The 72,089-nt window shown below is 38.9% G+C and overlaps 1 long non-coding RNA gene across 1 annotated transcript; it reads right to left on the bottom strand.

Moving 5' to 3' along the window:
• Positions 1 to 41,644: 41,644 nt before the first annotated feature.
• On the bottom strand, positions 41,645 to 64,592 carry LOC124263816. Its single transcript, XR_006894945.1, has 3 exons — positions 64,392 to 64,592; positions 59,265 to 59,267; positions 41,645 to 41,656 (listed from the first exon to the last, which is right to left on the bottom strand). It is a non-coding gene; the product is annotated as an uncharacterized LOC124263816 (long non-coding RNA).
• Between the last annotated feature and the right edge of the window lie 7,497 nt (positions 64,593 to 72,089).

Genomic DNA, 72,089 nt, shown 5'->3' with positions numbered 1-72,089 from the left:
TCCGCCCTTACTCACCTCATCACATGCCACTGACCATGACGGTTATAGATCACAGAAGCTGATCTTCATTGTCAGCATCCAAAATGGTAATGCTTCTACTGCTCGACGAAAACCGCTGGGAATGTGAAAACAGTGAGATTCTTGCACTTTCGAATTAATTGTGTTGTGCTTATCCCCCGAGTGGATTTAATCTAATTTGATTTAGCTCCTTCATACACCGTGCCATAAACATTCATCTACAAAGGTCATAGACGTTTACAACATGGGCGAGAATGATTGGCGCTGACAGATAGATACTCCGTTACACACATACTAAATATACATTGGCCAGTGGTATATTTTGTCTGAGGGGAAAGATTTTTTCAGTACGTGGCCGTGCATTAAGTCTGTTTCAAATAATGTCACCAATTTACAAAATTGTCTCAGCATAATTATACTGACTGAGTTTGGTTTTACGCCGCTTTTAGCAATATTCCAGCAACATCACGGCGGGGGACACCAGAAATGGGCTTCACACGTTGTACCCATGTAGGGATTCGAACCCGGGTCTTTGGCGTGGCGAACCAACGCTTTAACCACTAGACTACCCAACCCCACCGCCCCACATAATTATACACTGAAGCTACAATGTCCGGTACATTGAGTGAGTGAGTGAGTGAGAGAATGAGTGAGTGATCGAGTGGAGATTAACAATGAATTACCCACAAAATATCTGCTTACTTTCTTTACATGCGACTGCTTTCATATCATAAGAAGGGATTCTTCCTTAGTTTAAACTTAGCAGTATGCTGAAATGCAGGCACACAACTACACTAGTCTTCCTTCAACATTTAATGACAAACAAAAGAACCGGTTGGAATTCCATGCTTGATAAAAGCTTGTGTCAGGACAGGTTCGAGACCTCGTGGTGCAGTACCATTTGATAGTGATTGATCATGATAAACACGTGGTCATAATGTCGTCGGGATCGTATAATCGTGTGTACTTTTCAGCAGAGACTTCTTTTCAATATGCATGGGGTTTTGTTATTTTTTGTTTGATACATGTCTTTAATTCTGTACAAAACAAATTATGCGCATACCGCGCTATGGTTATGTATGTTGGAAGTGCTGTGGGAATAAATGTCATTTCGATGGACATGGATCACGATGATTCTCCCTTTGAAAATGCTGAGCGTGTATAACTGCCATTGTCAATTTGGAATATATATTATGATAACTATGTCAATCTTTAAAAGCCTTGTTGATTCGTCTGTAGCTTCAGTCTTTAACGACAGACATCACAATGAGGTAAACAGGATCATGTTACCTTTGCTTTTGCCTGTTTATATTTGGGGAGAATGACGTCACCAGGATGTTTATTGTGATTGCCAATGCTGATTGCCTTTGTTGTGTACCTCCAATGTACATGCACAAAGTAGTACTTGCGATCATATTCTATTTTCAAATAAAGTAGATGACAGAAATTCTTTGGTTTGAATATTGAAAAGCCCAACTGAAAAATTCACTTCACTCGTCATCCACGACCTGCGTTAGCTGAAAAAGGGAATACCCAAAAGGCATTAATGTTTTGATTCATAGGAAATGGAAAAATATGACATTACTAAGGAACAGAATATCACAAAAAATAATTGCTCCGGGGCAAATGACTTTACCAAGGTAATTGAATTTTGCTTTGTATAAAAAAACATCGTGAGTCCACAAAGTGAATGTATTTTATACAGATTCAGAATATGTGTCTTGAGGTCACAGTTTTGCTGTGAGTACCAATGAAATTCAAACATTTCTCCGACACAAATGTTGCATCTCGCTGGCGTCAACGTTTGGAATCGGGCACAAAACGCAAGAATAGATATAACACATTGAATAGTTTCATTTCCATAAAGAGAGCTCGCTCCCATTTTTCCAATGGCACGATGTATTTTATGTTAGTGTTACAGACATCATTTGGAACGGACGTTTCAATGTGTGTCATACACTGTACTTGCTGCTATTTTGGACCTGTCACTAGTCTGTAAACTTGGGGTTTACTCAGACATTCCAATTATCTGGAAACCATTGAGGATCCGACAGAAGAAACCTTGACTAAATCAATTGGCAGAGAGCACAGTATCTTTCAAACAGATTGCAATTAATGCTACAAACACGCTGTAAGTTTGGAGCGTCTTATCGGACATTCTCTACGGGTGAGACCATCCTGGAAGAGAACAAACAATCACCTTTGCACTCAAATTGTAATTACACAGGCTGGGGAGTCGGCTCTGATTTCTGTTAACTGTTGTTGGTGGCGAATATCGAGAAACGTATATTTACGTTGAATTTTGCTTTGATACTGATTAAGTACAATTTCATTCTTTATCATTTCTTGTCCGTAAATAATCGAATCTTCGTTTCTTGTCCGTAAATAATCGAATCTGGAATAGACAAACCGGTGATTGCAATCTTATTGATGTTCTAAATATAGACTTGATAATATTCCAGCCATATATATGGCGGCGGTGTGTAAATATTCGAGTCTGGACCAGACAATCCAGTGATCAACAGCATGAACATCGATCTACGCGATTGGGATACGATGACATGTGCCATGACATCTCTCTTTGCGTGGCAAAAAAGCATTAATGAAATTAAAAAGTCAACCTTAGAAAAATCGGTTTGTTATCACCGGATATCTTTTGCAAAATATTTGATAGTCAAATACAATCTATCCTATCATATGCTTCAGAATTGTGGGTAAATAAAAAAATATGAATGTATTGAGAAAATACATCTTTCGGCATGCAAATTATACCTTAACGTTGGACCTCAGACACCTAACGCTATTGTGTATGGTGAATATGGCCGTTTCCCTATTTTTGTAAATGCAGCTGTTCGTTGTCTTACTGGATTAAACTAATAACAATGAATAAAGATCGCATAAAACTTATGAAATGTTACTTAATCCCGATATCTTTGGCTATGTATAGATATACCCACACTTTCCGAGGTGTGCCGCTCAATACCCCTACTGTTTGAGTCGTGTGGCCTCCGAGGCGTTAGCCGAGGAGACCACACGACTCAAACAGTAGGGGTATTGGGCGACACACCGAGGAAGTGTGGGTACATCTGACTTATACCTCACTTCTGGTCGAGTTACGAGTTTATTATAACACTTTATGTTCTAATTATGACAAAAAATTATTTCTTTTCCATCTGTTTCATTTATTTTTAGCCCACTGGTTAAGACCCTCAAATGTCCCGCGTCTATAGTCTGTTTGCAGTGAAACCTACCGATCAATTTCACTTTAAACAAAAAAGTACTCAAATAAGTGAAATTAAGATTGCGAATCTCATAATTTGACCTTGCCAAATGAACATCTCAGAATTATATTCAACTTAGAATAAAATTTGTTTAACAAATGATCATAGTTTCAAATCAATATTATTGGTTTGTATTACAATTTTAGGGGGGTAAGCGCAGTAGTTGGAACAGTGAAACAAATGCCCGTGCGGTACGTAACAAGCGTTAACTTCTACCAAACCTGCATGTTCTGGGTGTTTCATTTAATGCGCATACCCCATTGTAATACAAACCAATAACAGCGCTTTGAAACTATGATCGTTTGTTAAACAACTTTTATCCTAAGCTGAATATAATTCTGAGATTTAAATGTTCAATAGGCAAGGTAAAATTATGGGGATTTGCAATCTTAGTTTCACTTTATTTGATTTACTTTTTTAAAGTGATATTCATCGGTACGTTTTCACTGCAAACAGACTATAAGCAGTCGATTGCACGTGCATGCACGGGCTTGCACGATTTCACACGATTTTAAACACCAGTTCGGGCGCGAGAATGACTTCAAGTAGCCCCAAATATGCGCAATATTACTGATAATTGACATTTGTATGGGCAGACCAATGCGCATGCGTTCTCTGACTCGCATGTGGCATAGAAAACATTTGGAAGATCACACGTTCGTTCGCCATGGATGCTGAAGAGTGGACAGAGGATTTTCTTTCTCAAATTGACAGTTCGTTAGCGTCACATTTCGACCTGGATGATAAGGAAGATTTTGAAACAATCGAAATCTCAATGTGAGTCCATTGAAATAAAATTATATTTCGCCGTTTGTTGTGTCTTTATTGCTTCGGTATACCCTAGTGAAAAAGTGTAGGTGTATCATTGATACACCTACACTTTTGACAGGTGTACCGGTCAATACACCTACACTTTTAACAAAGGAAACCATGGCAACGAGACCGGAAGTGGGGTATAATCTCAACTCCATAATAAACATCTTTATACGATTAAATGTGTTCTTAACTTGGGTTCGATCACGTGAACTGAGCACGACTTTTCACTTATGAATCAGTATCTTGTCACAGATCGCGGGGAACCCGTGAAGAGCCACCTCCTCGTGACGGGTGCTGGGTAACACTAAGCGCTCTTCAACCCCCCGTATGGACACGGGGATATATTTGGTCCACAGCACCCCATTGCTGGCCTTAGGGCGAATTGGGCAAACTGTTTGCCTTGGGTTGCGCCTCTGTGTCGGTGGAGGAAGGGATTCTGGTGGTTGAAGGCACTGGTTCCAAGAACAGTGTATCATCTGAGTATCCTTGGTGCTGCAAGTCGGATGCCCACTTGTTTTTAGCATTGTCCTTGTGATACTCCGTGGTTGGTGGGGAGCTCAGATGATGAACCATATTAAATTGACTATGGCCTACATAACCCCCATTAAAAGAAACAAACGTCAGCTTGACAATGATGATGATGAACTACGACCGTCTAACCCAATCGAATATTGGCCACGATTTCTCGTGATCGAGACTCTTGACAAGTCACCTATAAAATTAAACCCTTTTGCAGTATCAAAAGGTATACATGGTATCGCAGGTGAGGTAAGAAATATCAAACGATTGCGTTCAGGCTCCCTACTTATAGAGTGTAGCAGGAAATAGCACTCAACCAACCTGTTGTCAACTGAGTTGTTTGTTTGTGTTCAGGTTTCAGTTACTCCACACAGAACTCTGAACACGAGCAAAGGGATTGTCAGAGATCGAGATCGATTGTTTGCCGATATGACTGAACTCGACATTGTCTCAGAAATGAAAGAGCAAGGAGTGACTTTTGTCAAAAGATTTACAACTTGTATAAACTCAGAAACAAAACCAACTAACACTCATCTCTTCCATTTTCCTTCTCCAAGCATTCCAAAATCAGTACGAGCAGGATATTGCAATATCAGTGTTGATACTTATATTCCCAATCCACTGAGATGTTTCAAATGCCAAAAGTACGGACACGGTGTCACTACCTGTACTAACTCGATAACATGTGCTCATTGCAGTGAGAAAACTCATGTTACTGAGGATTGCAATAAAACCATTAAAAACTGCGTAAACTGCTCTGGGACACATTATTCTTTCTCTAAACAATGTCCAATCTGGAAGCAACAAAAGGAGATAAATAAAATTAAACTTACACAGAATATCAGTTTTGCTGATGCTAAGAAACTTCTTGTTCCAACACCAGAACCAAATACATCTTATGCCTCAATTACGAGGGAACCCTCTGCCATCAGCCATAAAACAGCTGTGTCCACTTCATCAACACTGTGCCAAACTGATCTGACATGGGTGGATACAGATAGATCTGAAGTATACTCACCCAGTCAGTCCACTCAGACTGCTGAATCCCTTCAGACTGCTGAACCCCTTCCAAAAATACTTGTTCAAGTTCAGTCTCGGTCATCTTCTCAAGAACAAATCATCGTCATCATCATCACAGTCAATACCAAAACATTCATCTCAAAATAATGGGAAACATCTTACCAAAAATAAAATCAAAGCCAGAAATGACTTGCAAAAATGCCAAAGCGGCAGAGCCTCCAAAGGTTCGAATGACAAAATCCAACTTTTAAATAAGTTCGGATCCTTAGAGGACATGGATGTGTCCGAAAACATCCAAGTTAGGGCACATAGCTTGTCGCCCTCAAGGAAAGCAAGGGGTAGATCCCCAATAAACCCTCCAAAGAAATAGTTTCTTCACATAATATTCATTGGAATTGCAGAGGCCTGAAGACTAATCTTAATGAACTACACCTATTAGTCCAAGACTTTCAACCTGCAGCATTCTGCTTGCAAGAAACGTATTTAAAGCAGATGGATACTTTTAACTTCCGTCACTATAATGCATCTCATTATTTTTCTCCAACGGGTGATAGAGCCACTGGAGGATCGTCAATCCTTGTAAGGCATGATGTTATTCATAGCGCTGTGACACTCAAAACTAATCTTCAAGCAGTTGCCTAGCGAATTACTTTGAACGTTACACTTACTCTGTGTTCACTGTACATTCCACCTTCATCAACTCTTATGCAGGCTGATCTACAAACTCCCTACGATCAACTACCAAAACCATGTATACTCATGGGTGATTTAAATGGGCACAACCCACTTTGGGGTGGTGTGACCACAAACACAAAAGGTCAGGTTATGGAGGATTTCATTTCGAATAATAATTTATGTATATATAATGATGGTACAAATACATATTTACATCCTGGCACAGGAACATATACAGCTCTGGATTTGTCACTAACTGACTCCAACTTACTAAATGAATTTGAATGGTCAGTCCACAATGACCTCTGTGGAAGTGACCATTTTCCTACTATACTAAAACCTGTAACCCCATCTGATGTTCTTCCATCATCAAGATGGAATTTTAAAAGGGCTAACTGGCCTTTATATGAAACGCTGTGTGCTGCCAATATTCCTGATGCTATCAAATGCTATTCTGATGAACTGAATTCCATAGCGATGAGTGTATACCAAAGTCCTCTGCAATTCCACATATTCGAAAAACGTGGTTCAACGATGAGTGCAAACAAGCTAGGAAGGCAAAGAAAAAAGCAGAACATTTTTTCCGTCGCCACCCTATGGTCCATAATTTAAATACATTTAAAATTTTAAATGCTAAAGCGCGGCGTACATTTAAACAGCATAAACGCCAATCCTGGCACAATTATGTGTCTAAAATAAATTCTCGAACGCCCATGTCAATGGTATGGAACATGGTCCAGAAAATTAAAGGTAAAGGTACTAAATCTAGCGTCCATCATCTTAAACATTGAGATCAATTACTTACAGATAAATCAGATATTGCGAATAAATTGGGTGAAACTCTTGCTAAACATTCTTCCTCTTCTAATCATGTGCCTAAGTTCCAACACTATCAAAAACAACAAGAAAAGAAACCTATCAATTTCAATTCAGATAATGGGGAAGACTATAATGAAATATTTTCCATTCATGAGCTCCATACTGCTCTTGAACAAGCTCACGATACTGCTACAGGAGCTGATAACATACATTATCAACTCTTGAAGCACTTACCATTAATCCTGTCTAGAAACTCTTCTAAATATATTTAATGATATTTGGACATCAGGTAAATTTCCTCCCTCCTGGCGTGATGCTATAGTAGTACCAATACCTAAACCTGGACGTGATCATACGGATCCGACAAATTATCGACCTATTTCACTGACTAGCTGTGTTTGCAAAACTATGGAACGAATGATAAATAATCGACTTGTTTGGTACTTGGAAACAAATAACCTTATAACAGATATACAATGTGGTTTCCGTAGAAACAGAAGTACTGTCGATCACTTAGTGCGTTTGGAATCATTTGTTAAAAACGCTCTAATTAATAAACAACACGCTGTGTCTATCTTTTTTAAGCTTGAAAAGGCATATGACACGACATGGAAATATGGTATTTTAAGAGATTTACATGGCTTCGGATTGCGAGGCCGTTTGCCTCAATGTATAGCCAACTTTTTAACTGACAGACAATTTCAGGTCCGTGTGGGTTCTACCCTGTGTGATCATTACAATCAGGATCAGGGTGTTCCACAAGGCAGTATTTTGTCTGTCACTCTATTTAGTATAAAGATAAATAGTTTGTCAAAAGTTTTAAACAATTCAATAGATTGATCGTTATTTGTGGATGATTTTGATATTTCTTGTCGTGGTAAATATATGCATACTATTGAACGGCAACTGCAGTTGTGTTTAAACAAAATAAATAAATGGTGTCTTGAAAACGGTCTAAATTTTCTAAATCCAAAACTAATTGTATACATTTCTGCCGCAAATACAAACCGCATAAAGACCCTGAACTATCTCTAGATGGCACTCCCATCAAAGTTGTGAAGGAGGCCAAGTTCTTGGGTATTATTTTTCAGTCTCACTTAACGTTTCTACCACATATTAAATCCCTTAAAACTAAATGCCTGAAGGCACTTGACTTGTTGAAAGTCGTTTCCAGTTCTAGGTGGGGAGGGGATCAAGCTACCCTCCTACATCTATATCGATCACTGGTACGTTCCAAACTTGATTATATGGTTCCATCGTTTATGGTGGAGCCTGCAAAAGCAACCTAAAACTATTAGATTCTGTCCACCACCAAGGTCTAAGACTTTGTCTTGGGTCCTTTAGAACCTCTCCTGTTGACAGTCTCTACGTCGAGGCTGATGAGCCATCTCTTACACAATGCCGTATAAGATTATCCTTGCAGTATGTAACAAAACTATATTCTAATGAGTCAAATCCTGCATTTACCTGTGTTTTTAATCCTCTTTATGAGGATCTATACAATAAAAAGTCTTCTCTTGTTCCGCCTCTGGGACTAAGAGTCAAACCTTGCCTTTCTGCTGCTGGCATTGAGCTAGAAAAAAACTCTCCTTCCCGTTTGTTTTCTTCTCCTCCTTGGCAGTTCGGTAGGCCACACGTTGACCTAACATTAACCACATTTAAGAAGTCAAAACTAATGAATTACAGTATAAACAAGAATTTAGTCAATTGAGAAATAAATATAATGCATACAAATCCTTTTTTACAGATGGGTCCAAGGATGGTGGCACAGTTGCTTGTGCCACTGTCATTGGATCCAGAACAATATCTTCTCGATTGCCTGATAATAGCTCTGTTTTCACAGAAGAAGCAAATGCCATATTAACAGCTTTAAAATATATTAATAAACACCCTAAATATAAACAATATATAATCTTTTCTGACTCTCTTTCGTGCCTTCAGGCTATTAAAAACCTTTCTTGTAACCATCCACTGTTAATAGAATTTATAGAATTATATATTGACCTTGCTACTGGTCAAGGCGACATCGTCTTTTGTTGGTTACCCAGCCACGTTGGCATATCTGGGAACACAATGGCCGATTGTGCTGCTAAGGCAGCACCCAACAAATCTGTGACACCACTTATTCCATACTCTGATTTCAAAGCTAGCATTAGAACCTACATCCGTGATCTGATGCAAAAGAAGTGAGACACCCAAGTAGGTATTAACAAATTACATGAAATAAAACCCTATATTGGTTACACATACTTGGGTTGTCAGTCCAGATTTGAAGAGGTCATCATGCGACGATGTCGATTGGCCATACAAGGTATACTCATGATTTTTTGTTAAAAGGTGAAGATCCTCCTTTTTGCAACCTTTCGTGATGAAAGAATCACAGTCAAGCATGTCCTGCTTGAATAATCCATCTCAAGGGATATCTATTTCAAATAAAAACTATGAAGGATCTTTTAGTAATGGCAGTTCTCATTTAATTATTGCATTTTAAAAAGAATTAGATTTGTAAAATGATTTGTCAATAGATAAATGATCATTATTTTAAACATGGTAGTATAAATTAGCAACTGCAATTGTTAGTGGCTGTATCCTCGAAGGGGGTTAAAGTATCGTAAAATCATTGTCCTCCTGAGAGGATACGTAAGTCCCAAAACTTTCAAAGTTAAATTTGTGCTTACCCGATTTTTAAACGTAGTATATTTGTTCCTTTACAATTCGGCTAAACTTTACTACAATCGCCAGCGGCTGAAGGGATGGTGTAAATCCAGCTAGGATCCATGCAGGTGGCAAAGGTACTGTAAGTCCCCATGGTACCTAGTATGGTGATCTACCTTCAGTTGTTGGCGATCTATAGTCTGTTTTTATCTTGTATTGTCCTAATAGTGCTATTAGTTTTAACCTTCCACACTAGTTTTAAATCTAATTGTGATATTCTAGTTGTTTTACTGTCCTTCGATGACAGGTTTTATAATATACAGATATTCCATTTCAATGTAAAATGTTCTCGTCACGATATGGCTGAAATATTGCCGATGTGACGTTAAATATTAACTCACTCACTCACTCACTCACAGATCGCAGGACCCGAGTGTGGCGTAGTGAGAGGAAGATTTCAGGATTCAAATGTAGACGCACCGGTATAGGAAGCCTGTCATAGTTTTTTGAAGGGGGATAAGTAAACTGTTTGTTGGTGCAATCAGAGCGAATGTCATCCCGATGATCTCATCTTGCCAGGGTCGTTGATGACCATTAACGACATTCTTACGTGATTAACGGCGGTAACAACTCAACCTTGGCCGCCAAGAGTCCAAATTTCAATCCCACAGACCCATAACGTTTGGGACCTTATGGGTTGCAGAATACGCCAAGGAGATCATCCAGTATCTTTATGTACTGGAACAAGTACTCCATCAAGAATGGTAAAAAAATATCTCAACGTCCGATACACTCAGTAAAGAGGAGGGTCAGGGATGTTATTGGTGTAGATTACACCGGATATTGACATTGTGCTCAGTAATTGATACTTCTGTGATTTCTTAAGGACTGCATGCCAGAATGTTGATAATAAATCAATGTTTTGCCATGTTTGCTTCTCAGAATAAACTACGACAGTACAGTATTTAGTTCTTTTTGCGTTTAGACTGGTCATTTGATTATTACTTGAGGGTCAATTTATCCACATAGTAAGTGAAATTAAGGTTTGCATACGTTCCTTTGCTATATAGTCACATATTTTGATGCTATGAAAAATATCGGATGCTGCAATACTTTACTGTTAATAAGACATGGGTATTACATGTTGGACATTTGTACAGTAATTACTTATTGGGGATGTTTGAAACGTAGACAGTGTGGACGACGCCAAGTGCGTTTAAGGATATTAAAAAAAAACTTTGCCAGATAGTTCTAAGCAGCTATTCAATGAAAAAGTGTGTACATCACCAAGAGTATGTTATTGCATTTAATCGATGCGTGTTTACGAAATTATCTCTCAGTCTAAACGCTTTCTTAATTCATTAAGGGATGTAAAAATTACCCATTGGCGTATCTAAGGAAGGCGCGACCCGTGAATGTATACAATTGATTTTTGATTCAGAAAATTTAAAAACGTTTCCAACTGACCATTTTTGAATTTTATGTAGACAGATTTGTAACTGCCTCTAGATTCCATGCATATTTGTACCACGACAAGAAACATTACAATCTTCCACGAAAAGTGATCCATCAACTGAATCGTTTATAACCTTGGAAAGATACTATTTGTTTTAATACTAATTAACGTGACAGACAAAATACTGCCCGGTGGAACACCATGATCCTGATTATAATAAGCAGACAGGAATGAACTGACTCGGACTTGGAACTGCCTGTCTGTTAACAACTGTGTTATAAAAAGAGGTAAACGCACTCTCAATCCAAAATCATGTAAGTCCTTTAAAATGCCATGCTTCCAAGTTGTATCATGTGCTTTCTCCAGGTGAAAGAAAAGTTATACTACATGTTGTTTATTTACAATAGCATTCTTAACATATGATTCTAAGCGTACTAAGTGACCAATAGCACTCCGATGTTTTCAGAAACCACATTGAATATTTGTAATAAGGTTACTCGTTTCCAGACACAAAATGAAACTATTATTTACCTTTCGCTTTATGGTTTTACAGACACAACCCGTAAAAGATATTGGTTTGTAATTGGTTTAACCGTTTTGGAATAGGGACTACAATGGCATTACGCCACGAAGGTGGGACATTGCTTGAAGTCCATATCTTGTCAAACATACCTAGAAGTGTTTCCAGACATGAATCGGGCAAATGCTTCAGGAGCTGATAGTGAATATAACAATGCCTATTGCTGTATCATGAGCAAGATCAATGGCAGCATGGAGCTGAGGTGACGAAAATAATTCGTTATAGTCTTTACCATTGTCCGAGTTAAAATGTATTCTTTTCTTCGCCTGTTGTTTCTGACATCGTTTAAACTCAGGGACATAATTTGACGAAGACGACTGTTTGGCAAGATATTCGCCGTTTCATTAGCTATATCTGTCTTATTAGTAAAAAGAATATCACCGTCCTTTAGATGGTGAAGAGTAGATCTGGATCTTTGCCGTTTATTATTTGTATCATGTTCAACACCTTTGACATGGGCGTGCGCGAATCTATTTTGAAAACATAGTTCTTCAAAGTATGACTCTTACTCTGTTTATATGCGCGTCGAGCCTTGGCATTTAGAATTATATCTTATCTGAATTATGGACGGCAGGATTACGGCGAAAATGTTTGATACTGAATCTCTGCATACGTTTAACTGATGGGGAGCATTGCTCCCAGAGAGACTGCACCCTGATATGGTCCTTAAAGCTAGTACTTTATTTACATATTTATCTGCTCATAATACAGAGTTTACCGGATTGCTTCATTACATAAGGCCAGCCTTAATTTGAAACACTACTGTACTGAGTAGATCCTACTCAATACGATACAGATCTTCCCCAAAGTGTGTTATGAGGGTTACCAACACTAAACCGACCCCACACCAGCGAATCTATGCTTTTTCCCGACATTCACACATTGATGAAGATCGGGGTATCACTGGCTTGCTTGAACCCTTGCTGTGTTTGGAGGCGACTCGAGTAGTTAGGCTCACTGACTTTGTTGATGCATATTCTCTGCATATTCTCCCAATTTCGTCGACAACCTTAATAACATTCTCCATGCCAATGGAAGAAAACCCGCCACCGTAAAGAACAACAACCCAAAATGTGTCATCTACAAAATAAACTGTGATTGTGGGCAGAGCTACATAGGCGAAACTTCCCGACCCATCAACACCCGAGTGAAAGAACATCAGACCTCTGTTACCAATTCCGACAGCAAATCAGCCATTTCCGACCACATCAAAGCAAGCCCCAATCATCAAATAGAGTGGTCTGACATCACCATTCTCTCTAACAAACAAACAGACTTCACTAAACGCAAGCTCACCGAAGCCATCCACATCAAACGCCAAAAGCCCACCATCAACCGAGACCAAGGATACTTCATTCCATCCGCTTATGATGCACTCATCCACCAAGCCCAATCTACTGTATAAACTCTCTGCTGTATAAACATGTCATTATCATTTGTACATCTATGGCTTCTACGCCTGTCCTTTGTCTACTCTCTGGCTTCATCAGCCTTCTGCCTAGCCAATTATGTTAATAATGTTGTTTTCTTTGTTACATTGTTACATCCAGTATATATACACTTCCCCCTTCTTCATGTCCCAACGGTACAAGAATCTGTATCGAAACGTCGCACTCACGAATAAAAAGAAGTTGTTATCCATAAAGTTTGTTCTATATTGACGCCAGTCACTGGATTGTAAGGTTTAGTCTCAATTATTTACATAACAGCGTAAAAGTCTGGAATATTGCCATGGTGGCAGTCAACACACTGCAAACTAAGAATAATATATTTGTTTGTGATTTGTCGGATAACTAAGCGCATGCGTCTTTAAAACTACACTTCTGAAACAGCTACTCAGCCACCATGGAAAGCCAGACAAATATAGGCGACTTTTGAACACATACAATATTGAATGTTTTCTTCTTATTGGGTACTATAATACTTCTGTGCTCAAGATGGAAAAGATTGTTTCCATTAAGCAAAGTAAAACTTAAATTTTTAATCTCGTGCTGACGATAATAAGATTATCAGATACCCCAAAGAATAGAAGGTAAAGCATCGAAATCAGACATGTCTGTTCGTAGTTTCGCCCTGATGTATATTTTCACTTTGTTCTATATAAACCTAAGCCTGTGTTCGCAAGGTGTTAGGGAGCATGTCTATACGAAAGAGCAGGGGCATGTTAACGTAAAAAAGCTCAATGGAAGCCTGGACACCCACACCAACACAGACCGAATGCAGTGTGTGGTTCTGTGTGCTACACATCCCCGATGTGTCTCCGTGTTCCACAGCCGAAAGCTTCTACAGTGTGTTATGCATGAGACTGTTTTCAAACCTCTTGACTTCGCCTCCCATCGGGTATGGCAGTATTGGCATCGTCGGGAACATGAAGGCAAGCTATTCAGATTAATATGTTCGTTAATTAAGCGATGCAAGTGAAAAGTTTCCGCATATCGGGATACACATGTGTTATACTTTACACTCACTGGGACAATTATTGTTCACGCAGACACTGTACCGAAATACTGAATCTCCTCATACTGAAGTTAAACCAATTAATACATTCAGATTAGTATGTTTTATAATCAAGAATTGCATGTAAAATGGAGGTATGTAATTTAAACCAATTAATATAATTATACATTCAGGCCCCGATTTCTCGAAACAAACTTAAGTCTGAGTTCTGACTTAAGTTAGAGTTTTTACTCAAATTTGAGAAAACGCAGGAAAATGCATTTCAGAGAATGAACTGAAATCGATATTAAATTTAAACTTAGTAGACAATTTGAGTTTGGTGGATAGATTACTTAACTTGTTTGGACTTTTTTATTTAAAGAAATATAGTTGAGTTAAAAATTCAGGTGTTTCAAATTGTCAAACTCAGTTTGGAATTTGTGTAAAAACTTAAGTTTGTTCCGAGAAATCGGGGCCAGATCAATATGTTTGCTAATCAACCATTGCAAGTGAAAATGAAAGTAAGTTGTTTAAACGAATCAATACATTCAGATGAATATGTCTGTGAATTAAGTATTGCAAATCAACATATCTCATGAACATATTCATTGAAGGCCATAATGAACAGATTTTATTTCTACCACAGCGTTAACTTATTTCATCAGTTACCTTTTCGGACAGTGTATGCTGTTACCCCCAGAGAACCCCATTGTTATTTTCAGCTATTCGCAGAAAGGTAAGGAAGAAACCGACACCTTGGCATCTCAAGGGGTCACTACAACACAAACCTATACCGAGACGCCGTACACAGTGGCCAAAACCGAACATGCCAGGTAATTCCTGTGTTGATCAATGTTTGTCTGTGTAATCTTGTAAATTGACATCTACGATGGGTACGATTGAGGCGGGGTGAGGGGCACATTAATGACTGTGCATCACTCGTATTTGCTGAAGATGTTGTATATTATCCGAACTGGGTCTCAAAAGATATAAAACATTTCTTAAGAAGCAAGTTAAACCAATTAATACATTCAGATTAGTATGTTTTATAATCAAGAATTGCATGTAAAATGGAGGTATGTAATTTAAACCAATTAATATAATTATACATTCAGGCCCCGATTTCTCGAAACAAACTTAAGTCTGAGTTCTGACTTAAGTTAGAGTTTTTACTCAAATTTGAGAAAACGCAGGAAAATGCATTTCAGAGAATGAACTGAAATCGATATTAAATTCAAACATAGTAGACAATTTGAGTTTGGTGGATAGATTACTTAACTTGTTTGGACTTTTTTATTTAAAGAAATATAGTTGAGTTAAAAATTCAGGTGTTTCAAATTGTCAAACTCAGTTTGGAATTTGTGTAAAAACTTAAGTTTGTTCCGAGAAATCGGGGCCAGATCAATATGTTTGCTAATCAACCATTGCAAGTGAAAATGAAAGTAAGTCATTTAAACGAATCAATACATTCAGATGAATATGTCTGTGAATTAAGTATTGCAAATCAACATATCTCATGAACATATTCATTGAAGGCCATAATGAACAGATTTTATTTCTACCACAGCGTTAACTTATTTCATCAGTTACCTTTTCGGACAGTGTATGCTGTTACCCCCAGAGAACCCCATTGTTGTTTTCAGCTATTCGCAGAAAGGTAAGGAAGAAACCGACACCTTGGCATCTCAAGGGGTCACTACAACACAAACCTATACCGAGACGCCGTACACAGTGGCCAAAACCGAACATGCCAGGTAATTCCTGTGTTGATCAATGTTTGTCTGTGTAATCTTGTAAATTGACATCTACGATGGGTACGATTGAGGCGGGGTGAGGGGCACATTAATGACTGTGCATCACTCGTATTTGCTGAAGATGTTGTATATTATCCGAACTGGGTCTCAAAAGATATAAAACATTTCTTAAGAAGCAAGTTAAACCAATTAATACATTCAGATTAGTTTGTTTTATAATCAAGAATTGCATGTAAAATGGAGGTATGTAATTTAAACCAATTAATATAATTAATACATTCAGGCCCCGATTTCTCGAAACAAACTTAAGTCTGAGTTCTGACTTAAGTTAGAGTTTTTACTCAAATTTGAGAAAACGCAGGAAAATGCATTTCAGAGAATGAACTGAAATCGATATTAAATTCAAACATAGTAGACAATTTGAGTTTGGTGGATAGATTACTTAACTTGTTTGGACTTTTTTATTTAAAGAAATATAGTTGAGTTAAAAATTCAGGTGTTTCAAATTGTCAAACTCAGTTTGGAATTTGTGTAAAAACTTAAGTTTGTTCCGAGAAATCGGGGCCAGATCAATATGTTTGCTAATCAACCATTGCAAGTGAAAATGAAAGTAAGTCATTTAAACGAATCAATACATTCAGATGAATATGTCTGTGAATTAAGTATTGCAAATCAACATATCTCATGAACATATTCATTGAAGGCCATAATGAACAGATTTTATTTCTACCACAGCGTTAACTTATTTCATCAGTTACCTTTTCGGACAGTGTATGCTGTTACCCCCAGAGAACCCCATTGTTGTTTTCAGCTATTCGCAGAAAGGTAAGGAAGAAACCGACACCTTGGCATCTCAAGGGGTCACTACAACACAAACCTATACCGAGACGCCGTACACAGTGGCCAAAACCGAACATGCCAGGTAATTCCTGTGTTGATCAATGTTTGTCTGTGTAATCTTGTAAATTGACATCTACGATGGGTACGATTGAGGCGGGGTGAGGGGCACATTAATGACTGTGCAGCAAATACCGTCAAACGGTTCGGGTTCCAATAAGACCATTGTTTGGCAGGCTTAGAAACGACACCTTTACACAATAATTCCACAACACTATAGATTATAATCTGCTTCTGTTACCAATAAGGAATTCCGTACAATAATAGGAAGTAGTGGACTAGGCTGCAGCAGGCACACGCTGGCCACCTGTGTTCGTTACACAATGTTTATAGACGAATCAATGTTGCCTCCGATTACAATTCGGCAGACAGTGTTGTTGGCCACCAATGGCGAGTGTTATGCCAAGGCAACAACTCTTAACCATGATGGGTATTGGGGAGGTAGTGTCTTGTGTGGGCAGTATCCAAGTCGAACTGATTTGGTTGTTCTAAACGGCGTATGCCTGGCGAACTTTATGTAGACTTCCGTCCTGTTCGTGTTCCTTTAGCTGCAATTATCGACTGAATTTTTTAACTGCAAGATACCAAATGCTAGGCCACATGGGTCCACCGATTATCTCAAAAGCTAGGCATACCAACATTGGACTGACCTGTTAAGTCTCCTGACATGTCTCTGGTACAGCATCTGTGGGATGTCCACGAAAGTAGCTTAGCAGGAAATAAGCTCTTCAGACGAAACCGAAGTCAACCATCGGCAAGATGATCAACAGTATGTTGCCATTAAGTAGTCGTGCATGGGTTGACCAATATCGTGGACAAACATGATATTCATCTTCACACCCGAAATCAATTTAACCCATATTAATGGTCATTACATGTTCATTTTCCCCCTAATTTTATCAGTTCCATTGTTTATTTTGGACAGTATGTCATGTTTCCCCAGAGTATGTCATTGTTGTTTTCAGCGTTTCCTAGAAAGGCAAGGAAGAGACCGAAAAGCTGGTAGTGGGGGGTAACTACATACAGAGTTACGTTAACTGAGAGGTGCACTGGGACATAAACGGAACTGAAACCGAAGATCCTGTCGTCCCAGGTCAACCTATGCTGATAAATGTTTGTCCATATTTTTATGTAAATGCATCACTCGTATTTGCTGAAGATGTTGTATATTATCCGAACTGGGTCTTAAAAGATATAAAACATTTCTTAAGAAGCAATATTTTGTTTGTTGTTTGTTTTTTATTCATACATGATATTCATAACGGCGACATGAAAACGAGACAAGCTTTGCATTCGCTGGCAAACGGACCGCCCGACTGTCTTGAGAACAAGGGAAGTGATACATTTTATCCTTACCTCGTAACATTCGAAGATGATATGATATCGTATCTGCCTCTCCGGTGCTGATAAAACGCAGAATGAGAGTTTGAGAGAGTTCTGACAGTAGTAGAGAAAATGTGAAATGATGACTATGAATAAAATCTCAGCAATTCACTTTTTTGTCTTTTACGCCGAACCTATTCTGTTACGGGAAATAATCGAAAATGGTATTTTTTCCATATACATGTGGGTCTACATCAACCCATTCCTCTCGTAAGAGATGGCACAGTGGATCGGTTACTGAGTCGATGTTCATGATGTCAGTCACTGGGTAATTTGGTTCAGGGTTAATGTGACCGTGCCGATCATTTGCCTGTTCCAATCATTCGATGTTATAACAACGCTATAATTCTGCAACCTGTCTTTAACAACCAAGTCGTATACAGTGCGAATTATACATGGCATACAGAAAAAATGATATGTTTCTTTGCATCAACAATTGTTGTTTCTTAACAAACAAACAGACGTTAACGAACGTGATAAGCCATTAATGTGGACTCTTATAATACAGCTAGCTCTGCTGTAAAAGAAACGCAAAAGTAGAAACATTGGAAACATTTGTTTTCCTGATATTCATACAAAATACATACCGAATATGAATTTCTCATGCCTGCTTGCACCGGGAGTGACTTGAGCAAACACACCAACATGAAATAAGCGTGCAACATGAATTATTGTTGAGTTATGAAACCAATCGGTTTCTTTTGTTTGTCAGGGGTCAACGCATGACCTACCAAGATCCGGTCAACTGCAGCGCAGGACAGGATCATACATGTTCGTCACATACTTGATAGGCTCACTTCGGCCACCTCTAATGCTACATCAGGATTAGGATATCAAGCCAGTGTGGAGCCGTCTACGTGCATCAGGTATTCCCTACACGACCAGTTCTGACTGATCAGCATCTTGAGAATCTTCTGCATCGTCAGCATCAACCTCAATTGTGTCAAGGGTACAGAGTTCAGTCACAACAGCGATACAGATGTGTTTGGTTCAGTGACGAGTCTCGTTTTGTGTTTCTCCGTACAGGCGGTGTTTACAGATGTTACACTCGAAACTGCATACAGGAAGTGGACTTTGTGGCGGGAGGGTGTGTGTCCCATCTAACCATCGCTAGAACGCACTTGGTACAGGGCAACGTAAAGACAAGGATTGCAAGGGAAAATGGAGGTGCCTTATAAAAACCAATTAATACATTCACATCAAAATGTTTGTTAATCAAGAACTGATTGAAAATAAAGGTAACATATTAAAAACTATTGGATACATTCAAATTAATATCACATTATCATTCATTCATTGAAGGCCACTTTGAACAGTCGTTTTATTTCTACCACAGCGTTAACTTATTTCATCAGTTACATTTTCGGACAGTGTATGATGTTACCCCAGAGAACCCCATTGTTGTTTTCAGCTATTCGCACAAAGGTAAGGAAGAAACCGACATCTAGGCAACCCAAGAGGTCACTACAACATAAACGTACACAGAGACGTACATCGAAACGCCGTATGTGGGGGCGAAAACCGACGATAAAATCAGGTAAATCCTGTGTTGATAAATGTTTCTCTGCGTATTCTTGTCAACTGACAACATCTACAATGGGTGTGATTGATGCAGGGGGATGCAGGGGCACATTAATGACTGTGCGAGTACCATCAAACGGTTTGGGTTCCGTTGAGACCATGGCTTGGCAGGCTCAGAAACGACACCTATACAGAATAATTCCACTACGCTATAGATTCTACCCTCCTTCTGTTATCAATATGGAATTCCGAACAATGACAGCAAGGCGTGGACAATTCAGCACCAGGCACACGCTGGGCACCTGTGCTCGTTACACCATGTTTACAGACGAATCAAACTTGCTTCCGATTACAATACGACAGACACGGTTGCGGCAGCGGCGAGTGTTATGCCAAGGGAACAATTCTAAACCGTGATCGGTATTGGGCGTTATTTAGCTTCTTGTGTGGGTGGTATGCCATTCGAACTGATTTGGTTGTTCAAAAAGACGTATGATTGGCCAACTTTATGTAGACGAACTTCATTCCTGGGTTAGAATGAACCTTCAGTAACCCATGCTTGTCGTAAGAGGCGACTAACGGGATCGGGTGGTCAGGCTAGCTGACTGGGTTGACGCATGTCATCGCATCTAAATTGCGTAGATCGATGTTCATGCTGTTGATCCCTGGATTGTCTGGTCAAGACTCGATTATTTACAGACCGCTGCCATATAGCTGGAATATTGCTGTGTGCGGCGTAAAAATCAACTCACTCACTCACTCACCAGTTTCATTATTTATTTTGGACAGTATATCATGTTTCCCCAGAGTATCCCATTGTTGTTTTCAGCTTTTCCTAGAATGAGTGAGTTTTTTGTCATGCGTTCTATAAATGATGAAACTCGGTGAAAAATGGCGATTTTTAAACTTTAAACCAAAACGCAGCTGTTCACATACACGATATTTGCACATGCTTTTCAGCAATTTGATGCATGATCTTCGTGCAATTAATCTGCATAAGGTTTGCAGATGTTTCCCCAAAGTTAGTGGAGAAATTCATCTTCGTTGTAACCATATGTACATACATAGCTTATAGTGGTTGATTTAAGCGAGTCTAAACTTTTGATGGGTAGTATATCTTGGGAAATCGATAATTGATTGATACATTTTATCCTTACCTCGTAACATTCGAAGATGATGGCATGTCTTCCTCACCGGTGCTGTTTAAAGCTCAGAAAGAGAATTCTAAGAAAGTTGAGACAGAAGTAGAAAATATGTAAAATATGCTCTCATATCATTAATGACAAACCCTCGGTCTTCATCAGCGTAGGAGACAAATGCGTCGAATAGGAACTCATCTTGTTCGTCCTCAAGGTCATTGTCCCTCAGATAGATAGATAGATAGATATAGATAGATAGATAGATAGATAGATAGATAGATAGATAGATAGATAGATAGATAGATAGATAGATAGATAGATAGATAGATAGATCATCTGTAGGATCTGCACATCGGGATACGGTTGTAGTGTTCTGTTTCGTAGATGGACTTACGGTTGTAGTGTTCTGTTTCGTAGATGGACTTACGGTTGTAGTGTTCTGTTTCGTAGATGCACTTATACGTACTGCACAGTCGGAGTTTGTTGCCGCCATTCCCTCTGTGACTCCAGGAGCGCTGTACAGCCGTGATCCATTCTTCTTTGTACGCCCTGAAACTATCATCCCAATACTCTAAAGTACCAGTTTCTCTTCCTATGTTCTGCTTGACGGTTCGACCATATAAACACTTTAGCACAAACATGCAGCGTAAAATAGTAAGTTTCTATCTGTAGCGATATAGGATTGCAGAAATCAAGTCTGCCTTGCCTAGCATGTCCTCATTTTCCTGGCTAGGTTATCGGCTAGATCTATGTATGCCACGTTATCTAGCACTCTGATAGTTCCTTTGTCGAAGAGAGCATGATAGCTGGACAGATCAAGATAAGATAGGGGAGATGCTTCAAAGAGAATCTTCTTGACTGGAATAGAAATCTATGTGCAGTTCGACACTATCTTCTGCTGCTGATAAGTTGAAAAGACACTGAGGAGGATCACTGACTGTATCTGGTTCGTACCAGACTCTACGAAACTGAAGTTCGCTTGCCAGAACAACGCGTTCGTCTGTCCGATCATGGAAACAAAATGGCGTCTGACCACCCATGCAGTCATCGACCGTGTCAATTTGGGTATGATATTCCACAAAACTTCCTCGAGTCCCGTCCCGTAGCTGAATCTATTCCTGTGGGCCGACACCGTTTGCAATATTCTCGATTTCGATATCAGCAAGGTGCAAATTTTCTAGTGAGGTGTTGCTGAGGTGAACAACATGTGCTTTACGAATAGCAACACAGCTTGTACGCTTGACCACGATTTTGATTGCTTTCAGAGTTGTGATGTTCGTGAACTGAAGTCAATATGTTCCAATGCCGCGTCCAACATTATCAGATATATGAACACTTTATAGATTGGTTAGTGGCGAAAAAGCATCTTTTTCAATGTAGAAAATAAACAACATTTAGATGCAAGTCGGCTATATTGCCTGAGACCAAGCGTTGCAGTAATACAAATCGTAGTTTTGTTTTTCGAGTCGGATGCATATGAAAGAGACCCATTTCGCCTTGCACACATGGTGTATGCAAATCCCAAAGCTTGGCTTAAGAGGGAAGCAGTACCCACGAGATTCATGTGTACTGCATCATTCCTTGTTACAACTTACTGTCAGTGGTATTTTTTAACATTGATTAAATCAAGTCCAATTGTGATGGAATATATATTTTCAAAATCAGTAGGTTCATAATGTTTCGCTATAACATTCGTTCCGGTTTGGAGCCCTAAATACCGCAGTCTACCCAAATATTTGCCGAATACAACGGCAAATGATGAAGAACTTGTTTCATTCATTGTTTTCCATTTTGTCGAATTACTTGCGTCGGCAACAGACTCGCTATTTGTTAGTAATGTGTGCCGATAAAGTTCTTCTGTATTCTCAATGGCTAATAAGATGTCATTCTAAGCTTATGACCATGCACCATAACTATTTCCATAAACTAAATATATATTGTCCTGACTAATATTTTATAAATTCACCAGTTTTCGGGGCATAACTTATCCTCGTTGCTTATATTATCTCTGCGCGGCCAGACTGGGATCTTATATGGAGACTTGATCCGTTTTAAATAAGAACTAGGATCCTATTTTTTTCAACGAAATAGTTCAATCCTTGGAACAGTGTAATTTTAATAGCAGACAATTTCTATTTTCCCTCGTCTGAAGCATAATTATTTGTTTTATAATCCCAGTCACCCATTTGACACAAAACGAACTGCAATCAGATTTAAAAAACAAACAAAAAATCTTTGGGACTGGTCATTTATTTATAGGGGTGGGTGTGCTGGTTGGGCTGTATCACATTTTGCTGACAAATAATATTCCTGATAAATTAAATGGTCTATTTTAAACATCATTTTGACATAAAGTGGTGTCTCCATTTTGCTTGATTCTTCTTCATCTTTATTGGAAAGTTCTCTTCCAAGATGTGAAATCGGCTCATATTAATACAGTCTAACGTCCATGTCAGAAATGACATCTGGAGCATCTTTTATAGCAGAATCCATGGTCACTGTTAAGAGGTAAGAGGTAAAATCAGAGAGGAAGCCATCGGTGTATGTGTCACGTGATACCCCATCTGCTCATTAACTGTCGGGTGTTTCCGTAATAGGCGGAAATACGAGTACGTTTTTTGTGTTTATTGCGACTGTACAAAGTTTGTGTTCAACTTTAATCCCGGATGGTGACTTTTAGAATGCCTTTACCCATATTATTATTTTCGTTTTCATTAGTATTCTCCTTTAACAAAGAAGAAGAATCATCCTATAGTTTCATATTGATTTAGTTCAATTTATCCTGCAATGACAGGTCAACTATAGATGACATCTGTTGGGTTTCAGCTGTTGAAGCTGGTCATGTACACAATACATGGCGATAAGGTGCCTGGCTCTGAGAGTACTTTACTGAGAATGTAATGAAATCTATAACACATGTTACATTTGACCACTTTCTAATGGCATTGTGTATTTACAGATTGTTGAGTGTGAGCGAGCGTCTCCATTACTACAAACGAAATATGTTTCCTTGAACTGACATCCCAATGTGAGTATCTTTAAGAGTGTGTGTATCACAATGATGTCTTCCGTTCATGCATTCATCATTCTAGTACGTCCTCTGCGTTTAACATTCAACACTTCTCTGGTTTGTGAATACGTAAAAACCCAAAACTGTTACTAAATGGTTAGTGTGACGGTGTAGGACTCTCACAATCATAGGGGGCAGGCTCGGGTTTCCGTAGAACTACGGCTGGTGAATTATAATGAGCACTCTGATTACAAAGGGTCGATACACAAGGATCCACTTGTTGTGCAGTTCACTCTGACAGTACTGGAATCTCTCGTCGTTGTTGGTGTCACTCTACAAATGGACCTGAATTGTTATGAGAGATGTTCATAACAGTAGTGTGTGTGTGTGTGTGTGTGTGTGTGTGTGTGTGTGTGTGTGTGTGTGTGTGTGTGTGTGTGTGTGTGTGTGTGTGTGTGTGTGTGTGTGTGTGTGTGTGTGTGTGTGTGTGTGTGTGTGTGTGTGTGTGTGTGTGTGTGTGTGTGTGTGTGTATGGGTTGAGAAATCTGTAGGGAACAGATAATTGCATTATAGCAAATGTTCCTTTCATCCCACTAATGGTATACACACTGTTTATGTAAATATCGATGTAATGGTTACTGATTTAGATACATACAGTAAATATGTTTAGGAAGCGCCAGCTTTTGTAGAGTAAAATATAATTGAAATAATTCTATTCTGAATATGTGAATAAAATCAATATCACTCCTAGTAACGGGCCTATTGCTTCTGTTCCACTCCGTTTTGATAAGGAACATCTACTTGTCACTCAAAGTAAACATTCTTTCGATATTCTACATTACAATTTGGCATCACATTTTCCAGATGACATTATTCATCGTCATGGTTATTGCGTGGTTACAATGTGATGGCGTACAATGGTCTTTGACAAGTTGGTAAGGATATATATACCTAGGGCCACTTTTACTGTGGTATTATTGGTATGTTGCTGCTGAATGTAACCTTGTGTAGGGTACTACTGTCACTGAGACATGCCAAATGTTTGACTGGTTAAAAATGCCATTTTATTGCATGAAAAAACCCAGCGTTACTCGGACCTGCACCCAAGGTCACACATCAGGTTTTATATTGTTACCCATTGACCTTCCACTAAGCAACCGGGGAGTGAGTGAGTAAGTTTAATTGTACGCCGCACTCAGCAATATGCCAGCTATATGACGGTGGTCTGTAAATAATCGAGTCTGGACCAGGCAATCCAGTGATCAACATCATGGGCATCGATCTACATAATTGGGATACGATAACTTGTGTCAACCCAGTCAGCGAGCCTGACCACCCGATCCCGATAGTCGCGTCTTACGAGAAACATGGGTTACTGAAGACCAATTCTAACCCGGATCTTCACGGGTAAGCAACCGGGGAAGGTGATACAGGGTACACAATCTTACATGACTTCAGCTGTCTGCAGTCTGCTGGCGGTCTTTCTCTGGTTGTCACCAATTGATGTTGTTTCAACCATTCCAAAACCTCGAGATTAAAATTGAACTTGCTTTTTCCCTCGCAAAAGATTTCAACCCAAAACGAGAAGGAACGTTTACTCATGACAAAAGCATCCTCGTTGAAAACGCTGTATTGTTCGTAATATATCAATACGAGTGAGTGAGTGAGTTACGTTTGACACCGCATTCAGCAATATTCCATCTATATGGAGGCGGTCTGTAAATAATCGACTCTGGTCCAGACAATCCAGTGATCAACAGCATGAACATCGATCTGCGCAATTGGGAACCGATGACATGTGTCAAACAAGTCAGCGAGCCTGACCACCCGATCCCGTCTGCCTCTTACGACAAACATGGGTTACTGAAGATCAATATTCTAACCCGGACCTTCACGGGTCATATCAATACGAGATTCAACACTGTATCCACATAAGGAATCGAACATCACAACTTCAGAACACTAATACCCATAATTATATGCTTTGATCAAAGCTTGAAAAGTATAACATGATGTTAGCAGACATTTTTACCGGATACGGAAAAGCTTGTCGCCTGACATTTTTATGGACTGATTCCGCCCAATTACGACAATGTCTTTCAAGTAATTCCCTTCCATGAGAGTTGTCCCACTCATAACAGTAACAATTCTAGCAATTCGGTCAATAATCTTGCCATGTGCATACTAATCGCACATTGGGACGTGGAGTGTTTACACAGTCACCCTCTTACAAACGCTGTAATTACACTGTCAAGGGGTGTTTCGTTTTAATTTGCCTTGCCTCGAAGCCCAGTCGCTAAACCCCTTTCAATTACGGTTGACTTTAACTTGTCAACTTGTCCAGGCTGGTAACACCCTGAGGACCTTTACAATAGTGAAGAAAACAGCGCTACTTCTCAATACATTGGTGTTTTCACATATGAGTGTGTGATACAATAGTGAGGAAAACAGCGCTACTTCTCAATACATTGGTGTTTTCACATATGAGTGTGTGATACAATAGTGAGGAAAACAGCGCTACTTCTCAATACATTGGTGATTGCACATATGAGTGTGTGATACAATAGTGAGGAAAACAGCGCTACTTCTCAATACATTGGTGATTGCACATATGAGTGTGTGATACAAGAGTGAGGAAAACAGAGCTACTTCTCAATACATTGGTGTTTGCACATATGAGTGTGTGATACAATAGTGAGGAAAACAGCGCTACTTCTCAATACATTGGTGATTGCACATATGAGTGTGTGATACAATAGTGAGGAAAACAGCGCTACTTCTCAATACATTGGTGTTTGCACATATGAGTTTGTGATACAATAGTGAGGAAAACAGCAAAAATGATGTACTATTATCTAGCTACTTGTGAAATGATATACAGTGACCCAACACTAATACCATTAACTATTTTCTCTTTGGCATTAATCGTCTAAAAGTGGTTTTACGCCGCTTTTACCAATGTTCCAGCAATATCACGGCGGGGACACCAGTAGTGGGCTTCACACATTGTACCCATGTGGGGAATCGAACCCCGGTCTTCGGCGTGACGAGCGAACGTTTTACCCATTAGGCTATACCACCGCCCCAATCGTCTGAAACGTAGTGGTATAGTTATTTTAGGGTATATTATATTTGTAAGAATACACAGCAGTAATGAGTTAATAGAATGTATGTGCAACACTAGAGCGGTATGGGGGTAATATTAGACTTATTGATGACCGTTACAGGGAATGGTTCCGCATGGGGGTATATTAGACTTATTGATGACCGCGCACACGCACGCACGCACGCACGCACGCACGCACGCACGCACGCACGCACGCACGCACACACACACACACATATCTTCATCACAAAACTATGCAACCATCTTCTCATACGTAAAAGTGCCCCGGCTATATATCAAATTCTGTTTGGTAATGGGATTGAGAGGATAGACAAAAAACAGATATTTTCCAAGAAACTACACTGCGGTCCCAGGGCACCCCTGGCACTGAAAAATCCATCTTCTTGAGTTTTTTCTCAACAAACTGTAGAAGAGATCACTGCATCCATAAAAACACGCATATTTAGTTTGTGCGTACCAGCTCTCTGAACAAGGCTAACATCAGAGATACATCAGAGTGGATTTTTTTCTTCCCCTAAGACCAGTCAGTTGTTCTTGTCGTGACATTTGACATTTGATTTTATCAGCGCGTTGAAACCTTAAAAAAATGCTTTTTTTTAATTTGTGGAAGGTCAACGGCACTGATGCAGTTATCTAATCGTTAAATATCTAACAGTTTATGTCATATCCTCTCATAGTCATCACATAAATACGCTTTGCTCTCCAATTTCCCCAAGTAATTACCCATTTGCGTTAATTAGTAAAGATATGAATTAGGGTGATTTTATAACATTGAAGTTTGTTTTATAAAAACAAGTTTAAAATGTTAAGACATGCCAGAAACAGTTATAAAAATACACTACACGTTCGTTGTAAAAGAGATGTACAGTGTGCAGGAAATGTCCTTCATCTGACGTTAATATGTCTGTCAAGGCCAGCGAATATTGAGTCTTACGAAACATGTCAAAATATGGCTGAAATAGTGCCGATGTGACTTAAGACCTTAACTCATTCATTCACTCACTCACGAAACACATCAATCATAAAAGACAAGACTGCGGTGAAAATTATATTATGGATCACTGAAAAGAAGTAATGAGACCAGGTCTTTGCCAAAAAGTTAAGGGGAGCTTACTTATGTCCTTTTGGACAGATACAAAACATGGTTGTCCGAATCAACATGCCACGACAACCAGAGACATTCTGTCCCATCCACCTTACTGAGTATTGTTTTACGCCGCTTTTAGCAATATTCCAGCAATATCACGGCGGGGGGCACCAGAAATGGACTTCACACATTGTGGGGAATCGAACCCGGGCCCTCTGCGTGACGAGCGAACGCTTTAACCACAAGGGTACCCCACCGCCCCTCACCCACCGTAGACGTGAGGCTTCAGGTATACGTAACATAAGGCAAATCTTAGCCTTTCAAACTTATAGGTCGTCTCCTGAAACATACCACCCACCGCAAGGTCCAGAAACGTGCGGAGACACCCTTAGGCACAACCAGTCTCTTTGTAACCGGTACGCAGAGAGGAGTTCATTAACGTAAAAGTGAAACATTAAAGTATGGATCCTTCCATGAGGTTATTTGAACAACCCACAGGCAATACGATGACATTTCCGACAATACGATGACATTTCCGACGCGACAATGTCACTTTAGGTTTCTTGTCTCCGTTAACCATCCATTAAGATTCTTGCCTTATCTATCTCGGTTTTATCTCACCCTTCCGCTTCCACTCTCAGATAATTGCTGGGTGAGTGACAACTTTGAAACATAAGTACATTTTATAGTAACTGTATACAATTACCGACCAACGGGTGAGCTGAGATTCTGAGTGGATCATTTCCGGTAACATACACAGTAGCCGGAAGTGAAAACATGTATGTCTTTTTTCTGTATTTGGAAGCGAATGTTAAGCATTACAAAGGGAGAAAAAGGATGACATTAGATTACAGTAGAATTGAAGCATATTACTCTTCCTTGTGATGCAGATATTCGTAATGTGACATTAGAGACAATACATTTACTAATTATACCAACTCAGGAGAGAAACGTCCGCAAGGCCTGAACTAAGAAACAGCTAGTGAGAAAAATGCGACCAACATTTCACATGGATAAAACGTCAGAGCCAGACAATAGCCAGTTTCGAAACAGATTCCACTAGCAAAGTATCGGCGAAAAATATAATGGATCACTGAAACTTAAGGACGATACACGGTGTTTTTGAAAGGGGAAGCATGCCCAACCGGTAGCACATGGTTGGCACTTCATCGACAATGGAAATCAAAACCTATACTTTTCTCCTCGTAAAGAAACACGTTCATTTCAACCACTTTGGTAATGCTAACATCCAATGTGAGATTGTGGATAAAAATGTCCAAATGCTTTAATGTTAGGCTCCTTTGGCACTAATGTTACCGATAACCTTAGAAATAATGGCAATATATTTGCATCATTTGAGAATCAATTTTGTATTGATATTGAGAGCCAAACTTTAATACTGAGTGCGTGGCTTGATTCGAATTTAACACAGCCTCGGTAATAAGTCTATATGACATTGTAGCTTCAGTGGAATAAACCATCGGAGAGGGATTCTGTTTGACATTCGTTAAGAAAATCTAGCATATTCTTAAAAAGAAGATCTTACAGGCATTAGTACACCATGATAATGAATATTGCTTGTGTTGCCAGCTAGTTAATGTCAACTCCTTGGTTGTTATACAGTCGTTCAATTTTTCAATGATTCAATTTTCAATGCCAATTTCCCATTAATTAATGTGATGTTCTAATTGAATGATCTAATTCATACATGCAAAGCACAACAACAAAAAACACACACTTTCACGACCTTAGAAAATCTCCACTGTTCGATTCTGACTATATCATAAACATGACACATAATTGTGTTTATTAATCACAGTGATATAGGAATCATACCTGGTGTTCGCAAAAAGATGAGCGGATCCTGCCACACTGTGGCACACTTCAAACACGTGCAAAGGCAAGTCAAGTGCTTGTCTGAAAAAACGAAGCGAGGGAACACCACAGGTTGATTTTTGTTCAGCAACTCAACAAACTATATACATACAGTTGTTTGATTTAGAATAAGAAACTATCAATAATCTTTCTTCCGCCCTACTACACTTGTGTTACATAACTCATAAAGATGTTCGAAATGGGTATAAAACAATTGTATATGGGTTTTCCGATAGTGCAACAGGCTTAGGACAATGATCGATAGAGCTGCTTCTGATTCTAGGATAACGTGTAGACAACGACAGGGGTTCATTATCAGCAGCGGTTAGTTCTGAAGATTTTCACTCAGAACAGCAACAGTTAACTGCCTTTATGGAACAAAATACAGCGATCCCGATACAAGCTTAGCTTAAAAGGTCCTCCTTTATCACTTTTGCATTTCCTCTCAAATTAATTATAGCGCTAGTTCCATGTGCTCTGAGCCTTCCGTTCATGATTTGAATATCGATGTGTGCTGTTGGACTATCGTGTCTGTCGCGCACTATGACAGATGGTCCTTTGTGCTGTATAACCACGATTATTTATGACACATAAAAGTATCTCCTATCAGACATGCGACACAATTATTACAGTATTTAACCACTGAAGTGTCCCATTCCTTTTGTAACAAAGTACCTATAGTAGTATTAAGTATAGTAATGACCAATTGCCTATTGTAGTCGCTTTAAGGCGTATGGTGAGTCGTCAATCATCCATAATTACGTCATGTATTTTAACAATTGTGTAAGTGTTCTTGATCTTGCATCATCGTCGAAGCTCTATCGTTCCCTCTCGAAGTCCGTTGCCAATCTTGTAGTGGGGGAAGGAGAATTGTCACGTAAAGTTAACATCATGTCGACACGGATTTGCAGCTGGGAAGTAGGGAGGAGTTAGTTAAAATGTCAATGGCGAATGAGTTCATTGGAGAGGAAGAATAGTCCCACAAGGTGAACCAGTTGATGATCCTCAATATCGAGGGCGTGTCCCCCAAGAAGAGTTCTTGTTTGTTCATCTACGCCAAACGTGTCCAGGATGGAGAGCTACAGAGTCTCTCCGTTGTCACAAACACGCTGGTCAGGGCATTCATGCAACAGATGATGAGGTTGTACAGAGATCAGATCCGCAGAGGGCACGCTGGAGAACTACAGATTTATACACAATAACAGAGGTTAAAGGATGCATTTAACCATCAAAGGATCCAACGTTTGTTGTGCTGAAGTAGGTTGCTTTAAGTTTTCTGCAGATATCGTTTATTTGCTGTGAGGTGTCGGATGTCTCATTGCATATTTAAAGGTTTATGTTTATTTTGGTGAAACACTCACAATTCAATTTCATACTTTACAGGTTTTGTGACACATGTCGTGTCATGCGCTATTCTGCTTTGACAAATCATTGACAATCAAAATTGTTTTCATTACACGAACTCTTTCAAAAGACATGCTATTGTAATATTTCATTGATGTGCCCAGCATGAAGATATGTGGGGTGTCAATAACGTTTTCATTATCACAAAATGGATGCAGTTGCCAATCTAAATATTTTGAAAAGGTATCAGTGTTCTAATTTGTATCATTGACACAATATTTGAGTGAAAATAATTCCTTTTCACACAAGGGTGTGCATGGCGTGTGTCAGCTGTTACTACCTCTGACTAATTTATAGCCATCAGAGATACTATGCCGAATACAGTACTAAGACAATGTATACTGACTCCGAGACAACCAGGTTTTATACCATTGATGACGAGCGCCAGCCAGGGTTACAAAAAGCAAAATCTTTCAAGGTCTTTAGGTATATGGCGCCTACTTCCCACATTCTGCACTCAGGGCACACGCTCTATCCAAAAAGACTCCATAGGACCATGAAGGGAAAGGGGAAAAATTAAAGCTGGTAAAGCAAATATTCGTTGCGTATTTTAATAAGCATGATAACTATACAACACGTTTTGGCATTTTCATCCACAGACACAGGCCATGGTTTATCGGATTGAAAAATTCTTATGATTATGGAAAGGGTTTTGTGGCATTTTGTTGCGTCTTCAGTTTACTGCAACGTCAAAACTGACTTTGAGACGTTCATCGCCGACTGGTGTTTTGGCAACGAAGGAGTGAGTGAGTGAGTTTAGTTTTACGCGCACTCAGAAACATTCCAGCTATATGGCGGCGGTCTGTAAATAATCGAGTCTGGACCAGACAATCCAGTGATCAACGACATGACCATCGATCTGCGCAGTTGGTAACCGATGACCAATGTGTCAACCAAGTCAGCGAGCCTGACCACCGGATCCCGTTAGTCGCCTCTTACGACAAGCATGGGTTACTGAAGATCGATATTCTAACCCGGATCTTCACGGGTAGGCAACGAAGGAACATAGCGTACCAATTGTAGCGTTCTTAGTTTACTGAAACGTCAAAATTGTCAAAACGTTACAAATCTCCCAGTTTAATCGATATACAATGAATTTCTGTACATTATGAGGTCATTGTGCATTGTGGCTTCAGTGTATTGTGAAAGTGTATTGTGGCTTTCGTTTCCCAGGTAAAAACTGACATGCTGGGTGCGTAGACCGCTCATTAAACGAATTCTCTGTTTGAAATGATCCTTGTAATCGATATGTCCCTTGATATTGGTATGTGTCCTTTAAGACATTGATTAAAGTGTAATTGGTTAGTTTCCTTGATTGAACACAAATTAGAAGCATTGTTTAGAAGATTTAATTACGACGAAAATACACAGAGAGACAGACCAAGAGACAGACAGACAGACACAGACACACACACACACACACACACGGTTAATATGACCTCCTGGACATGTAAAGGGGACGGGGGAATGTGAAAATCAAGAGGAGAAGAAGCAACTGTATATTCATGAATATTCAGTTTGTATGAATGAAGTTCATAAAGGCTGACACAGTGATGACAGCAACAAATGATTCTCTCTCACTGTAAATTGCTGTAAAGACGTGCATGTCATCTCTGTTTTGACTTTAACACCAAATGTAATTGGTTTCGGCAGATACTGGAGACGGATTATTCACCGTCTTTGATGTTTTATATCTGTTAAGGGTGTATCAATTATAACAGCTCTAGAAGGTTGTGGACAGTTATGAATCTCAGTTCACGGTGACATTGTTTCATTTAGGGATAACAGTTAAAAATTGTCACCGGTATGACTGCTTCTCTGGAAACATTATCGGCAGTTTGAATTTAATCAGATCTCAACATTTTGTAACCAGCTGTCCACGTGGAATTTACATTCTTAAAAACCAAAAGAAAAAAAATAAGCGTGGCTGGATATCATGATAGTTTAAGTTTATCGTCGTCGCATCGATGATCTCTGTTCAATTCCTACTGAATTATGATAATACAACAACTTTTGACTTAAAGTCGATTGTACAATCACGTCCAGTGAAGTGACATACTTGATATATGAAGTATAATTTTGTCGCTCATCCTTTTAGTTTTTACCGATCACCTGTTTGATTACAATAAGTCTTAAGCTTAAGTTACCCAATGACTACGAAATTCGGGTGAGTGTCATTCACTAATCTTAATCAGAAAATGTAGTTATATTGAGTCAAGTAAGCGAGTGAGTTTGGTTTTACATAGATTATTAATGCATTATACCGCCAACTTATTTCGTAAGGTGCATTTGAAAGGTGATTTTGATACTGTTCCTGGTGTTCGTTTACACTCAGGTTTACTGTTTTCTAACACGACTTGCTTTCCTCGCTTATTATATTCTAGCTTGTGTCTCATCAGATGTCAGTCTTTATTATTCTTCAGATAGCTGCCAGTAATTATACACCTCTTACTCCTATTAATGCAGTGCAGCCCATGTAATGTTTACGGTGCTTCTGGTCTGTCTTTTGATGTGACCCAAAACAACTCATCGACAGTATTTCATACTACTTGATCTAACCTCTAGAGGATTCCGAGGATGACCCAATGTTTCTCGTTCGAGAATGTTTATGAGGGTCGATTGGTTGTACTTTTCTCGTGAGAGGAAATGAATGAATTTACTGAAAAAAATAATTTGAGAAGGTCACATAACGAATGCCATTCCCATCGATCAAATGTTCCTTTTGCTAAGCCGTCGAAAAAACCTCTATAGTGCTCATTGTTAATGTTAAGACATCACTTCGATCCTTCTGACTGATACAACACTAGCTCTTCATAGCGGACTCCATAGAAGATTTAGACACTAACAGAGGGGATCACATGAGGTTGTCAGAGAACCAGGACTTCGTATTAATATATTCGGTCCACATTGCAACTAGGTCGATAGACGGAATATAATATCGTTGTACTAAGCTTGCCTCCAGGCAATATTCAAATTTATTTGCCTTGCTGCGAGCGATGATTTTTAACTGGATCAAGAGAAGAGACAAAGGGATGGGAAATAATGTATATTACATTGTAATTGGTGCAATACTATTTGTAATTGCTATTCGATAAATGTTCATACAGAGGAGAGATGAGTGAACGAAACTAGACTTCTTCCTCAGGAATAATTATAGAACAGACCTGATGTCTGACATTGCTACTCTTTGCTGTATGTCATTTCCAGCGTCATGAGAGTAGGTTTGAAAAGAATTATCTGTTCAGACCCGTAATGTATACCATCTCCATTTTAGTGAAATGATTTGTGGTGTTTATCTCTCATTGAATATGTACTGTTCAGTGGAACACGAGTACAACCTCTACCGTCAGGCACAATTCTAATTTGTACTGTAACGTGTACCCAACCTTTTCACCTCTTGAGTAAAGTGTAAGCACAACTCATTAAATGATTTTGATTATATACGTTTTCGTATTTTAACTATGTTACGTAATAACGAGCACTTTGAAACAAAGTAACACTATGTATTACGTAATGAAGAAGAGTTATGAAAATTCGGATCTAAATCTGATTTATATACTACTGGAATAAAGTAACTGTACATTAATTGACGTTATGCCATTTTTAATGCAAAAAGATAATAACATGATTTGTAGTGTTTTCCTTAATTACTTTTTAACTGTTTACAGGATAATACATCGAAATCAGTATGACTTGACACAAGGCATCATGATAAGCCGTACCTACCTACCTAATCTTTCGAGAGACACCTTTCAGATGTAGCCACTAGTTTTACAAACTGTCAGATATAGGCCCTTTAATTGTAATACACTGTCACATTAAGTTGTATTATATTGCTGAAATTGCCACTAGTTGTAAAACACCGTAAGATATTTGAGTATTTTGAGTATGGTTCTACGCAGTTTTTAGCAATATTCCAGCAATATCACGGCGGGGGACACAAGACATGTTTTTCAGCCGTTGTACCCATTTGGGGAATCGAACCCGGGTTTCGGCGCGACGAGCGAAAGCTTAAACCACTTGGCTACCCCACCGCCTGTCAGGCATAACACCTAGTTGTAATATACTGTTGAACGTAGTCATGGCCACTAGTTAAATCACATGTTGAACTATCGCCACAAGCTACACATTGTAAGACAATTGTTAGTTTCGGACATAACCGTTCACACACAAACTGTGAGTGTTCAGATTTTACATTCATAATTTCTCACATATCTTACCGCATATAGATCATAATTCACCATCACATACATGAAATGTTTATTTGGAGTGATTATTAATTCATTTTGTACTTCGTGTGCTATTCAGCTTTCCAATACCCTTGTTTTCATTACATGAACAAAATATCTGTAAACGGTATATTTCAGTTGGGAAAGATTGTGTCTCTGCCATAAATAATACTTCCGATATAATCTGTAATATTCTTGTATAAAGTCATAGAATGTTTGTAGATACTTATTTGTTGGTACTCCCAGTTACCAGTAAATGGAATCTGGTTTTCATCAATAAAATAGAAGAGCACATTTACTAAACCAGAGAGACTGACCATTCGGAACATGAACTAATTTTGTATATACAACTGTCTTACAAACGTGTTCTCTTTAATAACAGTTGGAATATTGTTACAGCTTTAATATACGATTGAGCGTAACCCCATCAATATTAGCGGCTGCGAGCCTAGTTGTCGCCGTAGTCCTCACTCCTTTTCCTTTCCTCGATAATTCCTCTCTGATTTGGCGCAATAAGGTGGTCTTGCCTGTGCCCAAAATCAACACATTATGGCCATCGATGCCACGATGGCCCCTCTCACTGTCCTGTCTGCATGTTTGTTTGTTGTTTTCCCACACACGTTGAAATTGACCAATGAGAGCCGTTTTGTGTTCCGAGTCATTCCGAGATTTTCGGACAGTGTCGATGTTTACCGAAGGGCGGCCAGACGTTTGTTCAAAACGGAGGGCAGTGCTAATGCGAGGGTCAGTGGTCAAATATGAAATGCAGTTAGACAAACTGAATACGACGAGCAGAAGGCTAAAAGAATAATCTACAAGCCCATCACATTGTTTTGTGAAAAACGTAAGGTTTGATTGAACGCACGTTAAAATAGTCGGGCTGTCCAGTCTTCGATCAGGCTTTTAGCATCGCGAGTGTCACCCCTTGTGTATTTTCTGTAATGAGTGTAGGGGGAGAATTTTCTAAAAATCCATTTCTTCCCCGATTTCGTTCAAATTTGAAATATAAGTTACTCATAACATCTAAAAACAATATACGGTTGAAATTCAGATGAGACTGAATAATGTCATACCAAGGCCGAACACAGCCGATTTATTGCGCCAGGCCTTTCTCAGAGTGTGGTTCCAGGTGCCAATGGCCTTCATCAATCGATTGGTGCACTCCATGCATAGACGCTGTGCTGCAGTTATTGCCGCTCGTGGTGTTCACACTGGATAGTGAAGTCAAGAGTCTGAATGGACTGCAAACGATAACGTAATGTCTTGAAATTGTGCTGAGTTATTCATTGATGTGTCGAAATATTGTACACAAAAAAGTTTTTGATCCGCTTACTATGTCCATTTCTGTAATGATTTGATTACAGTACCTATCTCATTTTGAATTCGCACTGACGTTTTGTTTGCTGCTATATATTAACGCGTTTCACAATCTCTTGTTCCAACATAATAAGCATCCACTTCACTTGCTCTGTATTCTATGAGGTCGTCGAGATACCCAAACTCCGAGAGGTAACAAGTGCGATAGGTTTTAGTCATTTCAGCGCTTAAGCATAAACATTTAGATTAGTTCACACACCGGCGAATGCATTCATCTTCGGGTAAGTGAGTATATCATAAATGGTTGTGACCACCTATTGCCAAGCTGTCATATGTTGTCATCATCTTCCCGTACACATCGCACTCTGTAACACACAAGACTGATTGACTGAGTTTGGTTTTACGCCGCTTTTAGCAATATTCCAGCTACATCACGGCGGGGGAACACCAGAAATGGGCTCCACACATTTTACCCATGTGGGGATTCGAACCCGGGTCTTCGGCGTGACGAGCCAACGCTTTAACCACTAGACTATCCCACCGCCCCGTAACACACAAGAACCATAACGTGTCACTTAACGATACAGGTCATGAATAAAAAAAATGATACAAACAATCAGAGCTGATTATAAAATGAGTGAGTGCAAAAATACAAATGCTTTGGGGTTTAGTCCTTTGGGATTCCAACCCACACTCCCAGAGTGAGGTACCAACTCGCTATGAATACACAATGGGAAGCTATGAATACACAATGACTTTCTGAAAGTGGTCCAATGTACACAAGATATATTAGGGATTACACTTTCTAATTCCAAATTCAACTAACACAAAAAGGAAGTTTAATGGTTTTATCCCCACACCGCGCCAAATAAATAGGCTTTGAAAAGATAGCATTTCTTATCATAAGCAATCCATGTTAAACTGCGGCATGGCTGCTCAGTGGTACTAACATCTACACGAGCATAAGAATTAGATTTGTCATTTGTCGCTTAATTGGCACGCCAAATTATTACACGCTATTCTCATCTCTACACATCAAATGTTCATGTTTCGTGGGGGCGGTGGAGTAGCCTAGTGGTTAAATCGTTTGTTCGTCACGCCGAAGGTCCGGGTTCGATTCCCCACATGGGTACAATGTGTGAAGTCCATTTCTGGTGTCCCCCGCCGTGATATTGTTGGAATATTACTAAAGGCGGCGTAAAACCATACTCAGTCAGTCAGTCAGTCATGTCTTGTGGCAACAACCAAACACTTGTGAATTAATGAGGGGTGTTTGTGCTTCCCCTTTCACAAACACCGTGTATCGTCCTTAAGTTTCAGTGATCCATTATATTTTTCGCTGATACTTTGCCAGTGGAATCTGTTTCGAAACTGGCTTTTCTCTGGCGCTGACCTTTTATCCATGTCAAATGTTGGTCGCATTTTTCTCACTAGCTGTTTCTTAGTTCAGGCCTTGCGGACGTTTCTCTCCTGAGTTGGTATAATTGGTGAATGTATTGTCTCTAATGTCACATTACGAATATCTGCATCACAAGGAAGAGTAATATGCTTCATTTCTACTGTAACTTATAATGTCATCCTTTTTCTCCCTTTGTAATGCTTAACATTCGCTTCCAAATACAGAAAAAAACCATACATGTTTTCACTCCGGCTACTGTGTATGTTACCGGAAATGATCCTCTCAAAATCTCAGCACACCTGTTGGTCGGTAATTGTATACAGTTACAATGAAATGTACTTTATGTTTCAAAGTTGTGAAACCCAGCAATTATCTGAGAGTGGAAGCCGAAGGGTGAGATAATCAAACCGAGATAGATAAGGCAAGAATCTTAATGGATGGTTAACGGAGGCTAGAAACCTAAAGTGACATTGTCGCGTCGGAAATGTCATCGTATTGCCTGTGGGTTGTTCAAATAACCTCATGGAAAGATCCATACTTTCATGTTTCACTTTTACGTTAATGAACTCCTCTCTGCGTACCGGTTACAAACAGACTGGTTGTGCCCAAGGGTGTCTTCGCACGTTTTTGGTCCTTGCGGTGGGTGTTTCAGGAGACGACCTATAAGTTTGGAAAGCTAAGATTTGTGTCCCCTGCCGTGATATTGCTTGAATATTTCTAAAAGCAGCGTAAAACCATACTCAGTAAGGTGGGTGGGACAGAATGTCTCTGGTTGTCGTTGCATGTTGATTCGGACAACCATGTTTTGTGTCTGTATAAGTGAGTGAGTTTGGTTTTACTCCGCTTTTAGCAATTTTCCAGCAATATCACGGCGGGAACACCAGAAATGGGCTTCACTCATTGTACCCATGTGGGGAATCGAACGTATCTGTATAGAAGGACATTAGTAAGCTACCCTTAACGTTTTCGCGAAGACATAGTCTCATTACTGATTTTCAGCGATCTATTATATAATTTTCACCGCAGTCTCGTCTTTTATGATTGATGTGTTTCGTTAGTGAGTGAGTGAGTTTTACATCGCATTTGGCAATATTGCAGCCATATCGCGATGAGAATAAGTTGACCATAAAATTATATCTTTCTACAAAGGACAGAAAAGCAGTATTTTGATAATCACAGATTAGGTATTAAACAATCCAATTTAATATTACAAACAAAACATTACATTAAGAATTATATTATTTAATAGAAATTGAAACTCGGCTATAGACTACTAGCGACACATGGATATAAAACAAGTGTGTCAGTATATCCAATTCCGTGTAAGCATCGAGTCTGAAGTCATCATTTAAGTACCTAAAGACTCGTAAAAGAAGAAGCCGCATCAGCTATACTGAAGCTATTCGCTGCGATAAAATACATATATATTCCTGGACAGGAATGTGGAATAAAAGTACATCATTTGAACTTTTGAGAGGTATACATGATTGGACAATACATGATTGGACAATAGGATTGACGGTTTAGTGTAGGCTCTAACACCGTTATCAAGCAAGTGATATTCAGAGTATAGATTAAGAGACATAACAAATATCGAATCTAACACGACGAGCTTATAGCATCGGTTCAACCCCATTGCATCTTGCCTTCCAAACGCTATCATCTGAAACAAGTTTTCGTTAAAACACTATCCTTGTGCATCAGACATTACCAACGAAACCCAGACAAACTGCACAAACATAACATCCAGAGACTTTATTTTTAAAAAACAAAACAAAAAACAACAACAGGAAAATATACAAGTAGTTTTCGAAAGGAATACCAACATCCACAAAGTCACAGGGAAGCTACAATCCAGCCAATAAAATTGACTTCGAACAGTATACCATGTTCTGTGTAATTGTGGACATGCTTATGATACAAAACATCCGGACCCCTCGCAACCGAATCAGATCTTAGTGTCAAAAGTCCAAATCAGTTTTTCAGACCATATCACAGAAACAAAATTCAAAACTAGCATGTATCTCTAAAGTTTCTATTAGAACAATACAATATAAAATGGGCTAGGTAAGGCAAAAATTTGTGTTACAGGCTCCTTCGTCCTCAACCACCAGATCCTATGCTCAACCTCCACGGGCGCAACCCCAATTTGCTGTGGACTTATTCTCTCCGGTTCTACTCGGAAAAGAGCTATCAGCGTTACCCAACACTCACCACGAGGAGGTTGCTTTTCAAAGTACCTTTGCGTTTCTCAAGTGACGTAGGCTTTTCAAAGCATCTTTAGCTGGCAAGAACTGAGTATATGATCGTCCTAAAGTGAAATATAAACCTTTGTCCTTGACCTGTGGGTGTCATTGATGTACGCCGGTTTTGGCAATATTCCAGCAATATCACGGAGGGGACACTATAAACAGGTTTCACACATTTTACTCATGTGGGGAATCGAACCTGGGTCTTCGTCGTGACGAGCAGACGCTTTAACTACAAGGCTACCCCGCCACCCCATGTACGTTAGAGGCAAGCTACCAGCGGCCATAATGCTCTTTCACGATTATCATGTGTTATATAAGCCTTCTGTAGTAAAATGAAAACGTCGATTCCTCAATGTTTGAAGGCTCCCGTCGGTCATGAAACTTTTAATTATGTGATTGATGGTTGATACTTTCATCGTGGAGTCTCATATAATTGGTTTCCGATTATAATGAATTTACTGTTTCCTGTGGGTTCATGAAACAATCGCATGTCGAAATGGTGATTGGATACCCTAATCATATTTGACTTGCAGGATATACTATATATTTTGCCGCCATATAACTAAAAATATATTTTGCTAAGTGCGGCGTTAAACAAGAAACCAACAATATATATGACTCACTTTCTAACACACGCTTGTTCCGCCTTGTGGTAGCTGAGACCAGGGGTACACTTGCATTGTTCCTTGAAGCATACGGCGCCACTGATGTAACATCAATTGCCATCTGCGCACCATTCATACATGCCACCAGGTTCTGGAAAAAGTAATGTGTTTACTTAAGAAAATTCCACGGTCTTTACGATCTAAGAACTTATTCAAACAGGTGCACACTACTTTAAATTACTTTTTTCGCAAATTATATTCTTAAATGGAGTTACATTGTAACGTCCCATAGGCAATCATTGAGCTATATCGTGACGAGAAAAACTATCATGTTATCATGAAGATAATACCACCATAGAGAACAATGCAAAATAGAACCCAGCTATAGATCACCATATAAGCAGGATTGGAGGGATTAGAACGTGATCTTGATATATATTGAAGACACAAGTTAACACGTGACGGTGTTGTTTTCAAGGAGGCATGTTACCCTCCACATCCACATAGAGGCTATTAAATAGATATGTTCGAGAGGCACCAAGGAATATAGATTGAGACCTTGCTGGTGGATTGTTTCTGGTAGTTTTAAAATTATTCCAGCAGGTCTTCATGGGGTTATATTCACGGAGATAAATAGAGTTGTTTTTATTTCTAAGTTTTCTTTAACCACTTCTATATTGCCATAATAAATACCAGACAGAGTTCCGATTTCAAAATAACAATCTACATTTGCCTCAGTTAAACATTTAGAGATAGATATAAATTATCAGAGAAAAGAAAACTCAGGTTTGACTGCCATTAGAAACTCATTCCGTTTGGTGTAAAGGACAAAATAGCTTTGTTCCATAGAATTTCCCATGCTATTTTTGTTTCAGAAATGAAAGGTAACCCTTCATATTAATCACTTGTATTCAGTAGCGTCCTTTCAAGAGGGCATAGCATTAATTACTAAATACAAATAGTTGAGGGGATTCTTCTTTAGGAAAAGGCATTTTATTTTGAATAATGTAAGTAAAACAAAGCCAGTTGTTCGACTTTGAAACGTTTTGTTTTAATTTATAATTTCAAATGTTCCCATTTTCGTCTATATTTAATCACTCGTGAAGATCAGGGTTAGAATTAGTCTTAAGCAACCGATGCTTACCGTAGAAGGCGACCAACGGGATCGGGTGGTCAGGCTCGCTGATGTTGTTGACACATGTCATCGTATCCCAACTGCGTAGATCGATGCTCATGCTGTTGATCACTGGATTGTCTGGTCCAGACTCGATTATTTACAGACCGCCGCCATATAGATGGAATATTGCTGAATGCGGCGTTAAACAACAAATCAACCAACCAATCTATATTCAATCAACCGCAGTGAAACATACTGGTATGGGATTTTCCCATCATAAGGGAACGTAAATAACTCAGAGTATCAGCCACAGACAGTTCTGTTGAGGCTGTTCTAGTGACTCAAATATATATGCTTAAAATGGAGCACTCACCTCGCATAGTTGATATTGATGTATGAAATTTCAGATATATTTCACAATTAGTATTTGTAATGATGGTTTGTGTACATGGAATTGTAATGCCAAGAGTAACCGCTGTAAAATGAAACATTGCCATTGGACGTCTTGAGGCTGGGGAGTCTCAGTCTGCCGTTGCACATCACCTCAATGTTCACCAGATTACCATCAATCGTTTATGGGACCGATAACAACGAACCAATTCAATGCAAGATCTGCCTCGAAGTGGATTACCACTGCAGAACGGGATAGGTACATCCGGTCACTTCATTTGCGGAATCTGCCACAGCCACAGCCACAGCAACTGCTGTAAAATGCAACTGCAACTGCAACTGCAAATGCTGTGGAGAAAGTCGGCACAAACTATTGGTAATTGTTTACGAGAAGCCGGACCCTATTTTGGCCGTGTGCTGCGGTGACTACATCGACGTCGACGGGTGCAGTGGTTCGATTCCAGAATATACAAAACTGGCGACGAGTATGGTTCAGTGACGAATCACAGAAGAGTATGCGTTTTATCGACGTCAAAATTGTCTGTTGGAAACCCACAGATATGAGGCATCGTCCTTGTTGACACTCCATGGTGGGTGGTGAGCTAGAAGGATGAATTATACCATGGCACCCCCACTAAAAAAACGCTCTCACGAGTCTGAAGATTCGTTTTCTTCTGAGGATGAGGCTCCTGCAGTTATCACAAACCCGGACAACTGGCCTCGTTTTCTTGTTATGTCAGCACCAGATGGTGGATCTCTTAAGCTAAATACTTTAGCAGTAGCGAAAGGAATCGAAGGTTTGGCAGGTGACGTCAAGGAAACTAAAAAACTAAGATCTGGTTTACTGCTCATCGAATGTCGAAAGCTCATACAATCTCAGATTCTGCTCTCATCGAGATCATTAGCAAATGTTCCTGTGGAGGTGTCCCCTCACAGGACATTGAATAGCAGTAAAGGCATCATTCGTGATAATGGACGATGCCTCTCAGACATGACCGAGATTGAAATCGTTACTGAATTACAATCGCAAGGCGTAACACACGTGAAACGCTTCACTGCAAGAAGGAATAATGAGACCATCAATACAAATACTTATTTGTTCACGTTTTGCCTTCCTGTACATCCAACATCACTGAAGGCCGGATACTGCCACCTGAAGGTCGATACATTTATCCCAAATCTCTTGAGGTGCTATACCTGCCAAAAGTATGGTCACGGGTCAAAATCTTGCCATAACCCGACTGTATGTTACAAATGTGCTGGAAAGTGTGAAGACAGTGATCTTTGTAACGATTCTCCTACCTGGGTCAATTGTTCTGGCAATCACCCATCTGCTTTCAAGGATTGTCCTACTTGGAAGCTTCAATCAAAATTTCTCAATTATAGCATCAGCGTAATATACCATTTTCAGAGGCAAAGAAAATTGTATTTTCACAAGAACAACCAGGTCCAACATATTCTAACGCAGTTTCTGCATCTATTCAGGCCTCAAAGCCAAAACATATTTCTTGTCATTCTGTAGGTTGTCAGACAGACTATACATGGGCAAGGACTTTGCACCTACCTTTCTATCTGCTGAAGTCCAGTCACGGCCTTCACAAGTGACCTGCAGTTCACAAACCACAGCCTAATCGAAAAGTATTTCTCAATCAAAGGCATCACCTGAGATAGATACATCTCAGAAACGGTCAACTATCCCAGAACCAACTGTCAAACCAATTGCAAAAAGCAATTCAAAACAAAACAGTGAAACGTCCAAAACGAATTATAGTGGAAGAACACCAAAAGGAGCGAATAACCATATCCAAATTTTGAATCCCTTGATGACATGGATGTGTCCGACCAAAGCCATGGCAGGACTCATAGCTTGTCGCCTTCAAGGAAGGTGAAGGGTAGATCTCCTGTTAACCTCCGAGTACAATGGAATTGTAAGAGGACTTCGGAATAATTTGAATGATTTACAGTTATTAATCCAAGATGTTCAACCGTCAGCACTCTCCATACAAGAAACTTATCTGAAACAGACAGATAATTTTGACCTACGTCAATTCAATGCTTATCACTCTTTTTCTCCACCGGGTGACAGATCTACTGGTGGATCGTCAATCCTGGTGAGGCAAAATGTTATCCATAGCCCCATTTACACTCACAACAAATCTCCAAGCCGTTGCTGTGGGACTTACGTTGCACGTTGCATTCATTCTGTGCTCTCTATACATTCCGCCATCGTCGTCTGTTCAACTAAGCAATCTGCAAGCTCTTTATGATCAACTACCTAAACCCTGTATAATCATGGGTTGATTTAAATGGCCACAACCCACTCTGGTGTGGCAATAATACAAATACCAAAGGTAAATTACTGGAGGATTTTATTTCAAACAACGATTTATGCATTTATATTGACGGTTCAAATACGTATTTACATCCTGGCACAGGAACATATTCAGCTCTTGATTTGTCTATTACTGACTCCAACCTATTGAGTGAATTTGAATGGTCAGTCCACGATGATCTCTGTGGTAGTGACCATTTCCCAACAATACTAAAACACGTGAATCCAACTGATGTTCCTCCATCATCAAGATGGAATTTTAAAAAGGCCAACTGGCCTTTATATGAAACTCTTTGTGCTGACAAACTAAAAACCGAACTTGTTTGAAAATGTTTTTCAGATGAACTAAATAACAGCTGACGAGTGTTTCCCAAAGTCCTCTGCAATTCCTCACGTACGAAAACCATGGTTTACCAATGATTGCAAACAGGCTAGGAAGGGAAGGAAGAAAGCCGAGCACTATTTCTGTCGCCATCCTATGGTCAACAATTTGGACAAATTTAAAATTTTAAACGCTAAAGCACGACGTACGTTCAAGCAAAGTAAACGCCAATCTTGGCGAAACTATGTATCAAAAATTAATTCGCGCACACCTATATCAAAGGTGTGGAATATGATTATAAAAAATCAAGGGTAAGGGTACTAAATCTAGTATTCACCATCTAAAAGATGGGAACCAATTATTGACCAATAAATCAGATATTGCAAATAAACTTGGTGAGACGTTGGCTAAACATTCTTCCTCATCTAATTATGTACCTGAATTCCAAAAATATGAAAAACAGAAAGAAACAAAAGCTATCAATTTCAATTCAGATAATGGGGGAAGATTACAACGAAACCTTTTCGATACATGAGCTTCATACTGCTCTTGATCAGGCTCACGATACTGCTTCAGGAGCTGATAACATACATTATCAACTCCTGAAGCACTTGCCTGAATCATGTTTAGAGACGCTCTTACACATTTTTGATGATATTTGGACGTCAGGGAAATTTCCTTCGTCATGGCGTGATGCTATTATTGTTCCCATACCTAAACCTGGACGTGATCCCTCTAATTATAGACCAATTTCACTTACTAGCTGCGTTTGCAAAACCATGGAACGCATGATCAACAATCGACTTGTTTGGTACTTGGAATCCAATAACTTAATAACAGATATACAATGTGGTTTCCGTAAAAACAGAAGTACTGTCGATCATTTAGTGCGTTTAGAATCTTTTGTTAAGAATGCCATAATTAATAAACAACATGCAGTGTCGATCTTTTTCGATTTAGAAAAAGCATAATACACGACATTGAAACAGGGGATTTTAAAAGATTTACACGACTTTGGATTACGAGGCCGTTTGCCTCAATTTATATTATATATGACAGGCAATTTCAAGTCCGAGTGGGTTCAACCGTGTCTGACCATTACAGTCAGTATTTTGTCTGTCACATTGTTTAGTATCAAGATCAACAGTTTATCTAATGTTTTAAATGATTCAATCGATGGATCACTTTTGTGGATGATTTTAATATTTCTTGTCGTGGTAAAAATATGCATACTATTGAACGGCAACTGCAGTTGTGTTTAAACAAAATAAATAAATGGTGTCTTGACAACGGCTTTAAATTTTCTAAATCCAAAACTAATTGTATACATTTCTGCCGTAAATACGAACCGCATAAAGACCCTGAACTATCTCTAAATGGCACACCCATCAAAGTTGTGAAGGAGGCCAAGTTCTTGGGTATTATTTTTCAGTCACACTTAACGTTTCTACCACATATTAAATCCCTTAAAATTAAATGCCTGAAAGCCCTTGACTTGTTGAAAGTCGTTTCCAATTCTAAGTGGCGAGGGGATCAAGCTACCCTCCTACATCTATATCGATCACTGGTACGTTCCAAACTTGATTATGGCTCCATTGTTTATGGTGGAGCCTGCAAAAGCAACCTAAAACTATTAGATTCTGTCCACCACCAAGGTCTAAGACTTTGTCTTGGGTCCTTTAGAACCTCTTCTGTTAACAGTCTCTACGTCGAGGCTGATGAGCCATCTCTTACACAACGCCGTATAAAATTATCCTTGCAGTATGTATCAGAACTATATTCTAATGAGTCAAATCCTGCATTTAACTGTGTTTTTAATCCTCTTTATGAGGATCTATACAATAAAACGTCTTCTCTTGTTCCGTCTCTCGGACTAAGAGTCAAACCTTGCCTTTCTGCTGCTGGCATTTAGCTAGAAAATATCTCTCCTTCCCATTTGCTTTCTTCTCCTCCTTGGCAATTGGTTAGGCCACACGTTGACCTAACATTAACCACATTTAAAAATTAAAAAACAAATGAATAACAGTATAAACAAAAATGAAGTCAATTAAGAAATAAATATGATACATACAAATCCTTATTTACAGATGGATCCAAGGATGGTGGCGCAGTACCCTGAGAGGGTACGTAAGTCCCAAAACACTCAAAGTAAATTTCAAACTTACCAGGAATTTAAGCGTAGTTTTTTTGTGATTTTAATTATGGCTAAATCTGACTACAATCGCTGGCTGCTTAAGGGATGATGTAAATCCAACTAGGGTCCATGTAGGTAGCAAATGTACTGTAAGTCCCCATGGTCCTTAGTATGGTGATCAACCTTCAGTTGCTGGTGATCTATAGCCCGTTCTTATATTGTACTGTTGTCTCGCGTGATATATGTTTATGATAGCGTACTAGTTTTAAATTAAAAGCTGTGATATTCTAGTTGTTTAACTGTCCTTCCATGACAGTTTTTTATGTTATACATTTATTGATTTGAATATTGATATAAACTGTTCTCGTCACGATATGGCTGCAATATTGCCGATATGACGTTAAGTTTTAATTCCCTCACTCGACGTCAAAATGAACGTTTTGCCCAGAATTTTGTCGCTCAGGTACTATTCAGTATCATGGTACTATTCAGTATCCTCAGTATGAGAACATTACAGTGCTTCCAAATTGCCCAAACCCAAACAGCATGGAGCATTTGTGGGATAACCTAAGCCGACGCGTGCGTGAACGTCAACCGCCGCCCCAGACATACGATTTACTGTGGCAGGTATTGCAAGAGGAATGAGCCAGCATTCAGTCCATGCTGAGACGGTGCAGAGCAGTTTTCGGGACCCACGGTGGCCACAACAGATGCGGAAGACAACGTCCAACTGAGAAAAGACGTCGTCACAAGCTGTACAAGTTAATATACATTAGATCTTTTATTATAAGGGTAATGCTATTTTTGAGGGCATTATCATTTGCAGAAGCCCTCGGTCTTTTTCAACTGCCCTCCTTCGTCGGGCAGTTAATAGAAGACCTCGGGCTTCTGCAAATGATAATGCCCTCAATAATAGCATTACCGTTATTATTGCTAAAATGCATGGAATTTGTGTTGAAAAGAAAAAGGAAACAATGAAGGAATTTGACTGTAAGATTACTCAAAACCAACTTCTGACGGGGTTGACTGCCCGAATGCAATTACGTCATCGAACAATTCAAGTGACGTCACAACAGAACGTGACGATATTCCACCTTGGCCTTTGACAAGACCATGACTTGGGGCATGTCAAAAGAAAGCCAGTATTACCGCTATTTAAAGCGGGAATTCGGGTTGCTTTGACTTGCTTTGAATATCTGATAATGACGTTTATGGAGTAGCATGTACAATTTGAATACTACCACACCTTCCCCCACCCCCCTCCTCCTAAAATTTATGTACAAAGTGAATGACCATCCTGCATGTCATGTACAAAATTAATGACAACCCCCACTTTATAATATATTCCTTTAGAGGAATTTTGCATGTCCCTAGTCCTTGATTATCGAAATTTGTCTTTTAAAATTGATTAAGCTTTTGAAAATTAATGATCCATGAATTTAAGTATAGATGAGGGTTGTTAAAACATCAGGCAATCCGCACTTACAGAGAATATGTTTAATATTAGTATGACCAGAAATTATTGAGAATTTTAGGAACATGTTTAATTGGATTTCTAGTATAAACAACCTTGACCAGCTATCAAGTGCTTGGTTTCATTCAAGAGAGACAACTCCGTTAATCTTTTTTCATTAGTTTGTGAAGAGTTATCCCCCTTTGTTTACTTGCTAGCAGACGACATTTTCAGTGATCCTTAGTATGGATGATTTAGAGAAGAGGAAGTTGATTTTAGAATATTATAACAAGGACATCAGATCAGCTAAAATGATTTCAAGTAGAACAGGCATCCCTTTGTCCACTGTTTATCGTGCTTTAAAAACTGTTGCAAATGGATATGGCTTTGAGCACCAGGGAGGCGCAGGTAGGCCCAGAAAATTGACTGTCGGTGACAGGAGGCGGCTTGGTATTCTTGTTTCTAAAAACAAACGAAGGAGTTTAGAAAACTTAAGGCTGGATATGATTGATAGAGGAACTGTGGTTGTCTGTAAGGAGACAATTAGAGCTGAGCTGCATGCAATGGGTTGGCAGAAAAGTCGAGGAATTCCATCACCGATCTAACTTCTTTGATCAGTAGTATGCCCCGCCGCATTGAAGCCTGCCCATGGTGACTTGAAAAAAATACTAACTGTTCACCTGTCTTTGAATCTGGAGTTATGTTCTGCTAATATTCACATTTAATACGTGAGTAATGAGTGAATTTGTTTTAAAACATTACAATCTTAAATTCTCAATAATTTCTGGTTGTACTAGATAGGTTTAATAGTACCAGTAAGCCATGCTTCAGGCAAAATTCCAGTCTGAAGTACAGTGTTAAAATATTTAACAAAAACAGGTAGCAATTTGGTAAACCTGAATTAATGGAGAACGGGGAGAAGGACACCCCTACTACTTGGGAACTTAGCCTGCTCCAGTGAGACGCCACGGTTCTGTGGTTACTTTTTACTGCATAAGTAGTAACAGAGCTTTTTTCTTTCGCAATTTTTCACTTTGTATTTTCCGCCTTTCGGGTTATGTTCTTTATTAAAGCCAGTAATGAATATTTTCCTTTCACAAAAATCCGAGACCCCTCATCTCCCTGTTTTCAAATGGTTGTTGCTAAATGTACCTGAGCTGCATTTCAAGAAGGTACAGAACAGAATGGTTGCCCAGATAATCATAGTTTGCTCATGAAAAGACATTTTAGCTGAATATATGAGGTACAGGCATGGGGGCTTATGGATGTTGTTGGAAATTATACAATAATTTTGTCACTGCTTTAAAACATGCTATTTCTTGATATAGTCATGATGCTTATATGCTCATAATATAGTCACAATTGTCCAATCGACTCTGCTTTTGATAGCGATTTCTTATGAATGTGGAAATTGTTTTGTCGCTCTTATTTTCTGTGTAATTAGGAGCAGAACGTTTTTTTCCTAATTTCTCTCTTTTGGATTTTTGGCTTTTCAAGTATTGTTCTTTAAAGCTTAAACCCATATTATCAGTAAAATAGCTTTTCTTTCACAAAAATCCGAGACACCCCATGCCCCTGTTTTTCGCCCCTGAAGAGGATCGAATGGTTGTTACTTAATGTACCAGTTGCTTTACCTGAGCTACATTTGAAGAAGTTATGAAACAGCGTGATTGCCTAGATAATCATTGACAGATTGCAGATAGCTCCAAAGATCGCGTGCAGCATTGCTGGTGAACAAAGACACAAATGACCCTTACTGAAAGTTTAAACTAATCCTGACATTTAATAATAGAATGATATCAAAGAACCCTACTCTTCATCAACGATATCAGCAGTGTACAAGAACAGTTACGACACTCTACTCACATATTGCTCAAGTGTAGGTCGAACAATGGCACCTTCCTCTGGCTTCTTTGATTCCACGTTTAATAGTCGACAGGTTAAAGAGTCAGTGTTGTATTCAATAGCAACACACGGTCCATGCTGAGTACATTTGATTTGGCATAACATGATGCCAGTGTTATGAAAAGAAACTAAACCACCTGTTTCCTTTGACAGTATTTCGCAATTTGAATTTTGTAATGCAATAAGCGCTGTCAAAACAATTAGAACTTTCCGAAAACTCCCTTGAATAACCATACTGATAGCTGGGTAATAACCAGCTGGCGACTGCTTGTGTTGATGGTCACTGTAACCAAGGTAACTTACTTCTGGGTCTCAGCGACTTGAGTATTGAGATATCACTTGACTTTACATATGCTGATAAAATATATATTAGCATGTGAGCTACTCGCTGTTAACGTGAAATGTTTGAAAACAATGTTGAATCTACACCGAAACGTTGCTCTGTGCAACAAACAAGATGTTGTTATCCATAAAGTCGTTTGCTTTCTTACTGACTCATCAACTTCTAAAATGTCCATCAAACAATTAATCAATCCTTCTTTTTAAAATGAACTTGTGTACGAGGTCAGCATCATGTGCAAACAGTATATTATCCGACTCAAGAAAGAGAATGAGTTGCTACAAAGGCGTGTGTGTAAGTGAGTAAGCATATGGAAGCACATCGGCAATATTTCAGCCAATTTGCCACTACAAATTGTACAGTATCCTAAAGCCTGTGCCAGAAGGAAGAAGGAAACTAGCTAGCTATCATTATAACTACTGATAGAAAAATAAAATATCTGAATGTCAGACCACAACACAAAAATGAAAATAGGCCTGTAGATTTCCAGTACGGAGGGTAGGGTCAACATACCTGGGTGATAGAAAGATGAATACTGTTAAGAAAAGATGCTTGGCCGTGATTCGGTCATCACAAGGCATACAAAATTAAGTATCCTTACCGTTTAAGTAAGGATTCATGTTTGAATCTTATATGACCAATACGGCATCGTCGTGGATTGACCTTATTAAATCTGGTTAAACCATAGTTTTATTTCATGTAATTATACCTACTTGGATGCCGAACGTCTTTGGCATAAAATGCCGGATGCAACATCTATAACAGACTTAATTTCAAAATAGGGTTTTAGAAGTGGTGTCACAGGCTTGTTGAGTGCTTCCAAAGTGGCCTGATAATGAAACATTTGTTTACCCCTGTGAGCTAGCATGTCATTATAAACTCCTTCAAAGAATTAAAAGAATCATAAATCCTTCACAAATTGTAAATATGTATGTGTGTAACCAATAGCTTGTTTTTATACTTGAGCTTAGGGCGGTTAGGAAACATTCGGTGTGTAACTTCTAACAACCTTATCTTCAAAACAAGGCATCATCCGAGTATTACAATATTTGTGTGGCGCAGCACACATCGTTACAGCGCTAGTAAACACTGCCGTTCGAAACCATATGACATACGAGATGAGATACGTACATGCCGTCTTGGTCTATCAGATTTTTGTTTCACACATATGTAGTATCTATAAACAACCACCACCAGCTTCGTTCCATGGGGACTCTGGGTTAACCTAGGATCAGAATCACTCACGAACTTGTGTTCCTGAACGTCGAGTATACTAAATCGACCGGTCTGGCTGAGTAACTTGTTTGATTGTCAACCACCAGGAGCTGGCCTTAACTACAACATAGTTTTCAGAGATGACCAATTCATGAAGTGTATTCAGATAAAAAACATTTTCAAGATACCCATATGTAAGATCAGTTCGGAGAAGTAACTGAAGTGTCAATGAATAGTCAGCGATCATCCATCATATCTATTTCGTAGGTGAATCATGAATCCGATGTCCAATCTACATACTAGCTGCTATATGCTGCTGTTTATTTTGTTCAAGGCATATTATGGTAACTCTTAAATTTTCAAATTCTCTACCAGAAATACATCAGTATTTTGAATGTTATATAACCTCGTGTTCGTCAGCGGGAACCCGTTTCCAACGGCAACAGAGTCAAAGAACATGGGGATTTGCATAAAAACCAAATGTTATTACCATCATTAGAAAAGGAACAACAATATTATTACGTGCATGATGAACAAATGTTTTCTAAAAACCATAGGTAAAGCCATAATTTCCTGATCGATAGAAGATTATTGAAGAGCGTTGGTCTGGAAATTTCAATATTTTCTCATACAAAGCCATATTATAAATATTGATGAATTGAAGAGATAATGATCAAAAGCATAACATTATTTTCAATAATAGGGTAGAAACATTTTCCCAAAAAAAATGAATGCGTGATATGCAATATTTAAGAGCTTCTTTGTAATCGGAAACATGGTATGATCAAGAATCTTTAACAACCTGATTGTAACGTTTTATGTTCTGTCCGTGCTACTTGCAAATTCAGTATCTATTCTTCAGCGACAAAGCCAAGCATGCTTTCATGAATCTTGACCACAGGACGCCAACCAGAATCACAAGTGGCTTTCCCAGTGCGTGCTGTCTGTCCTTAACCCTTGGCTACTTCACATGATGCAAATATTGCCAAACAATCTTTGAACTTATATTCAAGCACGGCATTGTGTGATACTCGATTCTGATTGGCTGAAAGCTCATCAAAACCGTACTTAAATGGCAGTTTAAGACCGCTAATTAAAGTGACCGGTTTAACCGCGTATGAATTACATTGAACTCGTTGACCCTATTGTTTGTAAACAAACATGTCGGACAACGGCGATTTTTAGCTCGGCAGCATTTTTGATGAAGAATTTCTTGACCCTAATCCCAGTGAAGAAACTACGAAGCTGGAAAATCCGTCAGCAGCCCAAAAGCGGCAGTATATTCAAACCGGGTCCAGATCTACCCGTGTTGACGTCGACAACACACGTCGGCCCACACGTCCTAACCTGACCGCTTCCGTCCTGGCCGTAATGCCCAGTCCTTCCACTTCCACTGTCCATGTATCCCACATAAAACTTGGCATGTCAGGTCTTTTCCAAATTGGGAATAGTTGACTGGTTATCAACAATTATTTCCGTGAATAAAGTTAGCGGCGACTAAACTTAGCGAGTTCTCGGCTTGAGTTAGGGCGAGTCGATTGTCATACAGTAGGGGAGATCAATAATTCGCATGAGAACAATCAAAAAATTGTACTTGCTCACAGTATTATTTTTATTATGTATGCTACTTGTTACAAATACAAGCATACTGGTTCCTGAAATAAAGCATTTATGTTGTTGAAATTGTCTTATTTCGCGCATTAGACAACCTGTCCCTCAACGGGACGATTCCAAGCGATTTCCAGGAAAAAGGCCCCTTCGCGCCTTGTGTACTTGCGAACCAAAAAGTTCGGTTTTAAAACGCTTATCAGTCGTGCTAGAATGAAGATAAAGCTTCTCTGTTTTCAATTTTGCGGTCCTTTATCTTTGATTTAAGACCGCTACATGTTTACTGTTAAACCTCACGCTAACGCGTTCGGTTTTCAAATTACATTTAGCGGTCTTAAATCAACGATTAAGGACTGCAAAATTGAAAACAGAGTAGCTTTATCTTCTAATCATCATACACTTGAACTGCTGTTCTTCATTGTTGGTGTGTAAATGCCCTTGTTACATAAGTCATATCGGTTCATTTGCTTATAGATATTCTTCTACCACAAGACTACACTTAATATATGGTTAGAAATTGCACCACTAAATACAACTTTTACCGTTTCGATATAGATATTTTTAACGTTATTTTTGACTCATGGTCCTGATTCTCAGGCGATATGTAACTATATCTAAGGCCACACGTTTAGCAACAAATGGCAAATGGATAAAGGGATAAAGATCTCCCTTGATTGTGTCAATGAGTTCTGCTATAAGAGTATAACTGAGGCAAATTTTTTGGCAGCTTTCCAGCATTTTTGGGAATCTAAATATTCCTCAGTGGAGTTACTTTCGGCTTTAAGTAATTGATCACATCCAATAAAATTTGTGATATGGAATGTTCTGACTTCTTTCTTGGAAATAAAGCCACGTTGATGACAGAATCCAATAACATCATCTTTCAGCTCATCAGTTTCGGGATTGATGTTTAAGGGTGGACTAAATAAAATTAGTCCTTGTCTGAGTGAGATTCTATAATGGTAAACTGCGAGTATCAAAATATGCCTGTATCAGTTATTAACGATACACAAAGTTGAGGTTGTATGACATGCATTCAACCAACTGAAGGTTGAACATAAATCCGTGCATACGCCTCCTTAGAATAGCATAGATTATTGGTGACCTATTTAAAGTTTAAATCCTATGGGTTTGTCATACATGGTGTCTTCTCAGATACGACCATTCTGAATCATAGTGTATATAAAATCCAAAGCCAGGCGATTAAAGAGGCTTATTCGTTCAGATAACTCTCCTGTTTGGAAAGTAAAAATGTATGCAGCAAAATTAAAGAATTCGAGCAGCTGTAAATGTTAACATAAGCAAGTATGTGAAGGTGATGACGCTGTTCAATTTATTAGGTACATAATCGTGAGAAGTTTCAAGAACAACTTAAAATATATATAAGATAAAGAATATCTTTATCATGCGAGCGAGCGAGTTTAGTTTTACGCCGCACTCAGCAATATTCCAGCTATATGGCGGCAGTCTGTAAATAATCGAGTCTGGACCAGACAACCCAGTGATCAACAACAGGAGAAGCGATCTGCGCAATTGGGAACCGATGACCTGTGTCAACCAAGCCAGAGGGCCTGACCACCCGATCCCGTTAGTCGCCTGTTACGACAAGCATGGGTTACTGAAGGTTCATTCTAACCCGGACCTTCACGGGTGGAAACGCTAAGAGTAATACGATGACGTCCATATTAATGATATACGTATTTCATCTTAAAGGTGTCATTAATTCTCTGCCTTTGTTTCTTGCAAAAGCAAATGATACACCAATGATATCACCATTTAAAGTAAAACAAAGTAAAATAACTGAAACTAAATCTCTATTAATATTGATTTTTAAAATCAAAAACATAAAATCGATGTTTTCATCTTTTCTTTTCCTACCATCTGTCACGGCTGCTCCTGATAAATGGGAGGCAAATAATGGCAGTCCCCATATTGGTTGAAATCGTACTGCAATTATAAGGTGCTCTATCATGTATGTCATGTATGTCTTCTGTTTATTTCCTACTTTTTAGATGGATGGCATTTCAAAACCTTGTACTTGTATTTTTCTTTAAAGAGAGTCGTTTGTTATGTGTGATACAGACAGAGTGTTTTGAGACAGTTAATTTAATCGGAATGTACCGAAAGAAGTTAAGGTCTAAGCATCTGAGCTGATCGTTTAAACAATACAATTTCTTTGGGTAGCACTAGTAAAGCGTTATATTTCCAGCACCGTTTAATCTACGAGTCTCCGTTCCCCTTGGGTCATAAGCTGTTGGTAATAACCCCTCACAACGCCACCTTTCCATTTCATGTCTTAATGACACACGTTTTAATGTGTGTAATATTCGTTAATGGTGGTGAAGGAATAAATGTTTCCTTATATGCAATGATATTTTCACTGCTTGTGCAATAACAAAGAAAGGAGACCTTTCAATTGCAGGTTCCAAACGTATATATATGGACACGGATCTGACTGTTTTTACAGTAACTCTACATCTGGTATTAGGGACTGATCACTAGATTTTTTGTTGTATACACACGGAAAACTTACTACGGTTACTATCCCCCTATAGCCATTTATGTTCATATTATGTTTGTTTGTGTGATTATTTTTACCCCTTTGGACGCACCATACATTAAAAATATGCATGCCGGGCTACGATCAAAGACGAGCATCACGTGTAAAATGTGTACCCGTCATTAAGCAAATATCAAGTTTCAGCAAACTGTTCTTACAGCTCGATAGCCTGGAAAATCAATTGATTTCATTGTTGTTATGAGTCCTCATCAACATACAACTGCTTCAGGATGTCACTGAGGACTATTGATTGACATCCATCGAATATCAGCCGATCTGCCAGAAAAGATGTTAAGGCTAATGATGTTTAGGACCGTCATCGTTCATTTTGACCACGGGCGACTACGGCCAAGACCTTATCCGTTCATATCAAGTGGCGTGTTAAAAACTGAATGACTTCCACATCGTTTGTCCAACAGAACTGCCTAAAACCGGCCGGGTACAGAGCCAGGTAACCTATCAGATGTTCAGTGCTATCCCCAGATAAAACAACAGCATGACAAGCTTGGTGTGACATACTTTGGAGCAATTACCGTTTGGCGGGGTTGATGGTTTTGTACCTCTTACATGACTGCAAAGTTGATCCTATGAAGATCAGAAAGATCGGAATGAACGGTACATCACTAACATCCCAGATAGTGTTGTTGTACCACATTTCGATGACCATCCTCTGAACGCAAAGCCAGTATTCATGGGCGACAATGCAAAGTGCCTATCCCGTTGGTGATTCGTAACGTCAAGAGGCGGAAGCACCTATACCTCGGCCAACCAGATTCCAGATCACAATCCCATCGAGCATGTTTGGTACATTATTGTCGCAGATCCCTCAGTACAGACTCTTGATGAACCGTAACAAGCGCTCCATCAAGAATGAAACGGAATACCTCAAAGTCAAATTGAACGTATGATACTGTCAATAAGGAGGTCAACGATGCTATAGCAGTTGGCAGCGGTTACAGCCGAAACTGACACTGAGCTCGGTTATTGATGCTTATGTGATTTCATGAGGATTGTATGCCAGAATCTTGAAGATGACCGTTGTTATAGTATGGTGATACACGAGTGGAGGACATTTCTAAATGGGAGGCATCAGTAACAAAACATATGTCCGGGGCAATTCCCTATTTTAAGAGTTGACTTTCCTTTGCATATGACGCATGCCTTTTCGCGAACACTTGATACCATCAATATTTGATAGTGATTCATAAAGTTTAATACATTTATATATCATGCTGATCGTCACAATCTAAGAGTGGCGATTTCGTATGATAGTGAAAGCTGTGATCATGAGAAGGACGGGATCGCCTAATTGAGATTTTTAATAACAATAGAAAGGGGTTGGGTGCCTTTATTTACAGCAGTCTTTATAGACTACTTTCTCATGGCATAAATAAAGTGTAAGTTGAACTGTGCTTTAAGAGGTACAGATTATACACCTGGTGGATTTGGACCAAAATCAGGACTGTTAAATAGATGTTGCTGAAAACTATTTAACTACTATCAATAAAGTAAGTTCATGTGTTCATGCACGCAAGATGACAAAGCATGAACAAGACGCGGAGGATGCAGCTGGCAAGCAGTATTTGTTATTGATGCAATTCATAGAAAACAAAAGTAAGCTTAAATATTATATTTGACATCCTCAAGTCTTTGTTCATTAAGATAACTCTTTTCTTTTGGCTCAAAAGACATTTCTGATGGTTACAGAATTCGGAACACGATAGTCTTTGCTTATATGCGTTAGCCCTGTACGGTATATATATTTATGAATAAGTTTATGTGTAAAGGGACTTCTTTTGCATACCAGCCACTGACATTATCTGCAAGAAGAGGAAACAAAGTCGAGTACACAGATGTGAAATTCAATGGTGACATCTATAGTGTGGTTTCGTCCAATGTCATTATGCTCATTATTAAACTCTTGGGATAGGTTCATGAGGACCTTTGAAGAAATCATACCGTCTATCTGTCGATCTTGTAAGAAAATTGTACGAATTGACATGTCTTAATGAAATATACTACCGCAAAAACGTAACTGTGCATAACATAAAAGTTATTTGAAAAGTTATAAAAACAACCCTAAATAAAGATGCATCAAAGCACTTTACATGAAATGTGATGTCACGTATCGCGCGTGGCACGTGGCACGTGCACTTTGTGCACAATGTACTTCTGACATCTGAAGTTCACACACCTGATATTAAAAATTGAAGAGCGTTTGATTATTCCCAATGCTCTGAATGTTGTGGAAAACATGTTAATTTCAACCTAAACTGCGCGTACGTCATGTCGCGGCTTACACAAAATCAACGTCTCCGCGACGTGGATTCTGGAGACTGGAATGGTCCAAACTGAAGTGAACAGACATTTTGGTGTGCATCGGAACACGATCTCTATGGGGACGTTTTCAACTTAATGGGAACACGAGAGATTTGCCTTGGTCCGGCCGTCCACGCGTGACGTCACGTCAGCAAGGACAACCACATTCCGCTGACCCATCTACGGAATCGATTCCGGACTGCCAGTTTGACTGCTCGGACCATTCCTGGCTTACGTCCAATCAGTTCCAGGACTGTACAGAACCGACTGAGGGAGCACAGCATCCGGCCTCGACGGCCTGTAATACGTCCAGTTTTACTCAAACGTCACCGACAGGCACGTCGCTTAGTGTCGCTAGCATCAACGCTAATGGTGGACACACACGATACTGAATGTGTTAACTGACGTTTGACGTTTGACGTTGAGTCAAATCATACAGATTTGGATATTATCCTGTCCACAGTTAAACAGTGACTGAGGAAAACACTGAAAATCAGGTTATTATCGTTTTGCATTAAAAATGGCATAGCATCAAACAATACACCCGTAAAGGTCCGGGTTAGAATATTGATCTTCAGTAACCCATGCTTGTCGTAAGAGGCTACTAGCGGGATCGGGTGGTCCGGCTCACTGACTTGGTTGACACATGTCATCGGTTCCCATTTGCGCAGATCGATGCTCATGTTGTTGATCACTGGATTGTCTGGTCCAGACACGATTATTTACAAACCGCCTTCATGCAGCTAAAATATTGCTGAGTGCGGCGTCAAACTAAACTCACTCACTCAAATAATGCACAGTAGTATATTTGAAATATGGTCGTAAGACATTCAGGCAACAGGTTGGCACCCTTATGGGCTCATAGGCAAAAGTATGGATACACCTAGTCTACAAAACATACATTTTGAAAATGTATTTATCTTTTTTACATCCAGATTTGAATTCCCCATGTATCAGTCAGGTGGTCAGAGGAGGTGCGTTTTCAAAGAAACAAGACTGTGAGTGGGGGAAATGTTTCATTCAGTTTTTCATATTTCATAAAGGTTGTGAAAATGACCCCCTCCCTTCTCCCCTGACTCCCTGCTGTGCAAGGTTAGGGTTGTGTACTCTTACTTGATGCTGACATCACCATGCTGAAGATTTTATTTAGAGAATATAAGTAACATTTGAAATTTCATATATGCTAATCAAATTAATTTCTTTAGTCATTTAAATATGCCTTGAAAGGGTTGTTGAACATTTACTATAATTCACATGTTTATTCTAGTAGTGTGACTATGAATCTTAACTCACTCACTTATTCTAGTAGTAAATTCCAAGGTTAACCTTTGACATCGTCAGGCTCTTGCCAAGCACCCATAGTCTTTACAGTCCTGTCACGAATGGCCAGATAACATCTACACTGCTGAGGAGTAGCCAATGGGAGACTTACTGGAAGCCCATGTTTATTTTAAAGTTTTCACTCCAGCCTTTAAGTTTCAGGTGCATCGATGATCTGATGTCGTGCAATAAAGATCAAAAAGCCAATTCCCTTCCAATGATGGTTTAAACATATTTTTATTCCTAGAGAATCTGGTTTGGTAAACAAGCAGAACTCTGCTTATATCAATACCTCACCAGTACATATATCATTTAAACAAATACACAAGAACTGGATACAAAAACCGACAAATTAAATCATATATGTGCGTTGTAGGTGCTTATAAACATTGAGTTTGCAGCTACACTTCATTAATTGATTGCATATAATTGTTAGTATAATTTGTCAAATCGTTTAGACTTATAGATGTATTGATGCAGGGACTCTATTATGTTCTTATTGACGTTGTTGTTTGCCGGAGGTATTCCGTATAACACAGTTTGGAGATTGTGTCCATTTACATAGAAGTAGGTATTATTTCTAATAGCAGTGTATAACTTACATGTAAAAAGATAATGAACAGTATCTTCATTGTGGTATCCACAAGCGCATCCAGGGTTGTTAGAAATGTGTCTATTTACTTTATCCGCATTCAAATCACTACAGCCGAGCTTAAGTCGACAGTGTACGATCTGACAGAATCGACTGCCATAATTTAGATCTAGATAATTATTTGATTTATCATTTTTAAGCAGAGATTTGAATTCACCGATTGAGTTAGCGAATACTAAATTATCAGGTAATGAATTCCAAATTTTAATTGTGTCAGGTAGGAACGACTTTTCATATATTTTAGTCCTACAATTTATTGTTTGTAACTTAAATTTATTACGGAGATTATATTGACTGTTTTCGGAGACAAAGTTAGGGACAAGGTCACAGAGGTAGTCAGGTGCAAGATCGTTATTCATCTTGTAAAAATGTATTAGTTTAATGTCGCGCCTCCTTTCTTTAAATGGTTTAGACTTTGTTTCGATATATAACCTATGATGACTAGTGCCACGAACTGCGCCGCATGTTGTACGAAGTGCATCTAGATGTAACCGTTCAAGAATAAGACACTGATTCGAATGATCTACATACCTGGACTCAAAATACAGAACATGTATGACATGTGTCGATCAATACCCCATCAATTCAAGTCTTTAATATCTATGTTTCACACAATGAGGTAAAATCAAGCATTCCATTTCTAAGATGATTTCAGAGACCCATATGCCCAAATATGTTCTAGATTCTAACAACATTCAAAGCTTCCGCAAAGGTTTCGACAAAAAGGGTTGTGCTACATGATGATTCATCAATAACAAGAATGATGCCCGAAGCAATTCCCTTATATTTTCAGAATCGCTTATGTGTATATTTCAGACCAGTTGGTCCCTAGTATGTATGGTGGCTGATTAGGGCCATCGCTTTCTCGCCTTAAAATTAAGGGGCGAGAAAGCGAGAAAGCGATATCACGAGACGAGAAAGCGATATCACGAGTCGAGAAAGCGATAACACGAGACGAGAAAGCGATAACGCGAGACGAGAAAGCGATAACACGAGACGAAAAAGCGATAGCACGAGACGAGAAAGCGATACTATTACGCGATAAAAGAAAGCGATAGAGCGATAGAGCGATAAAGCGAGAAAGCGAGAAAGCGAGAAAGCGAGAAAGCGAGAAAGCGATAGAGCGAGAAAGCGATAGAGCGATAGAGCGAAAAAGCGATAGAGCGAGAAAGCGATATACCAAGGCGAGAAAGCGATAGAGCGAGAAAGCGATAGAGCGAAAAAGCGATAGAGCGAAAAAGCGATTTACCAAGGCGAGAAAGCGATAGAGCGATAGAGCGAGAAAGCGATAGAGCGAGAAAGCGAAAAAGCGATAGAGCGAGAAAGCGATAGAGCGATAGAGCGAGAAAGCGATAGAGCGAGAAAGCGATAGAGCGAGAAAGCGATAGAGCGAGAAAGCGATAGAGCGAGAAAGCGATATTTCACATAATTCTGCCCTATCTGCACATGACGTCTAACCTGCGTATGATTTAATCCAACAGGAGGCTTTATTTTCATTTGGTTTAGTCGTATAGAAACAAAATGAACATGCTTTCAAATTCTGTGGCACTTTTCTAATTAATCCTTTAACTTGTCCAAACAATAATCTAACAATAACTCCAGAAACCGAGTGTGTTTTCGTTGAAATAAATGAGTGCTCTTAAAAAGTCTGTAAAAAGGATACCAATCATTTCATTTATTGTTACATCACTAATTAGACCTGGATTAATTCCTGGCTTACAATTCTTTATTGTCATTTCCCTTGTTAAATGCCACCATTGTTATCTCATTATTCATGCCGGGATTAACAATCCCTGGCTTCCATTTGTCCATCCACCCTACCAATTTAGCGCTAATTAAGTACTGGCTTCCCTTGTTATCTTATCACTGTTGTTTCAAATGTACGTCTTTAGCTTTTGTTTCCTAGTTTCTAGTCTCTTCATTCACCTGATGAAGGATAAGAATATACTCCGTAACATCGTGTTCCAGTGCGGTATTAAACAACAAACCAACCAAATGAACTCCCCGTCGGGCTTTAATGTATCAGTGATGGAATTTTTATACACCCTGTGCCTTTCATCTGGTCTTTTTATGTGTGCCTATTTCACACATACATATTTCTACTTTTATGTGAAAAAGGTATTGTTCTAAATGTATGTGCCATCGTCTTCCATACTTCTACAAGAATGGCTTGTCTACATACTTATATGTCTGTCTGTCCCCATATCCCAGCTATCTACTTGAGACAGTGCCACAAGTGCCATCGACCGACGTGATAGGTGTTTAACAAAAACGTAATATAATTATTACTTGGGGAATAAAGCACTATATCATAAAACACCTGTATATTGAAAATAATTTACTTTAGATGGGGAGTTGAGAAGTTGGACGTAAGAGGGTTGGGAAAGCGATTGCGTATAAGTTCAACTAAGTAAGTAGTGTAAAGTATATTGTGACTTATTGTGCAGAACAGTTCAACTGTTGCTGATAAGCTAATAAGGAGTCTACTAAATAGATGAAAAGGGGTTAAATGTTAAAAAGTAGGGCTGGGGAGGCAGGGTACGGCGTTTATGTTTTGGTTGTAAAACGTGCGGTGTGTGGCCTTGACATTGTGAGTTAGTCTGGATAATGGAGTTTACACTGTAATGTGTGGCTGGATAGGGATGTTTTAAAGGGTTTATTCTGAATTTAAGGGTGCCTTTTTTTGTTTGGTGTTTTGATATTTTGTTTTCAGACCCAGTCTGGTAGTTATTGAGTAATTTGGTTTCTTCTAGTAACTACTATCTAGTAGGTACTAGTCTTTGCACCTATGGCTTTTTTTATATGTTGTAAGGAGTTTAGTTGGGGATAGAGAAGGACGGGAGCGACTCACTCCAGTGTGTACATGATACATGTTTTATAGATGTGTAGGAGGGTTTATTTGGCTGCAGTGACCTTAATGCTCACAATATGAAACATACATTTTAGAAAGTCCGATATGCTCATGTGGACTAGTAAAAATGAGGATAGTTTTCACTTTTTCTTTACTTGTCCAATATATACTGTAACTCGAAATAACATGTACTGTTACCAAAAAGGATATACATTAGACTCAGTACTATTCGGAAATGCCCATGCAACTGCACCTGTAAATATGCAGATTCTTGAATCTGTTCATTTAAATATCGTAAAATCAGGCAGATTTGACGCCCTTTTCTCATTTGTCTGCATCCCAGTGAATGTCACCTATTGCTCTCATTCGATCTGAATCGTTTTGACATGAGTTGACCAAGTTATAAACAAGATGATACAGGTAGATAGTTCCATATATTGAACGAGTTTCAAGTCCTCCTCTGGAAACGAAAATGTTACGAAAGGTTAATTGGATACACCCGTCACCAATCACTTTTTCAAAACCTATGCGACCACGTCCAGCTGTAGCCTTTACTTTACTTTATTCTCAATAGACCACCAATGGTGGTATAAGAGTACGGTGTCTTCTCATGAAGTCACCAGTAGGGTGAACACTATTCGCACGAAGTCACTGGCGATTTTGCTTTGAAGTTTCTAATCCAATCAGGATTAACGGATTAGGGATTAACGGATTAGTCAGTTGGTCACTCGAGCGAGAGACGCTAATGAGCTGAACTGGTGTTCACTTCAAGTCACTGTAAATTAATTGACATTTATTAGTGAACAAGGCCCACCCCAACATTTATGAACTGATCCAGTTCTTAAAGATGGAGCAGACAACAACGGAGACAAGGTACCTGCAGTACGATGTTGGCCAACGGAGGCCTCCCAAGAGGAGAAAGTACAGAGATTTGGACACAAGACTGGACCAGCTGAAAACGAGACTCCAGGTCAACAACTTCGCCGTTTTGGAGTATGCCGATGCAGCAGCACACCTGCATAGTTTGTAAATTAGTGCTGTTGGTGATGTATGTAACATCGATGTACAAGTGCAAATAAAACAGTTTTGCCATTTCCCTAGTTCCAATTAGTAAATTTAGTCTGACTATTATGTCCCGTAATTGCAATAATTGGCTATTTAGCGACATTCGCACGAAGTCACCCAGTAGGGATTAGCGTTTTTCCAAGCTGGTGACTTCGTGAGAATAAACCAAGAGTACATATCACACACATCAATTATTACATACAGTCAAAATGGCGGCGGAAGGTAACAATATATTGTAGAAAACCAGTTGTTGGTATAACATGTCTATTATCTAACTTTTGTCAGAAGAAAACATGGCGGAAAAGATGGGTTTTGATAGATATTTTGATGGCAGAACAGGTTTGAAATTGGCGAACCAAAATGTTGCTTACATTATAATAAAGGAGTTGTATATCCATATAACTTTCCCCGTTGTTAAGCACACCAACTTCTAAATGCCATCCAAAGAAGTTCACTATATATGGCTAGACCAGCGTTTAACTGCGTACTATTTTCAGCTTTGATTAGACGAACGTTTGACTGCATCCTTTTATTTGCTTAGATTACACCATTGACTGTGGAATGGTTCTGTTACTACTTTGAGGTACCAAGGTGCTTTACTGTCATGTGCGTCTCCTCTATCTTTGGGTAGGAGCGAATTGGGTTCATGTAGGTGAAGTTCTTCAGTTAATATATTTCATCGTCTTTATTAATTCAAAGAAACTACAGCTGTATTTTGATCACCCTGAAATACAATAAAGTGACATAAACATAAACGCTTAAGTTCCCATGCCTCATTTCTAATTCCTCCACCTATAACCAAACAGCGAGAACTGATAATTATTTTTGAATTGTCTACATACGGCTCATTTATAGTGTCACATACTTCAAAACTCTCTGAATGTGATGTATATGTAATAAACTGAGCTGCAAAAGAAACGCAAACTCCAATTTGTTTGAAATGTAGGTGTAACTCACCATTCCATTAAGTTGGAATTGAACTGATGGCGTACAATATGGCGTCACAAAACCATCAACAATGAACCTAAAACATGAATATTGCTGTTAGGCGACATATATTTCAATTCACACACTCACTCAGTGATTTTATTTTAGGATGATGGTGTGGATGTGGTTGATTGTCTTAGTGCTGGCCACTCATGGTGGAAATCGCCATGAAAATATACTCGTCACAATGCCTTATTTGTCATAGGTCCCTCCCGTTCATCTGGCACTTCCGACACATTTGTCACACAACATCATAATTCAAAGAAAACCATGGAAAAGAACCAGTCAGTCTAGAAAATTCGGAAACTTTTGGACGCAGTACACATCAAGAAGATACGATCCGCTCTCAACAGAGATGAAGGATAGTACATTCCCAATGCCTACCATCACTTGATAAAGTAATCAATAATATTTCTTGTGTACATTATCTGTTTCAATTCAACTATGTACATCAAACCCATCTTTTGTATATACATCCACCTGGCCTCCTATAAATTCTAATTCAGTCCTTGTATGTCACCCTTCTGGCTTCCAATCAACTTACTCAATCTCGTCTACAAGCGTTGCACATCAACCTCATTTAATGTATAAACAACTCATTCCCTATCTACTGTAATAACAACTCATGTATATATTCTCTCAATTTGTTACTCATGTATCACTTGCTTGACAACGACATTAGGATCTATGTCGAAACGTCGCCTCCACAGAATAAAAGAAGTTGTATATCCAATATAATTGTCATTATTCTTCATCAACTCAACATCTAAAATGCCCATCAAAGAAACAATTCAATTGGTTGGTGTGATTAAGTTGGTTAAGACAATTCGAATCCAGTAATGTCAAAAAATATGTAATTCCTTAAGTCACATCACAAAATGAACGTTTCCGTTATTTCACGATATGACTATTGCATACGTGCAAATTGCATGTCAAAGGAAAGTCTACATCTTTATTAGATATTTTCTAAACGTCAAGTCATACACCGCCATTCGTGGGCAAGAACACTACTGAAAACCATTTAATACTATCCAGAAATTACGATGGCGACTGAGCTCCCGTTTGTAGTCGATCATGCGCAGACAGCACTGAATTGTGGGTAATATCGCTTTCTCGCTCTATCGCTTTCTCGCTCTATCGCTTTCTCGCGTAATGATATCGCTTTCTCGTCTCGTGCTATCGCTTTCTCGTCTCGTGTTATCGCTTTCTCGTCTCGCGTTATCGCTTTCTCGTCTCGTGTTATCGCTTTCTCGTCTCGTGATATCGCTTTCTCGTCTCGTGATATCGCTTTCTCGCTTTCTCGCCTCCGAATTTTAAGGCGAGAAAGCGATGGCCCTAATCAGCCACCATAAGTATGGTGATCTAACTTCAGTCGTTAGCAATCTACAGCCTGTTTTTATATTGTATTGTCATTTATAGTTCCAATATTGTAGATTTAATTGCTAGTTTTAAATGGATATCTGTGATACACTAGTAGTTTTACTGTTCTTCGTCAACAGGTTTTTTAATTTCTAACTTTATTCATCTTTAATATAATTATAAAATGTTCTCGTCACGATATGGCTGAAATATTGCCGATGTGACAATAAATATTAACTCACTCACTCACTCACTCAGACCAGTTGACTTACCTTTACATTTGTTTGTGACGGGTGTCCCGGTGAGGCAAGATAACTCACCCTTAGCAGCCCTGGTATCATTCTTAATATATGGCGATTTATAAACACGTTTGTTCTTTCACATTCTTGATTTAAATGAATCACAGTTTCATGTAGCAATTGATAAACCCAGGAAACGGTTTCATGTCCATTCTGGCGAAATATTATAACATTACTCTAAGCGTCAAAAGTAAAAATGAAACGCTTTATTCTCAAGAGAAAGGCATTTAAAAGGGTCCTCATTTCCATGAAATAACGCTTAAATAATAGCAATAAGGATATACTCCGAAACGTTGAGTTCCTCATAATAAAGAAGTTGACGTCCATAAAATCTCTTTTCCTTATGTGTATCACTTCTAAATGTCTTTGAAAGATTGTGTTATTGCTTTTCATCAAAGAGAACCCATTTCTAACTTTATGTTAAGTGTAGTCTTGTGGTAGTAGAATATCTAATAGCAAATGTACCAATATGACTTATGTAATAGGGGCATTTACACAACAACAATAAAGAACAGTAGTTATTAAGAGTATGATGATATGAGTTCAAAGATTGTTTGGCAATATTTGTAGCATTTAAAGGGTTAAGGACAGACAGCACGCACTGGGAAAGCCACTTGTGGTTCTGGTATGCGTCATATGGTCTAGATTCACGAAAGCATGCTTGGCTTTGTCGCTGATGAATAGATATGGAATTGGCAAGTAGCACGGAAAGAACATAAAAAAGTTACAATCACATTGTTAAAGATCCTTGATCATACCATGTTTCCGATTCTCAAGTAACTCTTAAATCTTGCACATCATGCATTAATTTTTGTAAAATGCTTCTACCCTATCATTGAAAATAATGCTATGATTTGGATTCTTATCTCTTCAATTAATCAGTATTTTTTTGATGGTTTTGTATGAGAAAATATTGAAATGTCCATAACAACGCTCTTCAAATCATATTCTAATGATCAGGAAAGTATAGCTTTACCTATGGTTTTTGGAAAACATTTGTTCAACATTCACATAATACTATTGCTGTTCTCATGATGGTAATAACGTTTGGTTTTTATGCAAATGCCCATGTTCTCTGACTGTTGCCATTGGAAACGGGTTCTCTTTGATGAAAAGCAATAACACAATCTTTCAAAGACATTTAGAAGTGATACACATAAGGAAAAGAGATTTTATGGACGTCAACTTCTTTATTATGAGGAACTCAACATTTCGGAGTATATCCTTACTCCTTCATGAATCATTCAGCTGATGAAAGAGTAAGGATATACTCGGAAACGCTGTGGTCCTCATAATAAGGACGTTGAGATCCATAAAAACTCTCTTCCTTAATAACACGATGTTACAAAACATTCAGAATACTCATGTATTTATGGATTTATTGTTGAAATTTTAAGACTAATACGTCTCGAAAAGTTCGATGTTTCGAAAACAAAACTAAATACAAAAAGAAATAATGTTTAAGAGTGTTGCCCATGGAATGATTTAGGATTACAATATACGAATAGCAAGCAAATGACTGAGTGATCACAAAACCTATATTGTCTGAAGCAGATAATGTCGACAAAGGCTGTCTTCATGTTGATAAGCCCACACCAGACCCCGCGATGCATAAAAACAGCGATTACCCTGCTATAGCAGCTAGTATGTAGTTGGGAAATCGGATTCATAATTCACCTACGGAATAGATATGATGGATGGTCACTGACTATTCATTAACACTTCAGTTACTTATTCGATCTGAACTAACATATGGGTATCGTGAGAATGTTTAATGTCTGAATACACTTCATAAATTGGTAATCTCTGATAACTATATTATAGTTAAGGACAGCTTCTCGTGGTCCCCATGACCCCAAGAATGGTAACCTTACCTTTCTGGCTGGTGATTTATAGCCCTAATTTTACATTGTATCGTGATCCAATATTCAGATATTATATTGTTTCTATGACTAGTTTTAAACATTTTGTGATAAATTGCTGGTTATCATACTGCACTTGATGGCAGTGTTTTAAAGGTATCGTAAGAGTACAACCTGTTCCAGTCACAATATGGCTCAAATATTGCCGACGAGACTCAGTCACTCACTCACTATGACCAGCAATGGGGTGCTGAGGACCTACTCTGCCCTGGGTTCACACGGGGGACGAGTTATTAGCGTTACCCAGTACATAACACAATGAGGTTGCTCTTCGCGAGTGAGTGAATGAGTGAGTTAATAGTTAACGTCACACCGGCAATATCTCGGCCATATCGTGACGAAAACAATTCCTACAATAAAAAATGAAAACAATTTGAAGAGTAAAACCGGTCGACGATAGACAGTAAAACACTAGACTATCACAGATATGAATATACAACTAGCATATAAAACTAAAACATTTTAACTAAAGAAGACAATACAATATAAAACACGGGCTATAGATCGCCAACAACTTAAGGTATGCTCTTCACGAGTGCCTGCTAAGTAATAAATGAATAATTACAATAACTATTACTCGTAATGCAGTTACCTATTTCACTCACTCTTTTGGCTGCAGTATTCACTACATATGCTGCTGACTATCTTTATTAAACATGTTAGCATGCGAGGCAACATTATTGTTCAGCAAAATGTGTTCTTCTTTTCGGGGTTCTAAACACTGAGCTTAAGGACGTCTAGCTGACATTAAATCTGGTTGTGGATTAAGAAACTGCTGTGAGCTACTGAAAGTTGATGCATGCTCAATTGGATTTTTTGTTCATTGACAAAAACGCTTATCGTCATTCAACTAGATTAAAGAATCACAATTTCAGTTGAACCTGCCAGAAATCAATGTAACAAACGAGACCTAAAATACCAATGTTCCAGACTTCCATATCCAAGGTACGAATTTACACCGCTTAACTTTTGCCACGCTCGGCAATATTCCAGCTGTATGAATGTTGTCTATAAACAATCGAAACTGTCCTAGATACGCCAGTCTTTGATTCCTTGAGCATCACAAATGGGATACCATGATGTGCAACAACTCAGAGAGCCTGACCACATGCTGAAAACAAATTCTCACCCAGATTATAGCTGATGTACAAAAACAGAGATAACTACATGTACAACGTTGGTTTCCATTGGGCATGTATACCTTTGTCATTGGGAAGGGTTTGCTCGCATTCCCTTTCAGTATCCACAGTGACTGTGAGGTATAACGTAGTGGCTAAAGTGTTCGTTCGTCATGCGGAAAGCTAGGGTTCGATTACACACAAGGGTCCAATGTGTGAAGGCCATTCCAGGTGACCCCGTCGTGATATTACTGGAATATTGCTAAAAGCGGCGTAAAACCCAACTCACTCACACACTCAGTATCCACATGTTAACAAAGTTTTGCGTTGTGAATAGTATTTATCATCATTCACGCTAAGTAAAGAAGGCAATGAAACAACACAGTCCGGTCTTTGTACCTACCTATACACATTAGTTTTGTTTGTTGTTCAACACCGCATTCAGCAATATTTGAGCTTTATGGCGGCGGTCTGTAATAGATCCAGTCTGGACCAGACAATCCAGTAATCAACAGCACAAGTATCAATATACGCAATATGTATGAAATACTACATGTTGTAGAAATGTTTGGTAGCAATTACACTCTCATAGCGATATGAGAGGAATAAACAAAAACTTAAATTTCTACAATGCCAGAATGTATGATCACTCACCAACGTGATTGCCACACAGTTCACAAAAAATGAAAGTTGCAATTGTATGCGCCATGTCAGTTCCTGGTGTAGCCATCCCTTGCATGACTATCTGCCAGTCTTTTCCTCAGTCAAGCGTCTAATTCTCAGCTTCGGAATCTTCTGCCATTTCGTATGGAGTGACTGTGTCAGTTCCTGCAGATTTGGGACGAATGGATCACTAGCTCGAACATTTTAAGATTACGGTATTATTTACAACTTAACAAATGGGCAACAACAATATTATTTCAAATTAAAACGCGGATTACGTAAGCTTAGGTATAAAACAAGCTATCAATTACACACATACATATTTACAATTTATGATAAAGATTCTTTCTTTAAAGGAGTTTATAATGACATGCTCGCTCACAGGGGTAAACAAATGTTTCAGATCTATTACTTGGTAATTTGAATCGTTCGCAAATGAACCTTTCATCACAAGGGATACATTTAGGAGGACCGTCCTCATCTGCAGATATGAGTAAATCGACAATGGTCAAAACGGTTACCCAGCCACTTTGGAAGCACTCAACAAATCTGTGACACCACTTCTAATCCCCATTATTGATTTAAAGCCTGTTATAGATGTTGCATCCGGCATTTTATGCTAAAGTTGTGGGGCATCCCAGTAGGTGAGTGAGTGAGTTAATATTTAACGTCACATCAGCAATATCCCAGCCATATCGTGACGAAAACAATTTATACAATAAAAAATGAAAACATTTTGGGGAGTAAAACCTGTCGACGATGGACAGTAAAAATACTAGAATATCACATATATGAACATAAAACTAGCATGTCAAACTAAAAGATTTTAAGTAAAGAAGACAACACAATATAAAACACGGGCTATAGATCGCCAACAACTGAAG

Source organism: Haliotis rubra, unplaced genomic scaffold (genome assembly GCF_003918875.1).
Source record: "Haliotis rubra isolate DU_JTF1 unplaced genomic scaffold, ASM391887v1 Scf9, whole genome shotgun sequence".
Classification (NCBI taxonomy): Eukaryota; Metazoa; Mollusca; class Gastropoda; order Lepetellida; family Haliotidae; genus Haliotis; species Haliotis rubra.
Note: the sequence above shows the minus strand (reverse complement) of the source record. Positions and strands in the feature narration are given on the sequence as shown.